We start from the raw sequence: 50,894 nt of genomic DNA, 5'->3' as shown, positions 1-50,894 counted from the left end.
AACAACTAGCTAACCACAAGCCACTACACAAGGTTAGTCCGTTATCACTCGCCTTAGACCAAGGTAAAACTCCTAGACTAGAACCTCCTACTATTCTCATGACATGTTTCACCCCTCTCTACTTGAGAATGGATGACCATTAGAATGTTAGGATGAACTCCAAGACTGAGCTTCCCATATTCATACTTATAATACATGAAACCACCACTAAGAAGTTCCTCCTTGCAACTCTCTTTCATACCTTTGAAACTATTGAGATCACTTCACATTCACATAGTATGTCAATACATGAGACTACTAATCATACATTAAAGAAATAGACACCCTGTTACTTGTCATAAAAAATAACACAATTTTCTTCATAGCAATATGATACTCACACTAGGTAAAGAAAACAACTTTGAAACCCTCACCAACAGCTCCGGAAGGTTTCAAAACCTCCAAAACGACCTAAAGAACGTTCAAAACTTATACCCGAAACCCCAAATTTGATATTTCTAAAACCTAAAAAAAAATCAAAATTGGCACGGTGGCGCTCAACGCCCAGAAGCTAGAGCTTAACGCCCTAACTTCTATTTTTTTGCGCTCAACGTCCTATTTGGGTGCTCAAGCAATATCAGTAGAACTTTGCACTTTTTGGATCACTTCACTCACTTACCCCCACAAGTTTGAATGGTTCCTAGGACCTTATAAACATTGAGAAACGTCCAAAAACATCACTCTAACTCAAATTGACCCCTTGAAACCAAAATCACCTTTCTAAACTACCCAAACTCAATTCTACATTTCCTAACTCCCATATCAATTTCCGAACTGCATAACCAAGTTCAAACACACCATATAACACGCTACTCACAGCTTACCTATTTCAAGTTTCCATCTTGCAAAACCCCAATTTGAACTAAAAACACCTAATAACTCACCCTAAGATGACCCTAACTATTCTAAACTAGATTTTTCTCATTTAACAACCTAGATAAGTTCTAATAAGTCTAATAACAGACCTTTAACTACCCAAAACAATTTACACTCACTTTTCAAAATCTCCCCACTTAAAACCCCATTTTTATACTGAAACACTTTAAAAGTTTAACTATGAACTAACTTTTAATTACACATCAGATTTCAATCACAGTATACATCCAACAAGTCTTAATTTACCTCATGACAGCACATAGACAGTAGTTTACTCACGTAAGCCCCAAATTCTCAAACTCACACATGCAAACCCCGCTTATTTAGGCTTAAAACTCAAGAATTTAACCATTTCTCATCATAACCACTTTGAATTCAGTTTCAAACAATAATACAACTTCATCACACAAATTCAAGACAACATATAACATCAATTTTACACTATCACAATTATATACACATCATACAACCAATTATCATTATTTAAACATAGAAAATACTACACTACTAACACAATTGCATCCAATTCATCATATTATTCTCATAAATACTATTTTCGTACGTAAAACATAATCTAAGCTAGTTCTAGCTTCCCTTACCTCACAAAGAACAACACAACTCTAACGACGTCTCACCGATTGCTTGAAACGCAAGGAATTTCTAGATGAACCTACGAAACACAAAATTAAGAGCGAACAGAGTCCTTAGAACTTTAGACTAACCAAGAATGAGTAGAAGAAGCAAGATTACACATGCAACGACACTTGCTTCTTCCAAAAATATATTGGGAACAAGAGAGGAAAACAAAGTCAAAACTTACTTGCTCTATGACAGAAATTGATCGGCTAGAAAAGTAGACATCGTTGCCATGATCAATTATATACCTCCTGATCGTCAAAGAGATAACTCAAGAGTCAGAACTCTTAGAGAGAAGCTAGAGAACTCTAGAAAAGTGGTTTTAGAGAGATGATACGTTCTGAAATAATGAAACTCGTTTATAACAAAACTATTTATAAATAAACCCTTTAATATTAAAATAATTGAGTCTCACTATTTTCTAAACTACCATCACTTCTAAAATACCATTTTTTGGGGTTTTACAATGACAATTAATAGGCCTTATGTTACCATTGTGCCTAGTCCTACAGTCGACCTTCATTCGACTACTATTGGGGTTGGAAAGGGAATGAAGAGAAAGAAACCTTCATCTCAAGAAGCATATGCCAAGAACTTTGAGTTGCCTTTGAAGGGATGGGGTGGCCTTGTCGCACTCAACTTCGCCTTTGTAACATTATAAAATTCTCCTTGATAGAGGAAGATGAGCACTTGGTTGGCAAAAGCACCCCCAAGCATTGGTAGATGCCTACATTGAGCTCCATAGCTACACATTGATTTATGGTCACCAAATTGGGAACCTTTTGATGAAGAAGATGAAGGGAGAAGGTCATAGTCTAGAGCTTTTACCTCGACCTAAGATAGTTTATAGGCTAACCTTGTACAGTAGCTTGGATAGATAAGTTGTTCCACCATACAAGTTTAGGTTCCCTAAGAGTTTGATATCAATACTATAGTGAAGAGTGAATGATTCTATGTCTTAGGATTAATTGATTTATATATGTTATATGCCCACTTCTATCAAAATTATTTATGATTTTTTTTGGTACATTAACTTATCATTTCCTTTTTGTTTGTGTGTGTTCCTTCTTGTTTGTAATGATCACCTTAATGGTGTGAGCAGATGAAAATGTTTCAGTTGATCGTGCAGGATAGGAGTGGTGTTGAAGTTGAGAGTTAAACCATTAGATTTCCTATCTTATTGAGTTTTGTAAAATAGTATTATGTTTTTGATTCGATGTAATAATACCCTTAGTACTATAAGATCCTTGTATGTACGTGTATATTGGATGTTATAGTTACTTTATAAGATAACTATGTACATATTTTCTTGAGTAATATGTTGTTTTGTTCTTTTAATCGTTGATGTGTGATGTCTCTTTTAATAGTTGTATGTTGTTAAAATGACATGTTACAATTATATTATTATAATAATGCATATTAAAATATTTTTGTATGTAGACTTTTTTACATAATGTATAATAATAGTTAAATTATTGTATGATTATAAATTTAAAAATTGTTTTATATAATATTTAGATAAATAAATATTTAAAATGAATATTTATTGTGATTAAAAGTTAAAAAGTAACATTTAAATATTTGTATTGTAATTAAAAAGATAAATAAAATATTTATTAAATAATTTTTAATATTAGTTTAAAATATTTAAACATAATAGTTTTATCATACTGTTTTATAAAATTTTAATTAGTTTCTATATTTCAAATTTTTAATAAATTATTATGTATATTCTTTATCTTTATGATAATAATATCATAATATATTAATATTTTATTTTTATGATTATAACATCATAATATATTAATATTTTAGGATGATTATTTATTACGACTTTTAGAAGTCCATTAACTTTTCAAAATCATGATTATGTTATATATCTTGAGATTATAATTTATATTTATTTTGGAATTATATTAAAATTTTGACTAAATTATATAAAGTATTTTATGTGATTTGTTATATATATTTACTATAGTATCTCTTTCATTTACTTTTTATGCGTAATTTAATAATAACATATTAATGTATTAAAATATGTTATTTTGAAAAATTTTGGGTGCAAAATTTAAAATATATATATTTTATAACAAAGAAAAACAAACTAAAATTAATCTTTTAATACTTACAATTTAATATTTACGGACATACAAACTCCCAACTTGATTCATTTTTAATCCAAATAATATCTTTTATAATTTTATCATTTAATATTTAATATTTTTTTATCTAAGTCTAAATAATTTGAATTGAATTTAATTCAAACTCGGCCTAAATCTATAAAAATAAATTAAAAAATAAGTACAAACCCATATTTTGTAAATGAAACTAATTTTGATGTTATAACTATAAATATAAATACTTGAATTGTGTTAGTGAACTTTAAATTCATACTTTCTAAAATAAGTATAAATATTTATAATTTAGTTTATTCAAATTTAAAATTATATATTCTACTTTACATTTAGATTTTATGAAAAAATTTGTTGTACTTCTAAATTAAAGGATGGTAGTCTCCTTTTTTGCATCTTTAATTAATAAATTTGAATATAAAATTTGATAAATTGTTTTTAAATTTAACATTATAACAAAACCCTTTTCAATATATCCCATATACATCACTTTAAATATCATTACATATATAATAACTTTTGTTATTCTTGTTCATAAGGTATACAGACACAATTCTTACAATTAAAAAAAAAACAACTTTGAAATCTAAACACCAGGAAACTTTTTTTTAACTGTTAAATGACTAACATTTCTGTAGATATTAGGTCATCATCTACTATTTTAAAAAAACTTTACATATATATATATATATATATATATTGTTGTATGCAACAGAGAAAAACAAACCAAAATTTATCTCTATACTTAAAATAGAATTTTAGGTATCTACACATAAATTTGTCATTCTACTTACAATGACAACTTTTAGTATCTTCACCTAAATTACAATAAAAAGATTTGAAGAAAAAATTATTAAACATAAAACACTAATGATTACAAATTTAAAATGTCAATAACTAAATTACATTTTTAAAAAATAAGAATTCGTTCAAAATATTTCACAAATAGTAAAAGAGAAAATAATTAACTTAAACATAAACTTTTATCACAAACTCCTTTTTTTTCATAGCATATATGAAACTGATATCAAGACTGTTTATTTTCATTTCCGTATATATAGCTCGTGTGTGTTGGGTAGGTGGAGTTGCATGTTAACGTATTGCAAAGAATCCGGATTTTAACGAAAAATTAGGCTCATGCATGAATCTATATTACTGTTGAACGCACTGCCAAATGGTGACACAACCAAGAAACCAGCATGCAAACATGTCATATGATGCCTTACAAAAAATATATGTATTTCCAATAATATATAGATATATGTATGTATATGATGACACATGGATATTCTATATATATTCATTGTTGAAAACAACAACTTTTACCCTAGTTTATGATTGATTGATGCCACAGAGTAAAAAATGGCATTATTAAGGTACGCCAATCAACAAAATCAAGAAGAAGAAGAGGAGGAGGAAGGGAAAAAGAAGGCAAATTATTATTAGAAGAGAAGAGGGAAGAGACACATTGTTGTGTCTCTCCTTTTTTTCGATCGAACAGAAGAAATGATGACATCAAGCCGAAGAAGGAAGACCAAAAAGATGTTTGGAATGTGTGGTCATGATGATGAAAATGAAGAAGATAATGTAAGCGAGAGAGAAATCGAGGCAAGGGAAGATGGTAGCCAATACAGTCTCACAGGTGTTTTTCTTCCTTCTCTGGGTGCCACTGCTTTGACCAACGGTAGTCGGAGACAACAGCTTCGTCGTCATATCATCTTTCCATACAATCGTAATTACAGGTCAAATTTTCCATCTTTGCATCTCCGTTTCATTCATTTTACAAACATTTGTAGATTTCTTCAAAGGGGAGAGAAATTTGAAACTTAGGTTTTTGCAGGCTATGGAACAAGTTTCTGCTAATATTGGTCTTCTACACGGCTTGGATATGTCCATTTGAATTTGGTTTTCTAGAAAAATCAAAGGGTGCCTTAGCTGTAATCGACAATGTTGTAAATGGGTTTTTTGCCATTGACATTGTACTCACCTTTTTCGTTGCTTACCTTGATAAGTCTACTTATCTATTAGTTGATGACCACAAACTCATTGCTTTGAGATACGCTAAATCTTGGTTGATTTTGGATGTCATTGCTTGCATTCCATATGAAGTTGTTCGCAGTATGTTGCCACCTAGTCTTCAGTCCTATAGTTACTTAAATATTCTCCGACTTTGGCGTCTCCATCGAGTTAGTGCCATGTTTGCAAGGTAATGCCATAACTTCCTATGAAGAGCCTCTTTTATGTATGAGAGAATAAGCATTTCACATTCTTCGTTTTACTTACACTATACCTTAATCTGTTAGATTGGAAAAGGATAGAAATTATAGCTACTTTTGGGTGCGTTGTTGCAAGCTTACATGTGTAAGTACCTACTTATACTCAATGGATTTCTTCGTAAAGCTGTAGACCATGACAAAACAACCTATCTTAAGATGTTATAACGTTGTAGGTTACTCTATTCTCAGTGCATGCTGCAGCATGTTTTTTCTATTTTCTTGCTGGGAGAGATGATCCAAAAGATACATGGCTTTCGATTGTTCCTACAACCATCAACCAAGATATATGGGGAAAGTACGTAGTAGCTGTATATTGGTCCATAGTCACCCTTGCATCTGTTGGCTATGGTGATCTACATCCTGTAAATACAAAAGAAATGATATTTTGCATTTTTTATATGTTCTTCAACCTTGGACTCACCTCGTACTTGATAGGCAACATGACCAACATGGTTGTCCATTGGACTGAAAAAACTAAAAGATATGTAAGTTTATCTCATCATTCACCTCCTTTGTTTATAGTTAACCTTTATAAGTAAGGTTTTAAGAAATGTGCATGGCTTCTATGACTAAATATGGTTTGACAGTCAACTAAAACACTGTCACATCATTTCAAATTATTAAATACGACATGTTTGCATTGAATCTACAAGGACCCCAAAACTCTTTTTTTAAAGGAGTCCCAAAACATTATCCTTAAGAAATTATTGATGGTCGTGAATTAGGTTAGGTCAAGGTTTTTAAGGTTTTTAAGAATATAATATGATTATATTATGAAAGTGTTTGTTTCTTCATGTCATAACAGAGAGATACTGTCCAATATGCCTCAAATTTTGCTCATAGGAATCAATTGCCTGCTCGTTTGCAAGAACAAATATTTGCTCATTTGCTTATGAGGTATAGAGCTGATATAGAAGGAGTACAACAACAAGAGATTATTGATTCCCTTCCAAAAGCCATTCAGTCAAGCATCGCACAATACTTATTCTTTTCACTTATTGACAAAGTGTACTTATTTCATGGAGTTTCAAATGACCTACTTTTTCAAATGGTAAATTTCTTTGTTAGACATACTTTTTAGAAGTGACTTTTAGTTTATAATAAGTGATTAAGAAGTTTTGTAGGAAGAGAGACTAGTAATGTTAAATGAAAGGATTTTGGAATAATTAATTGTATATTGATTCTAGTTATTCTTTCTATTTTAAATAAATAAATTGTTTTATTTTACTATGTTTGTATGTCTGAAGGTCACAGAGATGAAGGCTGAGTATTTTCCTCCAAAGGAAGATGTGATTTTGCAAAATGAAGCACCAACAGAATTTTATATATTCGTTACAGGAGCTGCTGTAAGATATTGTATTACTTTTTTTTTACTTTCATGCACACACCGAAGCTTTTTTGAGTGACATTTATAATAATTTTCTTTAAAAATCTTTTCTACATGTATATAATTTGACAAATAAGTTTTAACATTGTTTAAGATTTCCAAACTTTGTATGATATGAGTAAAACAAAAAAAAAAGATAAACAAAATAGAAAAATATGATTACAATCATATCATATCTAACAAATCAAAATTGCAATTGAGATTATTCCAAAAAAAAAAATACATGATTAATCTTTTAATGTAGGTAATTTCTGGCATGTCAATTAGCTATTTAATAACTTATTTCAAAGAGAAACATGACAAGCTAACTTTCATGTTTTCATTACAACAGGATCTTATCATTCAAAATAATGGACTAGAACAGGTAAGTTTGTTTATTTTGATTGTTTTCTTTCATATGATGTCATGAGATTGATTTCACGAAAAAACAATTATTCTATGACTAACAAAACATGTGTCTGATTATACCAGATTGTTGGAGAAGTAAGGCAAGGAGATGTAGTTGGTGAAATAGGAGTCTTGTGTTATAGGCCACAATTGTTCACAGTCCGAACCAAGCGATTGAGCCAAATCTTACGTTTGAATCGAACCACATTTATAAATCTTACTCGTTCAAATGTTGGAGATGGAACAATGATCATAAACAATTTTCTTCAAGTATGAAACTTTTCTTTTTACTTCTACTTAGTATTCTTTAGTTTTAGTGTTTAGGGTTTTAGTTTTATGATTTCATGATTTCATGATGTTTGGTGTGCATACATTCATTTTGGTTTTATTTTAATAATATAGACTATATAAATCAAACTATTAAAATGTTTCTGTTTTCAGTGGAGGCAGAGTTAATCTATTAAATTCCAACTTTATTATCTAATATTTTAAAATTTTTAGCACATCATAGTGAGTTTTAAGTAAGAATACACTTGTATTTCAATAATTGGCCATTTGACATATTTATTTGTTAAGGCTTCCCTACATATATCTTAAAATATCACAAGAGAATATAAATTTAGAAAAGAATTCAAGAAAATATTTTGTTGATGTGATACTTTTGTTAAGGCTTCCTTACATATATCTTAAAATATCACAAGAGAATATAAATTTAGAAAAGAATTCAAGAAAATATTTTGTTGATGTGATACTTTACAATATAATGTATAATTTGTTTGTGTTGGAAGTCTTACCTACTAAAAATAAAACCTATTTATAATAAAGTAAAATCCATTTATAATACATAAAGATGTGTAAATTCCACAAGTTAGTTTTGTAAAATTAAATTAGATTTAAAATCTATATCCTAATATATATATATATATATATATATATATATATTTTAGTAAAATTTGTTATTTGTAAAAATTGATTTTGTAAAATTGAGTTAGGTTTAAAATTTTCTTTTTAATCATTTACATGATTTAAACATAAACATATTTCGTTTTTGTTGAATTGAAATTTTATAAATGTGATTAGAATCAAAATCATGTTTAAGAGGCAAGAAATATTTGATTCCTATGTAGGAGATTGTGAATATTATTTTGACATGTTTAATTTCTTAGTGCAGCATTTACATGAAATTGGGGGTCCAATTATGGAAGAAATTTTGGCAGAAGCAGAAGGAATGTTGGCTAGGGGAAAAATGGATTTGCCAATTAGTTTATTGTTTGCAGCTAGTAGAGGTGATGATATTATGTTGAATCAATTGTTAAAGAAGGGTTCAGATCCAAACGAACCGGACAAGAATGGAAAGACAGCATTGGTTAGAAAATATGATTTCCTCTAATATGAACACATACACATATGTTTAAACCTACTACTATATTGGACTCTTACAACTTTGCTTTCACATGTAACAGCATATTGCAGCTTGCAAAGGAAATGACCACTGTGTACTTGTGCTTGTGGAACATGGAGCAAATCCCAACATCAAAGGTACACACTTTTTCTCAAACTCAATCACTATATACTAAAACGAAAAAGTTCTAGCTGATCAATGTTATTTGTCAACAACTTCTAACACATGAATGCTAAAAGAAGAAAAGCAAAAGTCACATAAGCATTCATCTTTGGACTGCTAAAGAATGTAAAGTTAGTTTTTCCTTATTATAAATCATCAGATGATAATACTTCTCACTTTCCTTAGCACATGACATTAATTACTTTATGCTACACAGCTAAATGATTATATTGTTAAGATTCAAATAATCTGAAAATTACACAATAAATTAGAAAAAAACTATAACTAGAATAACCTATAAACACATTATTATAAGGTTTTAGATCGAAAATAATATCATACTCTTTTATATAAACTTATTCACAGTTTATCGGTTTTGAATTTTCTAATATCTTTCCTCTTAAAAAAATACATTAAGACATTTTAATATAGAGAAACTCATACTTAAAAAAGAAAGATAACTATTATATATAAATAAAAGAATTTATAAACTTATTATCTGAATATTTTGGATTGAGAATGATATCTTAGTCACTTATATATATATATTTAGAGTAATGATACTGTGACACATTTTTACATTCATTTGATACAAGATATAAGGATAAAATAGTCATAAAAGTGTAAAATTTTGTATTTTTTCAAAAAAGAAGAGAGTAAAAAGTAAGTAAAGTAATATCAAATAAATATAAAAAATTTAGATGTATCAAAGAATAATTCTTCATGTAATTATATTTACAACACGTTAGTGTTGGATCTCCGAAAGGTCTCTCCTCTAAAAAAAAACACACCTTTTATTTTTATCAGTCACAACTTTTTTCAGAGCTATTAGTTGATGCAGTGTTTAACTACATTTATTTATGCAGACCTAGAAGGAAATTCGCCACTGTGGGAAGCAATTAAGGGTGGACATGAAACTGTGACGAGAATTCTTATAGAAAATGGTGCAGAAATAACATCTCATGATGTGGTTGATTTTGCACGATTGGCTATTGAGAAAAACAACCTAGAAATTGTGAAGGAAGTTATTCAACGTAAAGGGGAAGTGACAGAATGTGATAGTAAATTGACGACACTGCTCCATGCTGCAGTGTGTGAGGGAAATACTGAAATAGTGAAGTACCTAATAGAACTAGGAGCAGACATTGATAGACAAGATGATGTTGGGTTGACTGCAAGATCCTTAGCAGAACATCAATGTCATGAGGAAATACTAAACATTTTTAAGAAAATTGGACACAACAATAAACCAAATACTCTTCCTCCTATTTCATCCATTGTTGGTAGGTGTCAAAGTGAACCTACAATACCAGTCATTCTCCAACCCAACAAACCACCTAATAAAGAACTCACCTGGTTTGATAAACATCAAAGAAGAAGGGTCAGCCCTTTCCACAATTCCTTTTTTGGAATCATGTCATCTGCAAATTATGGTAAACATGCATTTATCTTTCAAATTCTTTCTCATACTTTTTCTAACTCAATAAACCTTAGGATAATTAACCCAACTTTATAATAAATTAATGTTGCACCAATCATTTTTAAAGAATTACAGTATTTTTAGGTCAAAGTTAAATATTTTTCTTCAAACAATACTTTTAGGTCAAAGTTAAACAATTTTCTTCAAACATGCATCACATAATTTTAAATGGTTGAATAAAAAATCTAAAATCAAATGTCTCAAATTTTAATACAATTTGGTATTCAAATTTTAAAATTAAATAAATATAATCATTTTGATCCAATTAGATTAATATATTTTGACATGTTAAACTATGTTTGAAGCAAACGTTTAAGTTATTTAATCATTTGATATATTTCAGCTTAAATATTAACCTAAAGTATTAAATTAAAAAAATTATATCTATTTATTTTTAAAATTTAAGAGCTAAATATATCAAAATTTAAAATAAAAATGAATTCTACTTTTTTTCTTCAAATTTAAACACTAAAACCATATTGAATAAAATTGAATATGAAATATTAAAAATACATTAATTAAAAGTAAAATATATAATTAAAACGATTTATTTATAAACAAAAAATTAAAATTAGTATGTGTATTTCTATCATTTTGTATTTATAAACTACTTTAACAAATAAGTGTAGCGTACATAGTATAATAAATTAGTTTAACAATTTTCAATTACTAGAATTTCATCTCCTACAAATTTGGGTAAACGTAACATTTGTATTTGCTACAAATTTAGATATTGCTAGTGTTTATTTAATCGCTTTATGAATTAAATTTAAATTTAACTCATTCTTACTAGATCAGTATATATTATAATTTGGATTTTATTTCTAATCATCTTCAATAATATAAATAATCTTTAAATTAAGGTGAAAAAAAAACTAACATACAAGTAAAGAGACAAAAGTTATTTTAAAAAGAAAAAAATGTAAAAAATTATTATTAGTAAGAATACTAAACCCTAATTTTACATTTCATCTAAAAATATACAAACAAAGTCACCTAAAATCTTCTTAAACATAAATTAATTTCATTGTTTATATTTATAGTTTAAAGTTTAGGTTGAATGAGAATACTGAATTTCAGTTATAATTTTGTTTTCAGCAACAAAAGATTCACCAAAATCATCTCAAATGATTCAAACTATTAAAGAGGAAGTGACAATGAGAGTAACACTTAGTTGTCCAGAGAAAGGTGAAGGTGCCAAGAAGCTTCTGTTTTTGCCAGATTCTATTGAAGAAATACTACATATTGGTGCTAAAAAGTTTGGTTGTTCTCCGACCAAAATATTGACCACAGAAGGAGCTCAAATCGATGACATAGATGTTATAAGAGATGGTGATCATCTTGTTCTTGCATAGGATTCAACATTCAGACATACCAAAATGTGAATTCCTATATAAGTATATAGATTTTACACTATCGTACCCCTATGTCATGTCTATGTTCTTGGTCAATTGTAAATTAACAAAATTTTGCCAATAAAAAAAAAATCTTAGTTTATTCTTCTTGAGAAAAAAAAAACCTACAAGTAATATATATACAAATAGGTATGGATATATATATAACATTTTAAAACTAGTTTGAGTCACTAACTCACATTAAGTCATTGAATTATTGGTTGTATCCATTAATTAATAAGTACACACACTATATATATATATATATATATATATATATATATATATATATAATATTTTGTAGATCTTTTTAATATAAACATGTATCTATCGATTTTATGTCTTTTTTAAGTAAAAAAGAATACACAGACTTTAGGGAATACAGATGAACATCGGAAGATAAGTTTAACTCATTTTTATTCAAAAGTTTTAATATTCAATCTTGATCAGGTGTTATCCAATTTTGAGAAATCGCTAATAACTTCTTATGTCAATTTACATTTTTTATAGATTATATACATTAAAGTATTAATTATTATATATTTTAATTTAAACAATATATGAAATATAGTAGAAGTGTAATAAAATGTACAATACTTTGAAGAGGATAAAATATGATAAGCTTTTTACAAGTGAACCTTAATTTTTAGCTTAATTTTTTAAATTGACCTGTGAAATTCTCGTGTACAATTTTTAACACTTTTAACACATCTTACTCATACTAATTAATATATATATATATATATATATATATATATATATATATATATATATATATATATATATATATATTTAGGATAGAGTATAGATATTTTGTAGTAGTTTAATAGTAAATGGAACAATAGACTTTTTAAATAACAAATTTTGTTAAGATGGATTCTAACATAATTATGAAATTATGTTAAAAAATTAACTTTAAGTTTAACTTAATATTGTAAAATCATAAGATTGCATCTATTTATACACTTTATTTTATCTTTATTTTTAGTTGACAAGTGATTTCTAATACTATGCTTTTATAAATTATAATTTTTTTTTCTACACATGTTTGTATTATAAAAAAAATTTATGTTTTGTTTTTTTCATTTTACTACTATAGAAGAATTACAAAAGTAATTTGTAAAAATTAATAGCAATTTATTCAGTATTTTATTTATTTTATTTTTTTCTCTTTATTTAAAGAAATTATGGGGAAAACATTATTTTAGTGAGAATAAAATGAAAGGTATTGTCTATTTTAATTAAAAAAAGTTGTGAGACTTGTTCTCTAACATTCAATTGTCATTAACTATAACTTGAAAATAATTAATCAATAAATTTTTTATTTAAATTAATTTTAGGAAATCCTTCAATTTTAGAAATACTTTTCCTATAAACATAAAAATATATTTAATTATTATTCAGATTTAGAAAATCAAAATTGAAATATTATAAATATTTGGTATTTTTTTCATATTTTGTTATACATATAGTATATAAATAAAATAAAATAACAAGTTCTTCTAAATAATAATTTTCTTATATCAAAATATTAATCACAGTTGTCATTTTAAACTATTGATTTCTTTCTAAAAACATTAAAATTCAATTTAGCATACGAAGATGATACACTAAAGAAGATAAACAAAAATCTCTTGAAAAGGTTAATTGAACTAAAATTCTTAAATATCAATTTTTATGTATAAGTAGAGAACCCCTAAAAGGATCAATCATATTACTCTTGAATTTATTAGATATATTTAGTCTTCAAAATTATTCTTGATTATGAGAAACACTAGGAAGAGGTATCATGTAGACCTTTTCTATGATATAACTATTTAACACATTTTCATATGAAAAAAAATTAATTGACAAATAGTAGCAACAATAAAAAGAGTATGAGTAGTAGTCATTTTAACAATCGGAAAAAGGTCTTTTCATAATCTTAACCACATTTATAAGAGAATCTTTCAGTGACTAAAAGAGCTTTGTAATGCTTGATAGATCTCTAATAAAAAATTGTAGATGCATTTTATCTTCTAAAATGCATCATAATTTTTTCACGCTTTTCACATAATTTAAACTTTAAATTTTAGGACTCAATCCAAAGAGGAGGCGTGTCCTCACATATTTTAATTATAATTACAATCATAATTTCTGGTTCTTATATTGTATACATTTACAACTTTGACTCTTAATTATATTTTAATTTTAGTTCCTTAATATTTAATTATTTGTAATTCTTTCATAAATTTTCTTACCTTTAATTTTTAATTAGCTGTCCATAATTGTTTTGCTAATTTGGACATGCCATAGTGAAATTAGGAGAAAAATGCATGATAGATCCTTATCAATTTTTTTATATTTAAAATACTATAGTAGCTGCAGAAATTTGTCATTAAAGTAATTTGATAATCATTTAATACATTGTTAAAATTTAAAACTAAACATAGGTACGAATAAACAAAAAAATTAAGAGATTAAAATTTAGAAAATAAAATTATGAATGATTACGAATTCAAGAACTAAAATTAAAAAAAAAAATACAAACTTATTAACAAGATTGTGAATTCTGCTAAAAATTAACCTCTCTTTTTTTTCATACAATCATTTATATCATTGGAAGATTTGAGACATGAATCATTAAGACACTTATATATAAAAGATAGTGACATTAGCCTTAACTTAAAATTTTTTATGAAAATAAATTATAAATTTTATATCTTTATATGTTGTTTTTCTTATCATATATATTTGAAATAAAGTAAATCCAACACCCTAAATTAAATCAAGATGGTTTGGTTTAATTTATATATTTTTATAAATAATTCAAAACTACCTACCTATCAGAAAACTCAAACTAAACTAATGAAGCTCAATCAGCATAAATTCGTGCATTCATAATCTGATTTGGAATCAAGAAAAAGATTATTTGTGAAAACATGTTTTTTTTTTATTTAATATCTTTTACACATCATTTATTACCTATGACAACATAAAGAAACAAATACTGTAGAAATTATTATCAGTTATTATGTGTGAATATTCATCTTTTTTATGACGATCCATTACTTCAATCAGCAAATTCCAATTTTTCTATAGCTTAACTAAGATGTAAAACTGCATCATAAAAAAAATCTAAACCTTTTAGGTCTCGCAAATACTAATATTATATAATTTTTTGTCAAAATCTTTGCTACAAAATCAACATGCAGCATTACAATGTCTACACCACTGGGTCAAAGAATACTTACAAAATCCTGGAAGTGTCCAATGAACACATACATCACATACATATATAAGACATTATCTATATTTTCACTTGAACACAAGTGCTAAATCTATTCTTTTCAGAACTTTGTAGCCTATTAATGAAGGATAAATGATCCTTGAACAAAACAAGCTAATTATATGTAGTTTCCTTGTAACAGTATTGAGTCGAAGTCCAAATTTTTTTCTTTCCAATTTGCATTTCCTTTTTCTTCTGATTATGTTTCCATACATTGCATGCTTCAGCTTTTGCTGACTTCACAGTTATCTTGAATATTCCATTCATGATCATAGTCATACCAAACCCATTTCTGCATGCCAATGGAAAGAGATTCATCATTTTTCAAGCTGCCCAACCTGTCCAACACCATTCCATAACTCATCATTCAAAGACAAGCAATAAAACAAACACTATATCTGCATATATTTATTCAAACCTTTAAAGGGTAAAGGGTTATGTAATCAGTCAGAACTCTCTTGGGAAATGAAAACTATAAATGTACACTGTTTATCAGATTTGAATAGTCAGATGAAAAAAATGTGGATGACATTTTTACAGAGTCATTTGATTACAAGCTAAGTTTTAGTTTTGGTGATATAGGTATGGTTGTATCAGACATATTTATAGTCACATTTAATAGGTCCTACAAAACTCAACAAAAATGAGTTTGAACAATACAAACTTGTATCTTTTAAACTCAATTTTCATCATTTGTGAAAAATAAAAGGTCAGTTTTTTTACTCTTATCAGCATGTTATCATGGATACCTTATAGATAAATATCTATCAGTTGATTCTCTTCATTGAAGATTGTGTTTCTCCTTTGGCTTACAGTTCTATGCTTTAATTCTCCTCTGTAAGTTGTCATCTGATCCAATATCTCGGCGTTGTTGTCATCCAGACTTGGATCTTTCATCTGATCAAACAGTTTGAAGATTGTTAAAAGGTTTGGATTTGAAATTATTGTGTACAAACATATAACTACATTGTTGAGCACATGACATACCGAATTTGGAACTCCAAGAATTTCCTCATACTCAGCAGCATCTAGTTCTTGAAGATCAATAGGCTTGAATATGTAGGGAAGCAAGTGCTCTCTTATGGGTATGAGAAGGAAGAAAGGTAATGGGAAAAGTATTCCTCCTATAGGTATCAATTGCACTCCATAACATATTAAAAAGTACACACACTGCAAGACTGTGAACATGGCTACGGTCTTGAATGGCACTGATTCCACAAACGAGGCATGAGGACCTTCCAAAATTCTGCCAAAAAGTACTCACATTAGAGCAATGACAAAATAGAAAATGTAATTAGCTTTTTGTACTATATGAAAATAACACTGATTGGACACCTAGGGAAAAATGAAAGACCTACTACACTATATATGCAGCCTTGTGAAAAGCCTAAGTACATTCTGAACACCAATGCTAGATTATCTACAACATCAATAGGATCAGAATCCAATCCTTATAAGGAATTATTAACGTTACTTTCAGTCCAAAATCTTAAAACAATAAATTTATCGGTCTTTTACCTTATATGATGATGTTCAACTTTTTCATTTTTACTCAATGTAAGACTTAAATTTCATACTTAGAAACTCAACAAGATAGAGAAAGTATTGAAAACCATGAAGCAATATATCAATTTCAAAACCATTATTTATAGACTAAAAGTTGAGTTGAGTGGTTCAGTTATCCTTAGAAATATAAGGTTTTTGGTACTGGACCAGTAGTTGAATGAGTTTGAGAACACCAAGAGAGATAGAGAGGGAGAGAGTGCCTTAATAACAGTACCAAAATCTTTAAATTTCCTAGGATAACATAGAATTTCTCTTGAAACTTGTAGGGATACTTACTTGGTGCGCCGGCTTGGTGAGATGAAGAGAAGCAGTATTCTTTCCCAGAATTGATTCCCTGGTAGACTATCAATAGCCATGTATGCAAAATATCCCCACAGAACTGAAGTAGGTATCATTTTGATGACAGAAATGGCAAAAATTGATAGACCAACCAGGAGAGACTGCAATAAGTTACTAATTCTTTGCTCATTAACACGTTCAGGTATGTAGGCATCGATGTGTTTCTCAGGATCAAATGTACGAGTTTCTCCATTATTATCAGAAGATTGCATTACAGCCTCCTTCAAATTCTTCAAGTCTTGAGTCTGGACCAAATCCAAAATGTCTATCAAACTGCTGTTGGATTTGAACAAATAGGCACATATAAATAGTATCAAGTCAGCAATACTTAACACTTGGTTTAGAATCCATTTCTACAAGTACAGCTTGCATCTTTCCAAATAATTCATTGTTGGTTCCTTGTTGCTTAATGCAATCCTTGGCACTTTTTACCACCTTTTTTCGGACCATCTACAAAATCATACAGTAATAATATAAGAATATATTGTAGTTAGTGTTTTAGGCTCAAGGGTCTTGATGGAAAACAAAGATGATACTTACCTGCCTCCTTAGAACTGCCAAACTCTTTGTATGCATGGGGGACTGAGGAAGGACTCCATTTGATGGAGGAAGACCAAGTAAACCACAAATCAGAGTCTACACATGAAAAGGATATAGATATGTCAGAGAACTGATTAATGGAGTTTACACAAAGTAATGTTTTAGGTAGCAAGGTTTTGCAGAAAATGGTATACCAGTATACCAAGAAGGAACATATCATAGTGATAAGCACTTGGCTTTTGAAGATTGTATTCCTTCTGTTGAGCCATCTTAGAAGCTACACTATGATCAAAGAAGTATAAACCTGCTACCATCACAGCTGGAATAAATGCTGCAAAGATGTAAAGCACGGGTACCTTTCCCATATCCTGCACTTTGCCATCAACCATATTAGATGTTTTTAGAACTTGTCTGACAGAAAATTACTAATTATAGTATACAATGTTTAACAACCTTTATCCAAGATCATGATAAAATCAACAAAAGTAAGAAGAAAACAGTATTTTTTGTTAAGCATCCTACACCATCAAAGGGACTCATTCTGTTTCATAAGAAGATTAAAAAAAAAGGGTAAAATATTGTTTTATGTCCCTTAAAAAATGGTCAAAATTAGTTTCTGTCCCTGCATTTTAAAACTGACAATTCTGATCCTTGTACATTTTTTTAAGGTGAGGGATTTGGTATGAAGTATTAGTATGGGGATAGAGACCATTTTTAAAATGTAAGGACTAAAACTAATTCTAGCCATGAAAAAAGGACTAGTTCTGTTTCACTCGAAGATAAGAAAAAGTACATAATATGGGTAATGATACCATTATTACTGTCCAGTGATAGAGAGAAGCAGGTTCCCAGGGAAGTGGACAAACCAGCCTTCTAGGAACAGCAGATGGAACTTTGTCGGGTACAGTATAGGATAGTCCAGTCCAAAGCATAACCATCAATGGAATCCCATAATCTGCAACAATAGCTCTCATCCACCCTGCATTGAATGCCACAAAGAAGATTAAAAAAGTGAAAAAATATACTTATAAATCATTAGCATGTTTGGAAGAGTTTCTCCACAAACACTTCTGGAAAAGAAAAACAAGAGAAGCACTTCAAACACTAAATTTACTTTAAGCATAGGTTACTTCATATAAACAACTAATTTTAACTTCAGGAATAACCCTTTTTTCACTTTCTTTTCTTCTATAGAGATTCTTACGATAAAGTTCTTCCAACTATCCCCAAGCATGAAAAGTTTAAAACTTTGAGCATGGCCTCATATGGATGAATCCTGGGTTGAGCACATAGGGCTATGCATTTATATATAGAAAAATACTGAGAGATAAGTCTAAACCCGTTACATTTAAAACTAACACATCTGTAACTAAGAATATTTAATGATATCTTAACAATATCTACCAGTATAAATGCAGATACTTGGAGGCACTTGCCTGTTCCATATCTCCATGTTCTTGCTCTTCTGCTGAGCATGGCAGTGAGAAGTATTCCAAAAGAGAAAATGACTGCAAGTAGTCCGTTTATATACCGCCATTGGAATTTATGTTCCTCTGCAGAAGGATTTTCTGATACGGGTGTATCGAATTCACCCATGATTCCCTGAGGATCACATGATTTTTTGGTTAGATCTTGAAGTGCAGAATTAACATTTTATTTTTCTTCCAAGGGTCAGCAATGTACCCTTATAGCCTCTTGGAAGAAAAGGACAGTGATTAACATGCCAAATAATTCCTCTGCAAGTCTTGTGAACCTCGAGATAATTGTGCAGGCATTGAAAGTTGCAAGCAAAATCAGCAACATAGCTGTCCACACACAAACCCTGAAACACAATTGAACATACAACGTAGATGTAGAAATACTACAGTTCAAACAACTATATTTCAAAAGTTAAGAACATGGTAAAACCAAAATGTCAAACATAGATAACTACCAAGTACCGATTACTTGATTTGTTTCACATAAATAATGATAACTTTTAATACTTTACTGATATATATACATAATATACCTACATATGGATCATAAAGCATGTTGTATAACAATAGAAACATTAATGATATTATTCAGTATGATGACAAGTTTTTCTTTTATTCATATATAGTGATTTCTAGTAAGGATATTATTGATAAGAATTTATGTACATATTTACATGTATATCTTATACATGTATTTAGAATATATTTATGCATCATAGATAGAGACATACCATCCAGCCCAAGGCAAAAACATCTCAACACCAAGATCTGGACTTTTTGTGCAGAACTGATACAGAATAGTGTACATTATAACAGTTGGTTCAGCAACTCCCAAAATCAACATAGGCTGACCACCAACAATTGAGTGGATAATTCCACAAATAGCAGTTGATGCTAGTGTTTCAACTGTACTTAAGCTTCCACCTATAAAAACATGATATGGATGCTTGGTTATGGAACAAAAAGCATAGCATTGGCCACTGAAAGTAACTACAAATTGTTGAAGAAAAGTTTTACCTGTATCCCTGTTAAGTTGCTCCCCAAAAGCAATAACCGGAAGAGCTGAAGCGAAGAATATGTAGAAAGTTGGAGCCAATATCCTAACATATTACTCAAAGAATCACAAATCAAAAGTAAGCACAGATAACAGTGAAAAGTAAAAAGGGGGAGAAAAAGTCTCATCAATATGACACTGTTTCCCCAAAAGACTAAGATAAACAAGAATTATACTTAATCCCAGAAGATAATGCACTGGTCCAATCATGTCTGTAGACAGCAGCCCTTCCTTTGAAATCCTTAATGACTCCTGCAAAAGGTTCCATATCTGATGCAAACAAGAAAAGTTAGATCATCAAATCACAAACTTCCAGACCTAGTTACATTTGAGAATACAATAATATCTTGAGATGAAAACAAATGAAAGTTTGGAGATTCATTTTTCTTTTCTTAAGCACTAGGAAATAAATGACTTCCATAATTTTGTTGGTTGACCATGTGTATGAGACAACTTGGATAAAAGAACCCAGTTAAATATTTCAATTAATTCCTACACCAGCCGCATAAAGATTTAAATAATTAAATTTAGTGTTAGAACATATATATATATATATATATATATATATATATAAAATCCAACTGGGGTTAAATCGATAGACATCATTGTTATTCCTGACAGTGAACACATATCTCAATCTTCTCTTAAATTCTTTGCAAATACTTTTATATTTAAATTATGGTTGGAAAGGATTGTGGATTCATCGCAATCCTTAATATTGCAGAAAATTGTGAGTCAAACATTTGCCGTGGTAATGATATCTAAATAATGGATTGTGAATGTTTTTCCATTCAATCACAACAAAACTTGAATCTTTGATCACATATGTTTACAAAAAAACAAAGTTATCTATGAATCATGCAACCATGATGATGAGATTCATTTGATAAATAAAAGTGCACAATATTTAATCTGGAGAAGGGAAAAACAGAAAGAAAAAGACTCACTTCAATGGCGAGCCTAGGCGAATCCTAGGTCTCGTTGTGGGAGGAACAGATGGAGGAACAGGTGGAAGAAAAGTATCCCTCTGGAGCATCCAGAGGGAGTATTATTGTTAGATGTTTCTTTCTCTCTCAAGGTAGAGAAAGAATGATAGAAAAAGAGGGTGGCTGTATGCATGCATGCAGAAATAAGAACGTGTTGGAAAAACAGACAAGCGTATTTTGTGGGGGTGCAAACATGGTGTACATCCATTTGTAACATCCTTAAAGACCAATACCTACAATATAATTTGTGATTGTCAATATATATACAAAGCATATACATTCTTTTAAAAATGTCTCATATTTAATACATATCAGAAAAATTGTCTTAGTCATCGTCACTCGTGTTCTCTTTTATTTTGTCTTTTCTAATGGTTTTAGATGAATACACTTATGATAGATTGAAGAACTCCTAATTGATCATTAGCATATTTTGATCTCATTTATATTTGATAAAAATAATGGAATCCATCCATTAATATATATATATATATATATATATATATATATATATATATATATATATATATATATATATATATATATATATATATAAATAACAAAATGTTTAAATCATTAAAACTAATTCAAAATAGTTTAATGGGTTAATTTTAATTAATAATATTATATTTAAATTTTTATTTAAGAGATGTAGTAATCGAATTAAATAGTTTAAGTAGGGATTATATCTAATGACATGATTAATAATTCAATAAATTATTTTATCCAATATATATTTTATCCTAATAAATGCATCCACCTTCATTAGAGACTACTGGATGTCTCATTATAAATTAATGGTATGAAAAAATTATAATCAATGCATTTGAAAATAATTTTATGTTAATTATATTTAAGAAAAAAAATATTCCTAGTTGTCTGCAATATATAAGGTCGGATGTAATATTTTTAAAATGTAATTATTTAGTTGAGATACTCATGCAATCTTTGTAGTTTATTAGTCCTTTCTAAAAGATATTAACATGTTGAAGCAATGTGTAATTGAAATGAAAAATAAGAGTAATTTGTAAGAATACTTTATGTGTGGATTGATATTTTTGTATGCACAACTATATATGGGTATTTGTTGTGCATCATTTATTTGTACTTGTACCATTAAAATTAGAGTGAACCACTCATGTCTAAACAATCATATTTTTTTTAATCAACTTATATACTACACATCCTCAATGATATTATGACTCAAATCTACCCCCATTATTCATCACCTTTTATTTTGATGAACTCCCATGCCTATTACATTTTCACCTAACAATCACTTACAATACAATTGTTTAAGGTGCAAAACATAATTCACAGCATTCAATAGTACATCAATTCATTGCGTCATTTGAGCATAAGTAATATTATGCTTAAGTGATAATAAGATAACATATTTAGATAAATAATTTTCTTTAAGCATAACCAGTATGTTACTTCAAAATTGTCTCTTAAACATGAATCTTCGCTTTAGAAAATTCCAATTAAGAGTTATTTATATATTTCTTAAGAGTGATTTTCTTAAGCATTAATCATTTACTATATTTCGCTTAAAGCGTTGTACAATCATTGGTTAAGCACAAAAAAGTAATGAACCCAACTCTCTTTGGGGAACCATACAATTGATTGAACTTAAATATGGATATATTATGTATATTATTGATTTAAATGTTACTTGGAAAGTAAAGTTAATCAACAAGTTACCTTTTTAAAGACTATTAACAAAATGTTAAAATTATACCTCAATATTATCCTTCAGCTCAACACAAAGATGAATACTCATGCAGAATATTTGGAATAAAGGAAGAATGGTGATGGAATTCATTTTAGGAACTAAATAGAGATTCATCTCTAGAGCATCAACTTAAACTAAGGATAAGAGATTGGAGAAAGAAGAAGAAAGATTTTCAAGCTTATTCTTGCTTTCTCTTAAGTCTTAGAGGACTTTAGACCACTTATAAGAAGATGGAAGAAGAAGATGGAGCTTTAAGGTTTCTACTCTTGTGGAGGATCACATTTTTAGTCTTCTTCTTTTTATCTTAAACACTTTTGTAAATATGTTTATCTTCATAAGGCCTTATATTTGGCCAAGAAACTTTTTTTAGTCTTGTTTAGAGGGATTGGTGCCTTTAAAGTAGAGGAGAATGCACCAATAAGACCTTAGAAAAGAGGTGATGCCTAAATAGGTTAGAAATGGGTTATAAATGGATTTTGGAAGGACTTAGTTACAAGGAGCCTCTTGCATTAAATGTTAGACTAGTTAGTTAAAGGCTCTTCCCCATTAATGTTTAGGCTCCTCCATTAAATGCCTTACGCTTCTCCTTGTACTTTAGCCTTTCTCCTTCACCTATAAAAGGAGAGGCACCCCTTTGTATGATTTTGAGAACTTGATTGAATGTAAAGATACTTTCCAAAATTTGCAAATCTTATCTTCTTGAGTTCTCACTTTCAAGATGTCTTTTATTAGATATCTTCATACTTTCTCCTTCAAAGTTGACCCAACCTCTTTAGAGAAACTATACTAGACCACACCATTCAAATCATCATCTTCATCTCTTTATCAATTTTCTTCTGCTACATCATTTCTTCCATGGAGTTCATCACTTTTGAAGGAGTTTCCTCAACCTATATAGAGTTCATAATTTGTTGAAGGAGCTTCTTCAATCCAATCTCCATCAAATGGTTAGAATACTCCTTGATAAGAACATGTTTTTAGTTTTTAAAGACATTCACTAGTAAAAAAAGAGGTTTTTAACTCGCACGTTATGCTTCGGTTTTTTTTAAACCGAAGCGTATCAAAACGCGGTGGCAATTTCATAATTTTTGCGAAACTATATGCCTCAGTTCAATTGGAACCAATGCCTAAAGGGTATACTGCATCAGTTCTCTAACCAGCCGAGGCAAAAAACTTTGCTTTTCCTCTACAAATCAGTCTTTTCACCTGCCAACTTTTTCAAAATAGGTCTACTGCCTCGATTCTGTGCAGAACTGAGACAGTATGTCCTGCCAAAAGCTGACAACCTCTGTATTTGAACGTTTCAAATCCATTTTGTTAACCTTTACTACCTCGGTTCCATTTGAACCGATGTCAAAAGGCCTTTATGCCTCGGTTTAACTGCGAACCGATGCCTATAGTTTGATATATCTTTAAAAAAATTTATTTACAATTTTATTTTGAATTTTTTCTGAAAGGTTTACACCTCGATTGTCTTTAGAACCGAGACAGTAGAGTCTTATTACCTCAGTTATCTACTTAACCGAGTTAATAGCTTCTTCGATTTTTAAAATTCAAACCTTTCATTCTCCCCTTTCATTCTCCTCTTCCACAAGCTTCTCACCACCACCATCCTCAACTCACACCAGTCAAACTCAACCTTAGACTCACCTGCGAATTGCTGCTTCTCATCTCGCGCGACTAGCTTGCAGATATGCCACTGTTGCCTCCACCACTGGTCGTCGTTGCTGCCTTCACCACTAGTCTCGCCGCTGCCTCCACCACTGCCCGTTGTCGCTACCTCCACCATTGGTCGTCGTCGCTACGTCCACCACTGGCCACCATGATAAAAAATTTTAACCTATTGTTCCAAGTTGATGCCTTGTCGTCATTGGTCGTTCACCGTCGCCACCGGCTGTTTGTCATCATCTTCGGTTGTTTGTCGCCTTTGGCCGTTCGTTGTCACCTTCGCCCGTTCATCGCCGCCTTTGACTGTTTGTCACGCTGTTTCGTCGCCGCCTTCATTGTTGCAGATAAAAAAGAAAAAAAGGATTTTGAAAGGCAAAAGTTTGAATTTTCTGAAAAAAAAAACATCTATCGGCTTGGTTCGAAACCAACCGAGACAAAAGACCCTCACATACTGCCTCGGTTCAGAACCGAGGCAAAAAGGCTACCCCTTTTTACCTCGCCTGTGTATATCTCGGTTCAGGAACCGCTATGTATAAACGAAAATAATGAGTGTTGTTTTTCTATACTGCATTAGTGATTGTATTTTACTTAAGTGTCACTTCAACAAATAATGAATTTGTGTCTCTAACATAATTGAAATAATATATCTAACTTTATAAGTTATTGGAGTTTGATTGTATTTTACTTAAGTGTCACTTCAACAAATAATGAATTTGCGTCTCTAACATAATTGAAATAATATATCTAACTTTATAAGTTATTGGAGTTTGTGAATGACTTCATTCTATGATGAGACATTATGGGGTTAACATAACTATTTTTAGTTTAACATTGAACTTTAGGTTTGTTTTCGCATAAGAGATTTTTCCACAAAAACATGGATAAACCCTAAAAGGTGTAAAAGTCTCATTGATATAGATATTTGTTTGTGTTTCGTATAAATTATATGATTAAATTCACATATGTGAACATTTTCTTGTAAATATTTTCAATTGAATTTTGTCTATAGGAATACTACTTCATTGTTTTTTTTTAGAATGTAACATAGTAATGACATCTTTCTTTCTTACCATAATTAGGTTTTTGTTTCTTGGATAATTCAGGAATATATCATTTGTTTTATCTTGTTTTTAGACCTATCTACAAGCATGACAATTTTATCTTGTGCTATATATTTTTGTTAATGATTATATGTAGTTTCTTGGTCAAACGATTGTGTATGTCTCATTAAATTAAATTGGCAAAATTTTATGCTTGATAGCTTAGAATATATATATATAACAATATATTTCTTTTGTTTCGTATTCTTTTATATCAATTGGTCTAATTATTACTGTTTCAATTTGATCGATCAAAGTAACATGTTATAAAAATCTGAGAAAAAGAGGTGAAAAAAAAATTAATTAAGTGAGCCAATGAATCAACCCGTTTAACCCACCAACCCGTGGTGGGTCGGGTCGAATTCGAATTTTTTTGACTCGCTAATAAATGAGCCAAGTTAGGTTGACTCACTAAGTGATCAACCCGTGGTGAGTCGGATTGGGTCGGGTTACCTGTTTTGACAGCTCTATTAATAACGCTACTAAATAAAACAAACTTATATTTTGATAAAATCTAAAAATATAGCTTCTTAATACACTCAATAATTTAAAAATTAATTAATCTATGATTTTAGTACATTACAATAAATAGTTATTCATGTTTTAGTATGAAAATTGTTCAAGTTTATTTGCTAAAATTGTAAGAGACAGTCTAAATTCTTCCCTAATTATAGGAATCATAAATCAAAGCCTCAATCTTTTCTCAGGATATCCCAATAGTGGAGGAAACTGTAGAATAGCATTCAACAATTCCATGGGTAGCATTATCCTGGACAATTTGACAACTCCAAATTTGAGAAAATACCAGATTCAATCCATCTTAAGCAGTTAATTAACAGCTCAAAAACAAAAGACATCTGAATATCATGCGCTAAATGTATTTATTAAATGTACAGGAATGACTTGAGGATCGATATGAGTTCATAATTTACAAATAAACATTTGCAGAAGAACCTTTATGTATCCTACAGGTTACAAGAGGGGACAAATTAGGGCAGGGGATTTGGATCCTCACGAGTGAGTGTCAGAAAATTGTAGATAATCCACCACTGATTTGAATTAAAAGAGCCTCGTAAGGTCGATATATCACCACTTTTCATATCCGAATATCTAACACAATCCTATAAGTCCACTGGTTATTGAATGAACTGCTATTTAAACCTCGGTGGAGATGTCGGTACCATCTTTCATGAAAGCCAGCTCGGTCACCAATGCAATATGATCACTGCCCCATTTCTGTACGATTGAGAGGCAAAGAAAAGCTTAAAATAAATAACAAACTACGCATTTCAAGTAACAGTTTGCAAAATCAAGGGAGTGACAAGGGAAATTATACATGAAAGGAATCTAGTTCAGTTGTCAACACATACGGCTATATCATGGAAACCTAAATTAAAACACCATGTGGTCTTTAAGCCCTTGTTCACTTGAATAAATTTGGGAGAGAGTAATTGAATGAATTTGAAGGTAATTTTTTATTGTTTATTTGAGTGGATTTTGGAGGTAATTGAGAGTGGATTTTGAAGTAAATTTTTTTAATCTGTCACATCAATCAAATTCTACACTAATTCTCACAAACTTTACTTCAAAATCCACTCTCACTTACCTCAAAAATCTACTCAAATAAACAACAAAAAATTTACCTTCAAATCCTCTCAAATGCGTTCAATCACTCTCCCTCAAATTCATTCAAGTGAATAGGGGCTAAAAGTTCAAAGCATGTCGCATTGGCGCTGGAAGTAAGAAAATTCAAAATAAATTCCTGGGATGTCATATAAGTTTCTGAAATTATAACTTGCTGAAAATTGGGAAGTTGGGCCTTAAACATACGTTAATATGATGACTTAACTACTTTCTAAATTTTGGAACAGAGTGAATGGCAGACTGCAACTTTAGGGTTTTTTCAAAACTTTCTTATTTTGAGGACTAATATGATACCACCCACTGTACATCGAACTTCTATTACTGAAAGAATCCACCTCCTAGGTTACAACCTTATGAACAAAAAGCTCTTATTTGACATGTGGGTAATGTTGTCAAAATCGTGAGTAAACTCACACGGCCCTACAAGTACGAAGAACACCACGAGCTGAGGTAGACACTGGATTGCAGGAGGAACAGATAGCAGCGAGATCTCAATGAACGGATCATGGGCCGTGTCTATCCTTCCGACCTTGTAAGGCTTATAGGTTTGACATCCCATTGTTGGCTAAAAAATGAGTCGACCTAAATAGAAAGGCCCAACACTTATGACAGCAAGAGCATACACACCACTTGACATTGAGCACATAGCTGTTGTTGATGTCGTCGCTTTCTGTTTAACGTCATCACTGCCATCATCAAGAACAATCAGAGCACTCATGCTGAACTTCACCAAAGTCAACATTGCAACACTCATGAGTCACGACCAGCATTGTTGGTGTTGCCTTCGCAGTCATTAGGGCTCACTTTAATTTTGTTATCCTTCTTTGGTGTTCTACTTGCTTCTATTTTTGCTGGCGTGTTTAGTTTTATTTAGAATTTGAAGGAAAAAATGGCATCAGGTGGTTCAAGTGACGCTCCTAGAAGAAGAAATGGAATTGGAACCAAGATTGTTCCTGCCTACACTCATTGTGTTTCAATTAATGGGAAAACAAGAAATGTGAAATGTAAATATTGTGAAAAAGAATTAATAGGTGGGATTGATCGATTGAAGTTTCAATTGATGGGAAAGCAAGAAATATGAAATGCAAATATTGTGAGTAAGGACTCATCAAGTATTTTCAAGAAAAGGGACAATCAAACTCCTATAATCTATGCAATTTTCAAGAAAAGTTAAGAGGAAGGATGCATGTCAAGTAATTGCTCTATTTTTCTACAACAATGTTATTCCATTTAATGTTGCAAAGAGTGAAGAGTTCACAAGAGGATGCTTGAGTTGATTGCCAAATATCATGTCAGATTTAAGCTACGTTCATACCATGAAATTAGGAAAAATATTTGAAGCAACGGGTTAAGACCAATCTAATCTTTGAAGAACATAGCTGTTTTGTAGAAAGATGGGTGCACAATAATGACAAATGGATGGACTGATAGCAGAAGGACCACACTTAATTTTCTGGTAAATAGTCCAAAGGGGACTGTCTTCTAGAAGTTTATTGATGCTTCTGAGATATAGAAGACAGGTGAAAAAAATTTCAGGATGATGGATGATGTTGAGGAGATCGGGGAAGAGAATGTCATCCAAATTGCAATTGATAATGCAGCAAATTACAAGGCAGCTAGAGACTTGTTAATGCAAAAGAGATAAAAGTTATATTGGACACCTTGTCCATCTCACTGTAATGATTTGATGTAGGATGATTTTGAGAAGAAATACCACTCCATCATGAAAAGTTAGTGAACGGTAAGAAAATCACAAGCTACATCTATCAAGAACTAATCTTGTTTCCTTGTTGCACATATTTACTAAAGGGACAGATTTTATAAGACCACCATTTCCACTTCTTATGACTGGGATGCTCGAATGAAAATAAAGGATCACTTATTAGGATATTCACATCCAAGGAGTGGCAATCCAGTAAATTTGTAAAGACTAGAGATGAAGGACTTGTACAAAATTTGATATTAAACAAGGGACTTTGGAAAAATATTTTGAATTGCAGGAGGGGTGTTCTTCCCCTAATTAAGGTGTTTTGTATGGTGGATTTCAGATGAGAAATCAACCATGTTAGCATAAAGCTGAAGAAAAGAAGTTTTGATAATGTCTCAAAGTCAAGTCTCAAGTGCTCTTGTTGCAAGAAGATCTTCATGAAGACTTGTTTTATATTAAAACTTTTGTAATTTAGTAGATTTATGTATAGGATGTGGTTTATCTTTGATTATTTGTATTGTTTGCCTTAGGTTGCGTTAAAAAACGTTTTGAATCAGAAAACCTTATTTTATACTAATGATAAACGAGTAATCGATTATGACTTGTCATAACCGATTATCACGAGCAATTATGAGAATTTTTTACCGTTGTACATTCATTAAATGCATAATCGATTACCATAAGTGGATAATTGATTATCACACGTTAAATAACTGACAACGGATTTTTGGAGGTATCCTTGAGTGAGATCTCTATAAATTGGATTGAGACTCTCTACGAAATACGTTATTTTGAACATCATATCTGTTTAGCTGTGTGCTTTGATAAGTGTATTCTACGGTTTGTATAACCCTTGTGTTGTGGCTTTGAGAACTTGGTGTTGGCATAGAGCGAGAACTTTCACAAAAGGTGTGATTGAGTGTTGTTGTTGTTGCTGAGTTGAAAGCCTGTCATCCTTTGTGAAGATTGTATTCATCTTTTGTGAAGATTTAAATGAGGTGTTTATTCTTCGTGAAGCATTCGGAGGAGGTGTTCATCCCTTGTGGGTTTCAGGGAAACTGAGTTTCATCTCGAGGTAACAAAAGAGGTGTTCCAACCTTAAACTGCTTTATTTTCTTAGTGATAGTAAAGTTTGTTGGTTTGTGATAGTGAAGCGTTAATTCTCGGTTGAGATTAATAACTAGACGTAGGATCTGTATGATCCAAACCAGTATAAAAATCACCTGTGCAATTTTCTCTCTTCCTTACTCTTTAATTTGTTTAATTTGGTATTAAAGAATTGAATTTATACAAGAAAATTATTAAAGGTATCACTTGCGATAAGAAACCAATTCACCCCCTTCTTGGTTTGTTGTATACGTTAACCATTTTGTTGCACCGCTCTGACAAACCATGGGGTTTATTTATGAAGAGACAAGATTTATTTAAAGCAGCAGGTTGAAAAAACCAATCTAATCTTTGATCATCTATATCTGATCTCCAGTCAGCATCACAATAGGCTTTTAAGCTTAAAGAGCAGTTAAGTGATGCAGGTTGAAAATGCAAACCGTGAAATAATGGTCCAGTTAGACTCAAGAGGTTTAGTCATGAATTGACACACTTTGTTCACTCCATAACTAATCTCTTGTCTAGTAAGAGTGGCATACTGAAGAGCACCCACAATTAAACGATATAATGTAGTGTCAGAGAACAAATCAGCTCCATGTTTATCTAATTTGAAATTAGTAACCATAGGGGAAGAAATAGAATGAGCTTATGTCATGCGTCTCATGAAGCAAATCTCGGATGTGCTTGGTTTGAGTTATTAGAACAGACTTGTCAGGTAAGTATTTAACTTCAAGACCAAGAAAGTTTCAAGTTGTCCCAGTTGTTTCAAAGAGAAAATAGCATTAACTTTGGACATAATGTCTTAAAGCAGTTCAGCAGAGCTACCTGCTATTATAATATCATCCACATAAACCAAAAATAAACAACCTGCAAATGTTTTATGTAAGCAAATCGAGTGGAATCACAAGTTTTACTGGAAAATCCAATCTGGTGAAGAATAGTTTGCAAGCTGCGAAACCACTGACAAGGTGCTTGTTTTAGCCTAGAGAGCTTTATTCAATTTACAAACAAGAGCCTTGTCACTCACTTCAAAATCAGGTGGTTGAGTCATATAAATTGTTTATTCAAGAAAGTCATTTAGAAAGGCATTGCTAACATCTAGCTAAGACAGTTTCCATCCAAAGAATACAGCAAGAAGAGTCAGAATAATAAGAATTTGAAGAACAAGCTTTAGATACCATCTTAGAAAATTAACAGATAAAAGAGAGGGAAAAACTAAACAACAGAATATTTTTTATTATCTGATTTCCCACTTGAATGTTACGTACAAGAGATATTTATAGGCATGGATTGCTTCATGGTGACAGTTGTACGATGAAAAAATAACATATACAATGAAAGAAACCTACAGTTGTACAAGTCTGACTATTTATACAAGTTGACTATAGTTGACTACAATATATACACCAACAACCACCGCTCATTCTTCTCTTCTTTTATTTTATGTTTCTTCTCTCCTGTTTTTTGTCTTTTGTTTTATTTTTCTTCTTCTTTCTTCTTTTTTTTTCTTCACTCTTTTCTTCCAGTAAGAATTTAAATTTATGAGATTGATTTTATAGTTATTTACCTGTACCACCTAGTAGGCTAGTATGATGTGTTCATTAATTTTACAATTATTTAGGTCCACACCAAGAAGAATCGTTTACAGCAAAAGACCATGATTGATGCGGTGCTTGTGATGGCTAATTCAAGATGAACAACAGGGATATTACGAAAACAAATGACTATGACATTGATGATCTTGCTTTTGACGATGAATGAACTATGGAATAGAATGAAGTAAATTCAATTTTGATGCTTCAGATGAAGACATCTTAGTTGAATTTGGAGAGATGAAGATGCCAGAGGTGGTGTTGCTGCACCTATGAATGATTTGGAGGTTCCTTCAATGGCTGACAGTGATGAAGGTCATTGAGGACATGATGAAAATAAAGATCATGCAGTATTTCAGACAAAACTAGGTTTTCTTACCTTGGTTGGGAATCCTGGAGTCCATTCCATGGCATGTTTAGCCATCGGAGCAAGAACTCTAGTTGTTTGAAGACCTTCAGATCGCCTGAGTGACAGATCAAAGGGAAAAAAAACATTCCTATTAACTCCTTTCATTTAGTTAAACAAAAGTTTACAGCAAAAATTTGGATGCATACTAAAATTCAAAGTAATAAATCAGAAATGTCAATGAAAAAAAAGTCATGCTTTTACAAGAACTTCAGTAACGACTTCAGACCAATTATTGTCACTTTGTAGTTCAAAATAAAATTAGAAGCATGGCACAGAAAATCAGTGACAGGTAAACTTGAACAGCTTATAGCACCTACCAAATGTAATCAACAGTTCCTGAGAAGCGCCTATGATAACTTGTCACAAGGGGTTCTCCGTAGGGGTCTCTGGTCCCTGAACAATCCTGCAATTATACAAGTTTACAGGTATTGTGGAAATACAGACTTTAACTATAGCTTTTAAGTATGAGATGTAAGATGTGCTAGTTTGTCAAATAAAATGTTCAAAGAAATGCGCAGGTGACTGTTTAGATATACCATTGCCTCGGTGTATGTGCTCCTAAGCTGTAAAGAGTGCTCCAAGAAGGTGCATTCTTCATTTCCTGTTGCAGTTTCTATCTCCTTAGGGGTCCACAATGCAGGATTATAAGTAGCCTCCCCTTGCCAAATAGATTTAGAAATCTGACGAGGAGACAACTTATCCTCCCCTTCATTGGCTTCTACAGGCAACAAATTGGAAGCAGAATTTAATTTCGTGTACTGATAGGACTTATCAAGATCTGATTTCATTGATGAACTGATGTCAAGAGCAACTCCTTCAGCATTATGTAAGGAAGATACAAAACTGCTGTCATCACCAATATTTTCACCAATGGTTTTATCTATCTCATCAAAGATTGTTTTCTCTTTTTCATCAAGTGGAAAGTTTTGATGTGATTTATCACCTAGATATGCAGTTGATGAGCTGTTATTTTGGTCATCAGCAATTTCCTCATGAGATGGGCTATCACCAGACTCTGTACTAGGGACTTCCAATGTATTGGAAGCTGAAGTTTGGCTGGATCGTTTGGTTGGAGAAATTACTGCATTGTCAAGATCTTTTGACTCAATATCAATCCTCACCCTTGTGAAAGATTGATGACATTCCTGAAGAGAAGTTGGGGAACAGTCAAACTCCACCAGTTTATTCTCTTCAGGGACATGTAAGTTGGATTTTTTGCTTAATTCTTCATTTGAAGTTGGGACAGCATCTGGTATATGTTCATTGCTTCCCAACCCAGATTTTTCACTGTTAACAGCTTCAGGAGCTGAAGAGGTCACAGGTGTAATGTCATGACCATCACCATTTACAGGAACATTATGGAGCCCACCATTACTATATGAAGCATCTTGTTCTTCTATGCTACCAACTTCGCGAAAGATCTTCAAATGGTCAACAGCAGTTTCCTGAGTATCTTTTCCAGGATATGAATCATTTTCCTTTCCACACTCAACATGTGCACAAGACTTAACAGACATATCCAAATCTGAGTGAGTATACTGATTATCTAAAGTGTCCAGGTCTGTCGTGTCCAATCGATAATTATTTTGTTCAGTAACTTCCTTGACACCTTCAGTGGATATAGCCTGAACTGAACCAGTAGCAGATATTTCACTGCAAAATTTCAAGACATCTAATAGGTATTTTTTGTATAAAGCAAGAAACACAATAAATATCACCATATAAATGTCTCGTATAAAAATGTCTACCCAGAATTAGGACCATAATAGGGCTTTGATGCAGGAATTGCAGAAGCTTGTCCTGATACCTTATTCCTATCTATTCCGGATAGATCTAACTGCAATAATATAAAGATGTCATTTTTTACATCAAATGTCACTCATAGGGAGAGAACTAAAGAGTATATACCTTCTGTTCCGATATAAAGTCGTATAACGGACTCTGAGACAAGATTAAAATGGTTAGTGTCAAAAGGCCGTGAAAACATTTTACTAAAAGGAAAATGATAAACCATAATAGAAAAAATAACCTTGGGTGTACAATTAAAATCCCCACAGATAACTATAGGGGCATCATTCCAGAGTTTAGAAACAGCTTTAGCCTTATCAAGTAGCACGCGAACCTGCTTGAATTAAATATAAAGGGGAAGCCAAATTACAAGAAGAATTTACAGTATCAGAGATGCATAAATGACTTCATAAAAAATGGAAAAATGTCATGTCAAGCAGGCAGTGCAAACCTGGCCAAGCTTAATTTCTCCCCTGTTAGGATTGTAAAGCACATGAATGTTACAAACCACAACTTTACTAGAGCCTGTCAAGCTACAGAGATTGACGTATATGTTATGTAATGTTATGCTGAGAATGCAAAAATATCCCATGAAAAGAAAACACTTAAAGCAATGAAACACCTCACTTATTTCAAGAAAAGCTGCAAGTATCCTACATTCCTAACGCAATCAAAGGCCAACTCAAATAATCCCACAACCTTGTAAACCATTCTAATATGGAAACAGAATAAAATACTCACGTGAACCTGATTCATAACACAATGTCTTATTTAAGCAAGACGACTGTCATATTGAACTTAATTAAAACTATATTCCATTGATTCATTTTAATTTTTGAACTTCATTGTTAAGAAGTAAAATAATTTGCTGAATGTAACAGTAACCTTCTCAATCTTTTGTAAAATTGTGTCTTCTCTATTTGTGAGACAGGTGAGATGGTGGATGAGACATATTTTTCTTAAGGGGTTAGAGTAGAGATTGTGTTTTTCCCTGTTTAAACAATCAGAAGGCAGTATTTCTTCCTACTATGCACAGCTACTCTAAATGGTTGCAGTAACCAGCCGTTCGAACTTACAGGAAACTATAAAAGATCAGAGCACTATACTATACCACCATATCAGAGCAGAGTGGCTTGAGGCTTCTGTAGGATGCCCAGTGCTCTCTGTTTTGGAGGAACAGATATGATCAGAGCCAATATTGCAACAACTCAAATGCTGCAGCCATCCTACTGAATCAAGTTTCATGTTTGCCCCCATTTCTGTGTTCTCCAAGATTTTTCAAATATTTCTTTGGTTTTTCCTTCCACCTTTAGCAACAGAAACATTATAGGGATTAAAACCCACAGCTTGCCAATATTGTGGCTGAGCCTGGCCATTTCTGACAACCACAGGTCTATGTTCCTGTTCCTACACCCCAACGAGTCTCTTTCCAAGCATGTATCAACTAAATTTTTGTTTTTTCTCTTCATTGTTTTGGGTTCCTGAATTCACAACTCCCTGTTTTTTTTAAATTCCTCTATTTTCCTTTCCGTGGTAATTATTTGTTACTTATTTAGAATGTGACTATTGATACTAACTTTGGAAATATATTAATTCAGGATAATTATTTGTTTTTTAGTATTTACATGCACATAATTCTCTGTCCTGTATCTAAAGAATATGCCTTTCAGTACAGCAACTATCCCACTATATTATTTTTGGGTTGACCACTCCACTGCCCAGATTTGATAAGCATCCATATGAAGCATAGGTACTCTTGCATTTTTCTAAACGAGGATATACACAAATCCAATTAGCCAAAAGAATGAGAGCAATTACCTGGATGGGAAAGATCCATTTCGATAAATGATCTGAAGGATGAAAATATTGGAAGGAAATCCAAGGACGTCAATTAAGGGATGAAGGGTAAGATAATTGAACATCTCAGTTTATCTCAACAGAAATTGAACGAAGCAGATGACAGTATGAGAGCATTATGTACCTCCAGTACACATAGCTGAGCGACATTGTCCCTGAGTCCCAGCTTATTAAACTCAATGAATTCTTCATATAACAAATTGAACCTGTGAAAAATCATGGTAATGAGATTATTTCATGCAAATAAAAAAATCCAAACAAATGTTATGGAAGCATCCGGACAAATCAGGCCCTCCACCCTAAAAAAATGTGGGAAAAGTAATAATGTAATAGATAACATAAAAGAATAATCACAAAATGATACAGATGAATCAATTATCAATAAAAAAACACATTTGCTCTCAGCACAATGGAAGTATAATAGTTTCTCGTCAATATACAACTTAAAGATATTACATCTTTATAAGACAGCACTCTGGCTTATACATCATAATTTTACCCATCATTTTATTGTAGAATACTACACTTTTATATTATCATTCTAAGCTAAAAATTGTATAAGCCAAATAAACAAGGGTAAAAAACACGTGCACGTAAATCAATTGCAAAAGAAACACAATTTTGCATGGCCAAAAACAACCTTAACAAAACTACAAATGCATGAACACAGTGAATAGTTAGTTACTATTGAAGGAAACAAAATTCCACTAAGATAATCAGCAAGTAGCATCCAGAGGAAAGTAAAGTTGCCAGAACCTTGATTTTTTCCAAAATATTGCACAGCCATCAACTGGATTACCTGTACGCATCTATAAGAAGAAAGAATGCTATTAGACTTTATAATGCAACAGAACTATTTATTTTTCTTTCAAAATTTAATTGAAATAATCAATCAGAACGAGGACAGCCACATAAAAAGAAAAACACTGCTAAATAGTTATCTGAAGATGGGGTCACTGCACATAACCAAATTACAACTTGCTTATATTGGAGGGAACCGGAAGAGTAGCCAATCAATCAACTAGATGATGAAGCACAAATGTAGAAATATCCTCAAGTAAAAGCATAGTAACTTTTTGGTTTAAATATGTTTAGTCCCACAAATTTGGATCACTTAATAAATTAGATGACTTAAAAGCCGACTTTTAAATTTTGGAACTAACAAATATTTATAAATTTGGATAACTACAAAATCATTTTTAAATTTGAGGGACGTAAAGTTTCAATTTAGCATTTGAGGGACTAAAAATATCACTTTAAAATTTTGGGAAATTAAAATTTAATCCAAATTTTAGAAACTACAAATATTCTAGCCAAAAAAAAATTAAAAAATGTATTTCTGTATCATAATTTTAGTAACATATATCACTGTTGAAGCGGATGTTGTTAGTCCTATCAACAACGAATATAACTTAAGTGGCCAAGGACCAAAATGAGTATTTTCTTAAATTCAAGAACTAAAAAAAATAATTTGAAGGACTAGAAAAAATTACTTAAATTTGAAGGATTAAGATCTTAATTATCTCCTTAATTAGTCAATGTTAATCACAATATTTGTACTATACAAGATGACAAAGATCCATAGTGCAAGATGGGAAGTACGTATATATGTTTTCATTTTTTTTAATGATAAACAAATCATCTAATGTCTGATATTCAGATTGTTAGAATAATTATTAAGTCTACCTATGATTAGTATAGCAGGGCCTAAAGTAGGTAGTTGTGTGTTGGGTTATCTATAATGATTGTTCCTAACAGTCTAGGACAATCTCTTCATCTTCCATCTATCTATTGTATCAGATTTTTATCTATATAAATAATCTTCCATCTATCTATTGTATCAGATTTTTATCTATATAAATAATAGAACTGAGAAGGGTCTTCCAAGCCCTTTAGAACTATTTTTCTCTGTTTTAGATCTCAAGTTGGTATCAGAGCAGGATGATACCATTATCTGCAACTGTCAACTGCAGTTTGAAGTTCTTCAACTTGGTTGTCCACCATCTCGCATCTGTCAGCTGCTGTCCACCGCCGTTCGCCGCCGTCCGCCGTCACTGTTCCGTCCGGCGACCACTGAATCTGGTTCGCCTCTTCACGCGACAGCCAACCCCACCGGTGGGTTCGCCTGATTCTCCTCCACGCTCCGCCACGCGCAGCCTCTTTGTGCGCTGCGAACAGGCGCGTGTTGTCCACGCGCCGCCCTCTGCTCACCGGAAAGTCACCGCGCCACCTCCATAGCTGTCGCCCTCTTCTCCTCTGTCCGTTCTGACCCTCAAAATCCTTCTTTGGTGTGTCCAGAAGCTCCCCTTTAAGAAAACCCTAAGAAACCCTCTAGGGTTTTCTAGTTCTTCACGATTTTTCTGGTTCCTTCTCCTGTTTTTATCAAAGAATGGCGTCTGGAAGTGCTCTTTCTTTCTCTGGAAGTCCCTCAATCACTTCCGAAAAGCTAAACGGAAAGAATTATCTATGTTGGTCTGCTGCTATGGAAATGTGGTTCCTTGGTCAAGGACATTATGACCACCTTGAGCAGGATGGGAGCCAAGTACCTTCTGACAAAGCTGAACAATGGAAACAAACTGATTTCCAATTGTGTGCCCTATTGTGGCAATCTGTGGAACCCCGGCTTTTGATATCTCTTAGAGCCTTCAAGACATGTCACACTTTTCGAAAGAAAGCTCAAAGCATTTATGCTAATGATATTCAACGTCTCTATGATACTGCAAACAAGCTCGCCTGTCTCAAAATGACAAACCATGATATGGTCTCCTTCATGACTGAAGCCCAAGCAACTGTGGAAGAATTGAGAATGTTCTTGGAAGTGGAATCTTCGGAAGATATCAAAAAGAAGCTTGACAAGTATTATATGGTGATGATCCTCCGTGCTTTGCATCCAGATTTGAATCACATCAGAGATCAACTTCTGACAAGTCATGAGGTCCCTTCCTTGGAAGCCTTGACCACACGTCTTCTTCGTGTTCCTGTGTCTCAGTCTCAGGAAGCTCATGAAACAATGGAACCATCTGTCATGGTGGCCACGCGAGGAAGAGGAGGACGTGGCACTAGAGGAGGAGGACGTGGAGGTCGAGGACGTCCACAGTGCTCTTACTGTAAGAGGGAGGGTCACACCCAAGAAAACTGCTACTCCTTGCATGGCTTTCATTCAAAAACCGCCAATATCTCTAAGGCTGAAACTTCCACTTCCGACTCCAAGTTCACTGAGGAAGAGTATCAAGAGTATCTGCAATTAAAGTCTAACAGTTTGGCGCAATCATCTCAGTCCCCAAGTACGTCCACAGCTTGCATTTCTCAATCCATGGAAGGTCTAAATTCATGGGTAATTGACTCGGGTGCTTCTGATCACATTTCTGGTAATACCTCATTGTTCTCAACCCTTTCCCTCCAAGAAAAACCCCATTTCATTACCCTTGCAAATGGCTCTAAAACTTGTTCAAAGGGAGTCGGTCAAGTCTCACAGTCTCCCTCTCTAACTCTGAAATCTGTTCTTTTTGTCCCTAACTGTCCATTCAATTTAATTTCCCTAAGTCAGTTAACCAAAATGTTACCTTGTTCAATAACTTTCGATTCAAAATCTTTTGTTATACAGGAGCGTGGCTCGGGGAGACAGATTGGAGAAGGATATGAAGCTGGAGGTTTATACCATTTTGGATCTCGTCCACGGGTATCTTGTGTTGCAGCTCTTCCCCCTAAAGTGTTACATGATCGGTTTGGCCATCCTCACTTGTCAAAGTTAAAAAAGATGTGTCCTGAACTTAGTGGTCTTCAGACTTTAGAATGTGAATCCTGTCAACTAGGAAAACATGTTAGATCTGTCTTTCCTAAAAGGTCTATTTTCACATCTTTTTTGAATAAAATCAAGAACCAATTTGGTCACGTAATTAAAGTCTTAAGAAGTGATAATGCTAAAGAGTATTTCTCATCAACTTTTTCTTCACTTCTTAGCTCCCATGGTATTTTGCATCAGTCCACTTGTCCTCATACACCCCAGCAAAATGGTATAGCCGAAAGAAAAAATAGACACTTGGTTGAAACGGCTCGTACCCTTTTGCTTGGTGCTAATATTCCTGTTCATCACTGGGGGGATGCCATCTTAACTGCATGTTTTCTTATTAATAGGATGCCCTCCTCCTCTCTCAATAATAAAGTCCCTTTCTCCATTCTCTTTCCCAATGATCCTCTCTTTCACACCTCTCCTCAAGTCTTTGGTTGTGTTTGTTTTGTTCACGACATGTCTCCGGGGCTCGACAAGCTCTCTGCTCGTGCGATCAAATGTGTCTTTTTGGGCTATTCTCGGCTTCAAAAAGGGTACCGGTGTTACTCTCCTAAAACCAAAAAGTACTACATGTCTGCCAATGTTACCTTCTTTGAACAGACACCTTTCTTCTCCCCTCTATTCAAGATGTTCATATCCTCCACCAGGTCCTTCTTCTTCCAGTGGTTGAGTCTAATATCTCCAATGCCTCAGTCAATCCAAGTCATGCCCAAGGTCCTCCCAAACCTTCCTCTCCACATACTGATATCCTTCGACACAATACCCCAGTGAGTAATCCTCTTCCAGAAAATGATGGATCTCCTCCTTCAGATTCTTCTCCATCACCATCTCCTGTCACGCCTCCTGGTGAAGATGATTCTGGTTGGCTCATTACTCTCAGAAAAAGTACTCGTTCCACTCGAAACCCTCATCCCATTTATAATTTTCTTAGTTATCACATAGTGTCGCCCTCCTTTTATTCCCTTTTATCCTCAGTATCTCCTGTGGTTATTCCTAAAAATGTGAAAGAAGCACTTGATCATCCTGGATGGCGACAAGCCATGATTGAAGAAATGCATGCTCTTGACCACAGTCATACTTGGGAGCTTGTGCCACTTCCCCCGGGCAAAAAGGCTGTTGGTTGTCGATGGGTATATGCAATTAAAGTCGGCCCTAATGGTGAGATTGATAGGCTCAAAGCCCGGCTGGTTGCAAAAGGGTACACTCAGGTTTATGGTCTTGATTATTGTGACACATTTTCTCCCGTGACAAAGATGACTACCATTCGATTGTTCTTTGCAATGGCAGTCATTCGTCATTGGCCACTTCATCAGTTGGATATCAAAAATGCCTTTCTCCATGGCGATCTTGAGGAAGAAGTTTATATGGAGCAACCTCCAGGGTTTGTTGCTCAGGGGGAGTCTGGTATGGTTTGTAAATTGAACCGACCTTTATATGGGCTCAAGCAATCACCACGTGCTTGGTTGGGAAAGTTTAGCTCCATTGTTCAAAAATTTGGGCTAAAACGCAGTGAAGCAGATCATTCAGTCTTTTATTATCATTCGTCTCCCGGGAAATGTGTTTACTTGATAGTATATGTTGATGATATAGTTATTACAGGAAATGATACTGCTGGAATATCTCAATTGAAAGAGTACTTGTGTAGACATTTCCAAACCAAGGATCTTGGGAGCCTCAAATACTTCCTAGGCATTGAAGTAGCTCAGTCAAAAGATGGAGTTGTAATCTCCCAAAGGAAGTATGCTCTGGATATTTTGCAAGAAACAGGCATGATTGATTGTAGACCGGTTGATAACTCTATGGATCCAAATCAAAAATTAACAGAAAAAGGTGAATTATTCTCCGACCCGGAGAGATATAGGAGGCTAGTTGGAAAACTAATCTATCTCACTATTACAAGGTCGGATCTATCTTTTGCAGTTGGAGTGGTTAGTCAGTTTATGCAAGCTCCATGTGTTGGCCATTGGAATGCTATCATTCGCATTCTAAGGTATGTGAAAAAGGCTCCTGGGCAAGGGCTGTTATATGAAGAAAAAGGAAGCCTTCAGGTATCAGGATATTGTGATGCTGATTGGGCAGGTTCTCCTATTGATAGACGATCTACTACTGGATATTGTGTTTTCCTTGGAGGAAACATTATCTCATGGAAAAGTAAGAAACAAAATGTAGTGGCTCGATCAACAGCTGAGGCTAAATATAGGGCAATGGCTTCATTAACATGTGAACTTATATGGGTGAAGCAGTTCCTTCAAGAGCTTAACTTCTGTGACATCCAAAGTATGAAGATGTATTGTGATAACCAAGCTGCTCTTCACATTGCATCAAATCCAGTGTTTCACGAGAGAACCAAACATATAGAAATTGATTGTCATTTTGTTCGGGAAAAATTATTGTCAAAAGAAATATGTACTGAATTTGTGGGATCAAATGACCAACTCGCAGATATGTTGACTAAGTCGTTAAGGGGACCTCGGATTGAGTTTATTTGTTCCAAGCTTGGTACATACAATTTGTATGCTCCAGCTTGAGGGGGAGTGTTAGAATAATTATTAAGTCTACCTATGATTAGTATAGCAGGGCCTAAAGTAGGTAGTTGTGTGTTGGGTTATCTATAATGATTGTTCCTAGCAGTCTAGGACAATCTCTTCATCTTCCATCTATCTATTGTATCAGATTTTTATCTATATAAATAATAGAACTGAGAAGGGTCTTCCAAGCCCTTTAGAACTATTTTTCTCTGATTTAGATCTCAAGTCAGATCATTGAATAAAAACAAAAACACAGTCATTAAAATAATCTTCTATATAAGTTCAACCTAGAAACAGCCTGAAACAAACCAATGCATATCAAAAAATGCACGAGCAGCATTGAACAGAAAAGTTCAGAATAGGGGAGCTCATGTCATGTAACCTTAAGGCAAATTGCACTTCTAAGTTCCAACCCACCTTCCAGATGCCACTGTATCCCTTAGGCTGCAACTCCTCAGCCAACTCATGAAATCGATCAACCTCCTGGATGTTATAACAAAAAATAAAAAGGGAATAGTTCTATACACAGTCAGTTTTTCCAAGTGATAGGCCAAACACGCACAACACAGTTAAAAATTAACATTACACCACTGCGAAAGTGGTCAAAGAAAAAATTTAAAATTCCAACGATACAACTCTTACAAGCTCAGATGTTAAATGAAACTGAAAAATCTTGTTTGGCAACAAATGGCAATTACTTTTCTGAAAATGGGGTAAAATAAAAAGTCCAAGTTCGGTTTTTAACAATCCGAAGTGAAAAATTGCTCTTGTCATATGTCTTATCTTAAAATGTGATTGCCAAGTACAAAATCCGTGTTTTATATCATGATTATCCCACAAGCCAAAATATAAAACATAATATGATCAAAAATATGTTAAAAAATAACATTAAGCGAGGAGTAAACATTGGGGTATGTAACATAAGCACAAACCTGTAAACACAAGATATCAGCTGACCACAGCCCCAACTCAAAAAGTATGCTTCTCTTTCTCCACTGCCAGTCCAAGATGTATGGAGGTATGTGAAAATAAAGTTTGTTCCGGTGGTCCAAAGCAAGGTAGTCAGCCAATATATTATAGGAAAGAACTTTAAACCGCTCTGACCAAAGGTAAAAAAAAATAGGATAAGCTAGATTAGTCTGATGACAGATAAAGCAATCAATTATGAGTAACAAGAGGTGAAATGAGTATCTTCCTCTCAGTTGCCAATCCAAATTATCAAATGTTAGCATTTTCCAGCATGGACAATCAGTTCTTATGTCACGCTCACCTTAAGCAAAAAAATTTATATTCTCAACATAACAATTCTTCTTGCCAACAAAAAGCCCTCCTCTTTGAATCAAACTTGTCAAACTTGCATGCGAAGCAAGCCATTTATCAAACTACTTGTCTAAATATTGTTCTTTGATGGCTTTTGATTTCTCGAATAAATAAAAATCAGTACTCAAAAATCAAAACCAAAAGCTAGTGATTGCTTTGATCAACGATAACTCCTAGCTAACACTCAACATAACGTTTTCATAATCTGACACGTTAAACAACGCATTGCAGAAACGCCAGTGATAAAAATATTATCACTCAGTATCATACCAAAAATTGACTTCTTCGGTTCTTCTTAAACCCTAAAGTAGAAATCTAAGTCACAATCGCGCAGCACAAGAGTGAGGTTACCACAATGAGGAGGAGGCGGCGTCAGGGAAGGCTCCCAGTCCCGATAATCCGGGGGCCGCTGCCGGAGATGCGTCTGCGGACGAAACGTCGGCCGGTGCTCAGGTGGAGGATGTAGCCGGTACTGCGGGAAATGTGGCGGAAAGGGCGGGGAATACGGTCGATTATGGAACTGAGGCCGCTCATGGTGAAGCGGCGGCGGATGAGGCCTCGGATTATACGGGGGATTCTGATTATGCACCGTTTGGTTCGCGAAGCTTCCACTCTCACCTCGCCGGAGACCTAAATTGACGTCGCGGACAGACCTTAAGTGCGCATCGCCGGAGACGAAGTGACCTCTGCCGCCGGAGTACGGTCGGCTAGAGAAGCCCCTACCGCGCCCTCGATGCTGCGAAAATATACGAGTGAGAATTAAGATGTTGAGTGCATGAATGTGTTGTTACAGTGATAAGAATGTGTGTGAAGAGATAGAGTACGGATGGGAGTGAAGACATCGAGGCGGCGGTGGCTGCTGCTGTATTTGCGGCAGTGGCGGTAGCGGTGTCAGTGGCGGAGAGGAAATGGAGGGAGGGAGGAGTGCGTCGCATTGCAGGAGAAGCACAAAGCAGGGATGGGAATTTTATTTCAGTTTTCCAATTATTTTACACAGAGATGTCACACTTTACACTACACAGTCATGTCCAAAAGATGGTTCATGGCAGAAAACCTCTTAAAATTTGGTTTTTTGATAATTGATCATGTTCCTCTCTTTTTTTTTCTCAAAGCAATGGACATTTTAAAAAATAAATTATTGAATAGATAAATAAATTGAGGCTTTATTAAATTGTAAATCCATGATCATTTTACGTGTTTTTAATTGAATATTTATTAAATTTCTTTTTTCTATTAATTTTTTTATTTTTTAAGTATTAAAAAAATTTATACTTTTTAATTAAATTTTAATTGTTTAACTTCTATGTAAGTGAAAAGCTTTTGTTTTGTTTTGGTTCATCTTATTTAATAATAAAAGTTACCTTAACTACAAAATTGATGGAGATAATAAAGGATGGGACAAAATAAAAAGTATAAAACATTTTAATATTTCAAAAAGAAATAATAGGAATCAATCGAAAATGTCCAAATTTATCAAAAATTTAAACTTTAATTAAGTCACAAATTAATATCCAATACATTAATTTAGAACAAGAAAATTGATTAAGTTATTTATATTTATTTACATAATTTGTATAATTAATAAAGAAATTATTCATATAAATATATACAACTTTTTTTAATTTTACTTTATCAATAACTATTTAAATAATTACTCATAAAAACATTACCACTGCAATAAACAAATTATCTATAACAAAATTATAGAAAGTTATTTATTTTTACAATTATTTTTTGTTAAAATTAATTTAATAATAGATTTTATTTTAATAGTTAGTACTAACACAAGTGTGTTCACTTTTTTATCATAATAAAATTATTATTATAATTATAAAAGTATATATAAATAGTTTTATAGTTTTTATAGATGGCTTTTTTATTTATTTTGCATGTAATTTTTTATTATAGATAGTTATTTAATTTAAAAATAACTACGTAAAATGTAAAATTAATAATGTAATAGTTTTAATTTAAAAACAATTAATTAAAAAGATAAAGAAAGAATATTCATTATATAATAATGATATAGATAGTAATAATTTTTTACTATAATAAAAAAAATTACATATGTAACATTGGAAGAAGATAGAATATTTCTACTATTTTAGATTATTACAAGTGAAGTATTAATAAAAAATTGGTTTCATGGATATAAGAAATATACACAATCATACCAAACAAGACTATTAAAGGATACCATGTAACACTTCGATTTCATTACAAAACTAATAAAACTATTAGGATGTCACGTGTAACAACATTATTTGATTAAGATAAATACAATTATAATATCACTATAGTGAAATATTTAAAAATCTCATTACGTCGTTAAAAAATTAATTAATACTCAAAAATAATAAATAATTTTAATATAACTCAAAATATCATATTAAAATTCTTCAACATAATTTATTTAAAAGAAATAAAGTTTGAAAAATTCGAAAATAATTCATCACTCGTCTCTCGATTTACATCACATAAATATTATCGGCAATATCTTCTGTAATTTCATTTGCTTCCATATAAATATGATTATCACAGGTGAAGACCATCACCATAAATGTAACGGTGAGTTAACTACATCAACATCAAAAAAACACATACAATAATACAATTATCATAATACAGTTATCCAATGATATATAAGCTCGTAACATCAATCCATTTCACAACAAAAAACACATTGTTAATCCAAACTCTTATCCAGATAAATCATGTCACTACCACCAATCACTATTATTATATGTCGTCTTTCGTACTCTAGCACACACGATTAGTTCACCAAAATCGGGCATACGCACCAATGTAGGACTTTCTCGTTCACCAACGTAGTTCACCAAAACAAGGCCATGCACCAACACATGACTTTGCTTGTTCACCTAACCAAAGCAAGGACTTTCTCGCATCACGACTAAATAGTACATAAGACGACAAACAATCCACTGTCTCAAACACAGTTAACACAATAGCATGGTTTATTAGACAATAGTAAAGAAAAATAATTTAATCAACACTCCAAACAACTTGGCACATACACACAACAACTTGGCAATCACATCACACAACTCAGAAAGTAATTTAAAAAGTTCGGCCTTACTTAGACCAACTCGATAAAGTGCTCAAAGAACTCGGCCAACACCATGGACAACTTGGTCAGGTGTTAAAACCCCCAAGTTGACCTAAACCGCACTAAAAAATAATTTACAGAACCCCAAAACTAAGGTCCCTAAACAGCACGGCCATACAGCTCGACAAAAACACAAATAATTCAAACAATACCTCAAACAACTCAGCCAACCTCACCAAAAGGTCGCCCAGCATAAAAAACCCCTAAAACGACCTTAAGAATGTCCAAATCCGAGCTCCAGAACCTCAAGACCAAGGTCTAAAACATCCTAGACTTAGATAGCCCGACTGTAACACCCCGATTTTTTATTTTTTTGCTTGTTACGGTTACGAATAAAAATTTAAAAATTATAAATACATAACATCATTATAATAATCCATATTCAACCAATCTTTACAATTAACCAAAACTAAACCATAATTCCAATTGATTACAAGATAGAATTCCCAATAAAATAATTTATTTAAAATAACCCGTAAATTCCCCAACTCTCTCTCAATTTGCTTGTCATGTTGTAACGCAATTGAATTATCTGCACAATCATCTGCTCCCGTAATAAACGATCATCGCAGGTGAAAACCATAACCATAAACATAGGGGTGAGTTAACTGAGAATCAATCATAAATGAATAACATAACACACACGTTAAACATTCATCACATTAATAAAACAACAACAACACATCTACAATTTCAACATGGTCATCCAATCATCGTCACCAATCAGCGATCTATCCCCTCGTACCCTACCATACTTCTTGTCCATCAAAACCAACTAGTTCGAGTCATCCGCCCATTCCTCATCAAACCTATCCTCTTCCCGCATCCACGGCCAAAGAGAATCTCTTTCCCGCATCCACGGCCGAAAGAGATCATCAACTCGAACTCACCATCTTCCCGCATCCACGGCCGAAGAGAATCTCTTTCCCGCATCCACGGGCAAAAGAGTCATCTTGAATTTCTAGGTACGGGAAAACAACCCTACAACCACATGTCTTTATTCATACCCAAACAATCACATGGGAGTCCCTTTATCATTTTCAAGAACATACTCATCATAAATTATCATAAAACTTTCCCTCCGGTGTTATCTTTGAAGCCTTAATCAAACAATTTATCACAATTCCATAAATCAATGAAAATATAAATAGTAAACCATATTTATTGTACCCCTTTTTCAAAACTACTTCTACCAAATAAATAATTCTAAGCTATTAATATGCAATGCTCGAGACCATTACCCATGAGATTCTCCCGCAACATTAAATAATCACCCAAGTGTTCTATGCTTTCCCCACTTTCCAATACTTTCTGCTAAGGGACAAGTAAATATCAAGATCACAAGCCGGTACAGGTGACCCCACTATTTTCTTAAAAATAGTTAACTAAAGATATAGTCACTACTCCTACACCCAAAGGTCAAAACCTTAATACAAGATAATAAAGGCTAATATGAATGACATTATTATTAACGTAAGAGTACATAAACGTAAGGCAACATACACCAAAACCAAAACCGCCAACCTTTTTCACTACAACCTAAAAGGATTCAACCCAAACATGATGCATTAGTCCCATGCTTCAGGGATCAGCTTTGTTTTAAGGCCGAAATCCCTACAATCCAAAGCCCCATTACCCGTACTCAATCTTAAGGGTTTAGCGTTTCCACATGTAGTCTAACACCTTAGCCAAAGCAGATTCAGGAAGCCAAATGCACTTATGCAAACATGTTAATATCACCATCATTCTAAGAATAGTAAACAAAGAAATATAATGCATTAAGACTACACCCATACAATAGAAATAAATCCAGTTAACTCCCCTACCTCAAGGAATCCAAGCTTTCCTCTTTGTCTTACATTGTAGCTCCAAACTCTCCCTCTTCAAGCTTTCCCTTCCTCTCTAATGGCTTCTCGCGGTGCACCCACAACTTCCTCGCCGTTCTCTCTTATCTGCTGCTCTCTTTTTGTTATATCTATATAACTGCCCTTCTCCTCTACACTAAAATCCTAAAATATCTAATCTCCAAAATAACCAACATTCCTCCCTTTTCGGTCCTCTCTTCTTTTTTAAAGTTCATTCCAGAAACCTAATATTATGTTTTATTTTCACAGGTTGTTCTTTACCCAAAGTACGTGTGCCCCAAACTTATAAAAAAACACTGCACTAAGTATTTTCCTTCTTTCTTTTTTTAAACCCTGTCATGTGCCAGTGGTTTTATATGAAAGAAAAGGAAAAAGAAAAAAAAATAAAAAAAGAAGAAATGTGCCCCTCTTACCGTCGCTTACTGCATGAGAACTTCATCCCATGACCATAAAATACTCACCCAATGCCCCACCAACCTTTGCATGAAGAAAAGAATAAAATAAAAAACACAAGGGTTAAATATGTTTTTAGTCCCTATACTATCAAGCGGTTTTGGTTTTAGTCCCTCTTTCAAAGTAAGGTACATTTTAGTCCTCCTCCTTAAGGAAACTTTGATTTTAGTCCTCAAGAATTAACACCGTTAAAAACCAGCTGATGTGGCTAACGGTAGACTGACACAATTTTTTTTTCTTGCGCTGAGTCAGTGTTTCTCATCTTTTCTCCCTCTCTCTCCCTCGTCTCTTCCTTCCATCTTCCACCCAACCTCCCCACCGGTATCACCTCCCACCAAGCTCCAAATTCACCTCTAATTACCAAAACTCCAAGATCACTTGCCTGCAAGGACATAATACCAACACTAACCTGAATCCACTTTTCCATTTAACTAAGATAACATCAAAATCACACTCACTCATTTCCTAACCTCCAACAATGAAACCCCCAAGCCCAAAGCGGAGTCCCAATCGAATCACCTCTAGGATAGCAGCGTTCAATAGCAGATTCCCAAATCTCTAACGTTCGAGAATCGCGGCGGGGAAAAATCAAGCTGAGGAAGGATCCGACGCCACGGCGGGCGCTGCATTCACCAACTTAGATTTTGTTTAAAGGCTTGATAGGATAATATAGGAGGAGTGGGTCCCGTAGAAAGCAAATATGTTTGTGGTGTGAACTGAATGAAGAAGCCCAACATGGTTGCCTACGGAGGAGACCAGTTCGATCAAGACAACCCCAAGCAGTTAAAGAAACTCTCCATTTATTTCAATGCAGCATATTTTGCATTCTCTTTGTGCGAATTGGTCAGCCTAACCATTCTTGTTTGGGTTCAAACTCATTCGGGAATGAATGTGGGCTTTGGTGTATCCGTTGCTGTAATGGCAATGGGACTCATAAGCCTCATATGTGGCACTCTCTATTACAGGAACAAGCCCCCACAAGGCAGTATTTTAACCCGTATTGCTCAAGTACCCATCTTAAACCCTTCCACTATTTTCACTCATATAATATATCATCCATTTATCATATTCATCATTACTGTAAGCAACACTAGATACAAGTTTACTTATTGCTAATTATCTACATCTCATAATTTATTTGTTGAGATTTTTCTCAACATACAGGGACCTAAAAACAGTCTCATCCACTCGGTATATATGTTCGTTTAAGTTAAGTTAAATGATCCCAAAGTTCACTATTTTGATTTTCTGAAAATCTTTGTAACGTGTACAATTGTTTGTTTATTATATTGGGTTGTTCATAGTAAGTTGTGCTTGCTGAGTTGTGCATGTATGAGAATGTTGTTAAGTAATAATGTTTGTCATGTTGGCTGGTCTGTTGGACTCTTAAACTAAAACAATCAAGTTTGTATACCTTGATCTCGTCTTAGGTACTTGTGGCTGCAATTTTGAAAAGAAAGCTGGCTCGACCATCTAACGCACACCCCATTTCTCATTCTCGCACCCCTCAAGGATGTTGAGAAGCGCTTGGTCAAGATTTACGAGAATGACCTTTTTGCAGAGGGTGGGGAGGTTGGGTGGAAGATGGAAGGAAGAGACGAGGGAGAGAGAGGGAGAAAAGGTGAGAAACACTAACTCAGCGCAAAAAAAATCGTGTCAGTCTACCGTTAGCCACATCAGCTGGTTTTTAACGGTGTTAGTTTTGGAGGACTAAAATCAAAGTTTTCTTAAGGAGGATGACTAAAATGTACCTTAGTTTAAAAGAGGGACTAAAACCAAAATCGTTTGATAGTATAGGGACTAA

General features: G+C 32.8%; 4 protein-coding genes across 7 annotated transcripts; 2 read left to right on the top strand and 2 right to left on the bottom strand.

Annotated features, from left to right (window-relative positions):
* Positions 1–5,192: 5,192 nt before the first annotated feature.
* LOC108319274 (potassium channel AKT1) lies at positions 5,193–12,132 on the top strand. Its single transcript, XM_017550347.1, has 12 exons — positions 5,193–5,425; positions 5,524–5,889; positions 5,987–6,044; positions 6,133–6,444; positions 6,765–7,010; positions 7,207–7,305; positions 7,678–7,710; positions 7,818–8,003; positions 8,905–9,099; positions 9,197–9,272; positions 10,164–10,730; positions 11,876–12,132. Exons 1-12 carry the CDS (start codon positions 5,193–5,195, stop codon positions 12,130–12,132), a joined length of 2,628 nt encoding a protein of 875 aa, XP_017405836.1.
* Positions 12,133–15,353: 3,221 nt separating this feature from the next.
* Positions 15,354–21,464, bottom strand: LOC108319275 (probable boron transporter 7). The gene is made up of 14 exons (XM_052880779.1): positions 21,364–21,464; positions 20,593–20,686; positions 20,380–20,462; positions 20,094–20,286; positions 19,568–19,706; positions 19,321–19,486; positions 18,697–18,863; positions 18,079–18,252; positions 17,885–17,980; positions 17,678–17,794; positions 17,282–17,589; positions 16,427–16,685; positions 16,189–16,336; positions 15,354–15,777 (listed from the first exon to the last, which is right to left on the bottom strand). Exons 2-13 carry the CDS (start codon positions 20,682–20,684, stop codon positions 16,190–16,192), a joined length of 1,941 nt encoding a protein of 646 aa, XP_052736739.1. The 5' UTR covers positions 20,685–20,686; positions 21,364–21,464; the 3' UTR covers positions 15,354–15,777; position 16,189.
* A 5,300-nt stretch (positions 21,465–26,764) lies between these two features.
* LOC108319289 (carbon catabolite repressor protein 4 homolog 6) lies at positions 26,765–44,685 on the bottom strand. Of its 4 annotated transcripts, XM_052880135.1 has the most exons (16): positions 44,470–44,683; positions 43,997–44,381; positions 43,258–43,424; positions 42,743–42,844; positions 36,764–36,816; positions 36,132–36,213; positions 35,969–36,000; positions 34,602–34,683; positions 34,392–34,484; positions 34,271–34,303; positions 34,111–34,199; positions 33,306–34,015; positions 32,899–33,080; positions 32,680–32,765; positions 32,333–32,417; positions 26,765–27,138 (listed from the first exon to the last, which is right to left on the bottom strand). In XM_052880135.1, exons 1-16 carry the CDS (start codon positions 44,578–44,580, stop codon positions 27,058–27,060), a joined length of 2,373 nt encoding a protein of 790 aa, XP_052736095.1. In that variant the 5' UTR covers positions 44,581–44,683; the 3' UTR covers positions 26,765–27,057. The 4 variants fall into 4 exon arrangements, with proteins under 4 accessions (XP_052736095.1, XP_052736093.1, XP_017405852.1 ...); XM_052880133.1 differs by having other exon boundaries at positions 32,899–34,015; positions 44,470–44,682; XM_017550363.2 differs by having other exon boundaries at positions 32,899–34,015; positions 42,743–42,808; positions 44,470–44,681.
* Positions 38,670–40,243, top strand: LOC128197725 (uncharacterized). Its single transcript, XM_052880136.1, has 2 exons — positions 38,670–39,375; positions 39,612–40,243. Exons 1-2 carry the CDS (start codon positions 38,751–38,753, stop codon positions 39,647–39,649), a joined length of 663 nt encoding a protein of 220 aa, XP_052736096.1. The 5' UTR covers positions 38,670–38,750; the 3' UTR covers positions 39,650–40,243.
* Positions 44,686–50,894: the final 6,209 nt, after the last annotated feature.

Source organism: Vigna angularis, chromosome 7 (assembly GCF_016808095.1).
Source record: "Vigna angularis cultivar LongXiaoDou No.4 chromosome 7, ASM1680809v1, whole genome shotgun sequence".
NCBI lineage: Eukaryota > Viridiplantae > Streptophyta > Magnoliopsida > Fabales > Fabaceae > Vigna > Vigna angularis.
The sequence above is the reverse complement of the archived record's forward strand: the minus strand, read 5'-3'. Positions and strand labels throughout refer to the sequence as shown.

Excerpts from the sequence above, each read along its gene's own strand:
- LOC128197725 (XM_052880136.1), top strand. The coding sequence starts at position 38,751 with ATGACAAACCATGATATGGTCTCCTTCATGACTGAAGCCCAAGCAACT. Across the intron at positions 39,376-39,611 it reads TGCTTCTGATCACATTTCTG|GAGCGTGGCTCGGGGAGACA; the intron begins GTAATACCTCAT and ends TTTGTTATACAG.
- LOC108319274 (XM_017550347.1), top strand. The coding sequence starts at position 5,193 with ATGACATCAAGCCGAAGAAGGAAGACCAAAAAGATGTTTGGAATGTGT. Across the intron at positions 7,306-7,677 it reads TATTCGTTACAGGAGCTGCT|GATCTTATCATTCAAAATAA; the intron begins GTAAGATATTGT and ends TCATTACAACAG. Across the intron at positions 9,100-9,196 it reads AGAATGGAAAGACAGCATTG|CATATTGCAGCTTGCAAAGG; the intron begins GTTAGAAAATAT and ends CACATGTAACAG.
- LOC108319289 (XM_052880133.1), bottom strand. The coding sequence starts at position 44,580 with ATGCGACGCACTCCTCCCTCCCTCCATTTCCTCTCCGCCACTGACACC. Across the intron at positions 34,016-34,110 it reads TATTATGGTCCTAATTCTGG|TGAAATATCTGCTACTGGTT; the intron begins GTAGACATTTTT and ends GAAATTTTGCAG. Across the intron at positions 27,139-32,332 it reads CTCCAGGATTCCCAACCAAG|AAATGGGGCAGTGATCATAT; the intron begins GTAAGAAAACCT and ends TCAATCGTACAG.
- LOC108319275 (XM_052880779.1), bottom strand. The coding sequence starts at position 20,684 with ATGGAACCTTTTGCAGGAGTCATTAAGGATTTCAAAGGAAGGGCTGCT. Across the intron at positions 19,487-19,567 it reads TCTTCCAAGAGGCTATAAGG|GGAATCATGGGTGAATTCGA; the intron begins GTACATTGCTGA and ends TGTGATCCTCAG. Across the intron at positions 17,590-17,677 it reads AAATGGATTCTAAACCAAGT|ACTCAAGACTTGAAGAATTT; the intron begins GTTAAGTATTGC and ends GATTTGGTCCAG.